The sequence below is a fragment of the Hypomesus transpacificus genome, chromosome 12 (genome assembly GCF_021917145.1).
Source record: "Hypomesus transpacificus isolate Combined female chromosome 12, fHypTra1, whole genome shotgun sequence".
NCBI classification, from domain to species: Eukaryota; Metazoa; Chordata; class Actinopteri; order Osmeriformes; family Osmeridae; genus Hypomesus; species Hypomesus transpacificus.
Genome location: NC_061071.1, coordinates 10367361 through 10433418, shown reverse-complemented (window position 1 = coordinate 10433418; position 66058 = coordinate 10367361). Strand labels below are relative to the sequence as shown.

At 47.0% G+C, this 66058-nt stretch overlaps 1 protein-coding gene across 1 annotated transcript; it reads right to left on the bottom strand.

Moving 5' to 3' along the window:
- Positions 1-9260: 9260 nt before the first annotated feature.
- On the bottom strand, positions 9261-37458 carry LOC124474706 (fidgetin). The gene is made up of 3 exons (XM_047031090.1): positions 37335-37458; positions 36433-36466; positions 9261-13729 (listed from the first exon to the last, which is right to left on the bottom strand). The coding sequence occupies exons 2-3, from the start codon at positions 36458-36460 to the stop codon at positions 11523-11525; spliced, it is 2235 nt and encodes a 744-aa protein (XP_046887046.1). The 5' UTR covers positions 36461-36466; positions 37335-37458; the 3' UTR covers positions 9261-11522.
- Positions 37459-66058: the final 28600 nt, after the last annotated feature.

The following is a 66058-nucleotide window of genomic DNA, read 5'->3' as shown; positions in this document are numbered from 1 at the left end:
GCAAAAGTATTGGAACAGATATACTTAAAACATATTTAAGTGAATAAGACTTAATATTTAGTTGCAAATCCTTTGCTTTCAATAACTGCAGCAAGTCTGTGACCCATTGACGTCACCAAACTTTTGCATTCTTCCTTTTTGATGCTTTCCCAGGCTTTCACTGCAGCCCCTTTCAGTTGTTGTTTGTTTTGTGGGGTTCCTCCCTTCAGTCTCCTCTTAAGCAGGTAAAATGCATGCTCTATAGGGTTTAAGTCTGGAGATTGACTTGGCCAGTCTAATACCTTCCATTTCTTGCCCCTGATGAACTCCTTTGTTGTTTTGGCAGTGTGTTTTGGGTCGTTATCTTGCTGCATGATGAAGGCTCTGCCAATCAGTTTGGTTGCATCTTTCCTTAAATTGGCAGACAAAATGTTTCTGTAGACTTCCGAGTTCATTTTGCTGCTGCCATCATGTGTTACATCCTCAATGAAGATTAATGAGCCCGTCCTAGAAGAAGCCATGCAAGCCCAAGCCATGACATTACCTCCACCGTGTTTCACAGATGAGCTTGTGTGTTTGGGATCATGAGCAGTTCCTTTCTTTCTCCAAACTTTAGCCTTTCCATCACTTTGGTAAAAGTTAATCTTTGTCTCATCAGTCCATAAAACTTTGTCCCAGAATTTTTGAGGTTCATCTCTGTACTTTTTGGCAAATTCCAGCCTGGCCTTCCTATTCTTCTTGCTAATGAGTGGTTTGCATCTTCTGGTGTAGCCCTTGTACTTTTGTTCATGAAGTCTTCTGCGAACAGTAGATAGTGATACCTTCACTCCTGCCATCTGGAGGTTGTTGCTGATCTCACTAACAGTTGTTTTAGGGTCTTTCTTTACAGCTCTCACAATGTTTCTGTCATCAACTGCTGATGTTTTCCTTGGTCTACCTGTTCGACGTCTGTTACTTAGTACACCAGTAGTTTTCTTCTTCTTCAGGACATTCCAAATGGTTGTACTGGCTATGGCCAATGTTTCTGCAATGGCTCTGATTGATTTTCCATCTTCTCTAAGACTCACAATTGCTTGTTTTTCACCCAAAGACAGCGCTCCGGTTTTCATGTTGTTTTCACCTCTGAATACAGTCTGCATAGACAAAACCTATCTTACCCAATCTGAACCTGAGTGTAGACATTCAGTGGTATTTATTGATTGAATAATGTATGTAATAGGACACACCTGGGCAACAAAACACACCTGTCAGTCATATGTTCCAATACTTTTGCTCACGTGACAAATGGGTGGGTTCGAACAAAAAGGTGATATTTTCTAATTTGTGCATCAGATCCTGATGTAAATACCTGGAAATAAAAGCTGAAACGTTGATCTCTGGTTTCACATTCATCGTTTGATGTCAAGCCCAAATGTTTTCAGTCTACAGCAAAAATAAAGGAATTGGCCTCACTGTTCCAATACTTTTGGAGGGCACTGTATGTGTATATATATATATACACAAGTTTGTCCTATTTTTTAATTAATATGGTCACTCAAACACAACAAATGGGAGTTACCTATAGGTTAACATAAAAAACATTCAAAAATTCAAAAATAGGACAAACTTGTACAAAACTTGGCTGGTCCGTGTTTATGTTCAGCTAAACGTGATCTGAGGAAACTATTGGTTGATGAGACTTTTACGGCCCCTATCCCCTCCCCTCCTCTATGTAGCTGGGCCCTCAGTCTGTTGCCTGGTGCCCATGTGATTGACAGCTGTACCTCTAGTCTGTTGCCTGGCACCCAGTGACGGACAGCTGTTGATCTGGATCTCTTCATCACACAGAGAATAACAGCAGGATTCCACTCTCCTTCAGTCCCTGACTACCTAACCCCACATCTTTCCCCCCTCTTTTCTCTTCCTTGTCTTCCTCTCCTTCCCTCCATCTTTCTCTCTCTACCTCTTTCCCCGCATCTCTTCCTCTCTCCTCCACCTCCCCCCCCCCCCCCTTCCCTCCCCTCCCTTTGCCCCTCCCCTCTAAGCCCCTCTGCTCCTGGACAACATAATTCCCCACACCAGAATTCCAGGGGTCCTAATTAAGTCATCCTCAGCTCACCTGATTGGCTGAGATTGCTCCCCCTTCTTCTCACACACACACACACACACACACACACACACACACACACACACACCTCCTCTCTGTCCTCCCCTGTTGTGTGTTCTCCTCCCCCACAGTATTTCACCCAGTCTGCCAACCAGCACACTAGGGTGAACTCAAGTGGAAAAAGCAAGGAAATATGGAGATTGTGTGCATGTCTGTGTTGTTTGTGTGTGGTTGTCTGAGTGCTAGTGTATGTGTATACTAATGTTTGTGTGTGTGTGCTGATGTGTGGGTGCTTGTTTGTCTGAGAGAGAGACAGTGTTAGCTTGCGTGCGCGTGTGAGTGCATGCATGACCATGTGTGTTCACAATAGCGTGTGCGTGCGTGTGCGTGTGCGTGCGTGTTAGTTCCTAACTAATCCTGACTTCCCGCTAATTGGATGTCTGGATGTGAGTGTGCTCGTGAGATCCCTGAGAGAAAATCACACAAGCTCCTCCTACTTTGGACATCACTCCTGCAGACATACCTGTGATTCCTGTTGAGCTCACAGGGCTTGAATTACTATTCCCGCTGGTGGCGCATTACAATTTACATAAATATCTACACTCCCAAGACGTTTCTGAAAGAGTAGAGGAGAAAATATTGGGGCTTTTGATTTCGTCAAACGATTTGTGAAACAAACAAACACACAAAAACTGTGAATCTGACAAAAATCCACTGCCAAAAGATAAATGACTTCCAAACTCAAAATATCGTCCTTTTAGACTTTACTAAATATGTCTGTAAAAACACCTCACACACAACTCGAATAATACGCGCATCAGAGTGCCTGAACTCCTACTCAGCTTGACTGTATCTGTCTGACTGCGCGTCTATCACAGCTTACATGACAGCTGCTTCCTGGGAGTCTAAGATGGCCAGCTCTGTCTGGCACCGCACGAGACTGACACCACAAAGCAACGCCAGCTCGCGACGCATCCTCCTGTGATGACGCCGCAGCGCGTTTCTTTAGAAGTTCTCTTGAAAGGCGCGCGTCGGACCGGGGACGGCTCACGTCTGACTCTCGTTATTGAGGGGGACTAGATCAAACACTTTTGATTTCTGCCTGTTTGAGTCATTAACGGCTGTTTCAGTCAGCGCGAGCTGTTTTGTCGTAACGACGTTTAGAGTTACTGTAAACCCCTGTAAAGAACCGGAGATGGATGATTAAGGATGATTTCCGTCATCGCAAAATATTGACCACATTTTCACATGCGTGACGGAAATTAAACGTTTCATTCTCTTTAAGATATACTAAAATGATCTCCCTTGGATAAATAAAAATCGACATAATTAGATAACCTGTATCATAGGTGTCTTTCATTGCAAATAATGATTATTTCTGTATATCTAGTCAATTGAGAATACGGGCTACACAGCAGACCCAGCAATCATTAATTTAAGATCTTAGGAGATATGTCAATTAGCACCACTCATGAGTCCCAGACGCAACATTAGCATAACAAAAATGGGATGCAGTGGCATCCATATCCAACCGTCATGCATTAAAGATGTCCTTTATTATCATAATAATGTATTATCATAATGAAATCCATCATTTGCATGGGGAATGTTTTAATAAACCACAGAGCTATTTAAGCATCAGCAAAAAAAGAAAGAAAAGGTAGGCTATCTTGACAACCTTAAAATATCCTCGTTGATATTTCTTCCTGGCCCTTCTCTATAGGCTGAACATATCAGATATCGATTCAAGCCACAGCCAAAGTCCATCACAACCGGAGTTGTCCTGTCATCTCAGAAAAAATAGTTCCACAGCAAACTGATTCAATTTGCTCTAAATTATGATTTGGGTTAGTGAAGTAGGCCTATTAAAAAGATCGCTCACTCACTCATCATTTATCTTTATGAGGAAAACGACTAAAAGCATTTGAATGAGATTATCGGAATCAAATACAAACGTCAAACAGCCACACAGGAGTGGTTTGAAGAATTGTGATTTAAACTGGAAGCTAAATGAAACAAGTCACAAATAAAACAAAGATATTTGCAATAATCCAAACAGTCTTTGTTCAAGAATCCCTCTCAAAACGTTTAAATGTTTTGTGCCTTTCGGAAAAACAAGTGGGAGGTCACAAAGTAGAACAATGGTTGTTGATTACAATTATGTAAAAAGAAAACAACAAGATGCAGTAATGATGCCGTGAAGAGAGAGAAAGGAAGAGAGAGGGAGAGATGGTTGTGTGTTTCCAGGAGGAATATCTGAGCTAAGGAAAGGCTTTATTTCCATCCTCCTGATGAGCCTCCAAATGACAGCGCTGCATCATCACCACAGCAGAGCAGCGTGGCTGTTTGGTGTGTCCGTGTAGAACAGTGTGAGACTAAAGCGGCTGGTGTGACAGCGCCGTCTGAAGCTGGGCACGTAACAAGATAGAAGACGCTTTTAGAAAACAAAACCAGGCAAAAGCTCTGTAAATGATCGAACGTTTTACTCAAAACCGACCTGGAAGAAGTAACACCATTTTCAATTAATGAAGATGGAAACGGTGTCCGCCGTCCCTCGGGACTTGGATTATCTTTGACTAGAGGGCCCAATCACGCTCGGAGACCGTGCAACGGATTAGGTTTCCTATGCAAAGCGTGGCCAGTTCGCAACTCCAGCCCTCTCCAGCCCCCTCCATCCATCCAGGGCTCTCGCTGGGGTCTGTCAGTGCAGGGGCGCTATTAGTGGAGGGAGAGATAAAACCGTAAGTGTTGCTCCCAATTAGTGCATCAGTGACCGCGCTCTATTCTCCCCCTAGAACAGCGCGCTCTCTGGGAGAGGAGAGGAGGGAGGACAGGGGAGGAGAGAGGGATGGGGAGGAGAGAGGGAGAGAGAGAGGGATGGGGAGGAGAGAGGGAGAGAGGGGGGATGAAGGGAGAGAGGGAAAGAGGAGGGAGGAGAAAGGGGGGAGGGAGAGAGAATAGTGGGGTGGAGAGTGAATAAGAGAAAATAGAGAGAGTCTGGAGGGTGGAGGAAGGAGAGAAAGATAGGTCAGTGTAAAAGACAGACAGAGGTAGAAAAGAGACAGCAGTTCAACCGTAGAAAAAGAGGGAGAGAGAATTAGAGAGAGAGACATAGAGAGAGACATAGAGAGAGAGAAGGAGAGAGAGAGAGAGAGAGAGACATAGAGAGAGAGAAGGAGAGAGAGGATAGGAGGAGGACAGTCGACAGGACATGCGAGGGGGAGGACAAGCGGAATACGTAAAAAAATGGTTTAAGCATTCATTTTGAGTAGAAAGACAGGTCCTATTAACATTTAACAGCGTTTGCGCAACTTGGTGTGGAGGTTAGGATGCAAATGAGCAGGAATTAAAAACGGCCAGGGGTTTGTCATTGATGGATTGCAGTCTGGCAGTGCTCACCACTTCCCAGTGTCCATCAGAGCCGATTACTGTATAATTAAACCTTATTTCTGGACTCTTCGACGCATAATTACTTTGTGAATGTAACCATCATCTAAAAGCTCTTGCAAAAACACTTTAACATTTAGTCAGGCGGCCATTTGCTACTCCAGTGACAGATAGAGCCATCTGATGATGGCAAAAGAACAGTCACTTTTAATAAGAGGCAGAAAAAATATTAGAAGACACAGTATGCTGATTATAGGAAAATTAGGCTTTCAAGTGGTAAAGTCCTTTGTGGTATTTGCATAATTTATTCCTTAACACCCCCACCACCACCTCTAGTTGCGAGCTTTGGGCAATTTCCTCTCACATTTGAATAGATTGCACATTTAAGACTACTTAGGGAAATTATCACTTTGCATATTTTAATTGTTGTGAGAGGGGAGAGAACAGACTCTGCTTTTGTTGAGTCAGGTCACCAGCTCCTGAAGAGTGGTCTGACGAGGGCACAGCCCCTCTACACACACACACACACACACACACACACACACACACACACACACACACACACACACACACACACACACACACACATACAAAAACACAAACACACACACACACAAATGACCACCATGGTTTGATTGAAAGCCTCCCAAGGGTGTACATATTTACATTTACATTACATTTATGCATTTAGCAGACGCTATTGCACATATGCACCAATTTGGATCCCAAACTAGCTCTTCAAACATTTTGCTAATGACACAGTAGACGCCCACCTTCCCTCCAAAAAACAAACAAACGTTTGTCCACATCTAGTGCGACCCTTCACAAACGCCAACATACCCTGATCAGATCAATATCAGAGTCATTGATCAGGTGATGATACACTGAGAGACCTCCAGAGAGACAGAAAAACATGACCTGCAGAGATCCTTCCACACACAAACTCATGTTTTTATACAGAAAGAAATCACACAAGGTGTCCACTCCCACCTTTAAAGAATAGTTGTGGAATTTCACCTGGAGAGGGGAGGAGAGGAGAGGAGAGGAGAGGGGAGGGGAGGGGAGCCCAGCAGAACTGAGCCGATGTTCCAAGGACTTCCGAGATGTGAAATCACAAGCAGCAGACGAAGACTCCTCCACCACAGGAGCAGGAGAACACAGAACCACATAGCAGAACACAGAACCACACAGGAGAACACAGAACCACACAGGAGAACACAGAACCACACAGGAGCAGGAGAACACAGAACCACACAGGAGAACACAGAACCACACAGGAGAACACTGAACCACACAGGAGCAGGAGAACACAGAACCACACAGGCGAGTGATGAGCTGTACTCCATGCACTGTAACCTCGGCAAAGCATGTGAGATTCCATGGATAATTATACGGCAGCTTCCTACACTTTACCATCAACCGTATAATGATACCGTCAAAAATGGTGGGCAAAAGCACCTAATTTACATTAATAGTACTCACATTATCCAAAGTCTTTGTCTCTGAGGTAGATAATGAAGGCTTTAATGTTGTAATACTTGCCTCTCTTTGCAAGGACAGAGCTTAATGGGTGTGTTAAATGTGACTACATCTGTGTTGTTCCTGACGACATGATTTAGTTCTGATTGTTAGAAGCTACAGGAGAGGTTGGGTCAATTCAAGTGTCTGTTGTGAAAACTGTATTTGGATCCTAGACTCTTAAAATCTCTCAACTCTCAAAATCTTTCAAATAGTCAGTAAAGGAAATATTAGATTTCAACAGACTGTCAAATTTCTATTTAATTTTTGCTGCAGGATTTGAGTTTGAGTTGCATGAGAAAAACAACATAATCCACAGATGACTCGATAATCTGGAGGAAAGAAACTAAAGAGGTTTCATAATTCTTTCATCTAAAAGGTCCCACCATAACCGCTGTGGACTCTGAAATACAAATATGTGTCTTTATCAACACTGACTAAGAAAAAAAACAACAAGAAAATGTTCTTTTGAAGAAAACATCTTTAATGAACTGCTTGTTGCTGTCTGTACCTCAGGTTACATGAAAATACATTTAAGTCGACTGCAAGTATGGCAACATATTCACACGTACAAACAGGTATGTGGAGTGTCTGTAGTGTAGTTATTCATGTATATAAATATATACAACAGAGACACATTACACTCTGGGTAAGTTTGTGCAAGGGTGTTTTATATATACCAATGATATATAAAATCCAACACACACTCAATCAACAACAAAAGGTGTGCCCATACACTGTATATACACATTCACACACACGGGACTACAGATCACCAAAGAGGAAAGCGACACATTGGTTTATGCATTTAGAGAAACCTTGAAGTTGGGACTGCAGTGACTCTTAACACTTCACAGACATCATGTGCTGCCCAGTCTCTCCAGGCTCCCTCGCCCAGTCTCTCCAGGCTCCCTCGCCCAGTCTCTCCAGGCTCCCTCGCCCAGTCTCTCCAGGCTCCCTCGCCCAGTCTCTCCAGGCTCCCTCACCCAGCCTCTCCAGGCTCCCTCGCCCAGTCTCTCCAGGCTCCCTCGCCCAGTCTCTCCAGGCTCCCTCGCCCAGTCTCTCCAGGCTCCCTCGCCCAGTCTCTCCAGGCTCCTTCGCCCAGTCTCTCCAGGCTCCCTCGCCCAGTCTCTCCAGGCTCCCTCGCCCAGTCTCTCCAGGCTCCCTCGCCCAGTCTCTCCAGGCTCCCTCGCCCAGCCTCTCCAAGCTCCCTCGCCCCTCTTGTCCTCTCTCTCCTTTTCTACTATTCGATGACATTCAGGATGGTGTGAATATTTTCACTATGTGGCTATGAGGTAGAGAGACCCACAGAACCGTGTCTGGCTACAATGAAAGGATGCCAAAAAAAAATATAACAACATTAAACAAGCAACAAACAAATGAAAAAATAGCTTTTTTTTACCTATATGTTTTTGTTTTTCATTAAAAAATCAAGCAGATTGAAGAAAGCAGCAGATGATAGTCAGATTTGGTTGTGTCGTGCAGTGGAGCTAACATGGGAGGTCTGCGTTGTGTTTGAATATGCATCTCTGTGTTCTTGGTCTGCGTTGTGTTTGGATATGCATCTCTGTGTTCTTGGCTGCGTTGTGTTTGGATATGCATCTCTGTGTTCTTGGCTGCGTTGTGTTTGGATATGCATCTCTGTGTTCTTGTTGCCAAGGCTTTTAGTCCAGAGGCTGTGCTGACAGAGGGACGCCTGGGAAACACTGGTTTGAGGTCGGCCTGTTGATACATCACAGCCTCCCTGCTTTCCTGCTGCGCTGCCTGCGTTATTTACACCCACATGTAACACAAACACAATATCTCAGAGGGCAGTCCCTCCATTCTCCTCTCTCTCTCCCACACACACGGACACACCCACTCACTCAGTCACTCAGTCACTCAGTCACTCACTCACTCAGTCACTCACTCTCTCACAATATCCTTTCATCTAGAGAAGTGAGACACTTGGCAGCAGGCCTGGATATCTGCATGTAGGCTGCAGGTCAACGCACAGAGGAGCCATTGTCTATTTCTTACATGATCCCGCTGGATGAGGACCGGGTCGTGAGATTTTACACAACTGACAGGGATTCAACTGCATTTTTTTTGTGGGGTGGGGCCGGGGGGGGGGGGGGGAGTGTTGGGGGGGGCACATTCCTGTGTGTTGCAGCTGAGAAAGGTCATCCACAGAAGTGGTCAGTGCTCCTCAGAAGCGGTCAGTGCTCCACGTCTGGGCTAGGCTGTGTGTGTGTCTGTACGCTGCTGTGTTCAAGCTGTATGAATGGTGGCTGACTACATGTCAACCCCCCCCCCCCCCCCCCCCGCGCGGGATACCGGGGGAGAGAGGTGCAGTCAGGAAAGCTGTGCTTAAGACCTGGAAGCTGAGAAGAGGAAATTGTACTTCTGTATTTCTATTTAGACGCTTTTCTAAAACCTCAGACAAAACCTAGCGGACACGGTAGTTCCTTCTTGTCAAGTGCTGCTATGGAAACAAAAAACAAGGAAATAGCTCTTAATCATTAATTGGATGACTCACAAAGCTCAAATCGAAGAAATTAGCACGGCCACAGATGATCACAGAACACCGAAACTGCAGTGATGCCAGGGATTCAAAAAAGAAACAAAAAATGCACATGAACAATTTTTTTTTTTTAGTGCACCTGTGATATGATAGAAGACCAGAGGAACTTCAAAGCCACCTTGGTAGTCCTTGGAAATGATCTCCCGGATATAGGAAAAACTAAATACATTCAAATGCAACACAATGGGCCATGAGTCATTTTCGGAATAGAAAGGGACTTTGGAATAGGACCAGGCCACACACTTCAAGCCACAGTACATATACTTTGTGTATCTTAAGAGCCAGGATTCAACATAAGTTAAAATGGAGGAATTCAACCCTACCATGTGCTTACAGTGACATGCAGATAGAGAGGACTTTAAAGGCCCAACCAAATACCAACTCTCTGATTTGTAGACTCTTGTGGTTCAGCAGGGTCTACAACAGCAGTCGGTTAAAAAATATATCCAACTATGATAGTAATAACAATGTGTTTAGCATAAGCTCTTATCCAGAGCTATGCCCAGGGGGTTTGAACCTGCAACCTCTTGTTTTGCAGGCAAAGGCTCCACCACGGAGCTACACCCACCCCCTAGCAATCTCACCCATGCCCACTTTTTAAACTCACATCAAACACCCCAGTGAACCACAATCCACATTTCAGGAGCAAAAAACCTGAACAGAACCCCAACTGCTAACTTGACCTCCAAACTAAATCATGAATAAACATGAAAGCATTTCTTCATTACAATAAAGGCTTGGCTAGCTTCCCCAGCTAACTCTCTGGCAAGGTTAGTTAGCTTGAGCTAGCCTTTAGCTTTTGGAATGCAAGCCTCTCTCCAACAAGTCTGGCCTGCTTCCTGTGAGCGTTGAGACACGTTGGAAGAGGTAGAACAGAACAGGGGTGCAAGTGATCCTAAATGTAGGCCAGAACAGGAAGGTACAAAGCAATTCACATCTTTGACGGCACCTTTCGCTTTTTGTTTTATTTGGTGAGCTCTCTGTTCCTGGGGTACACCACCCCCTGTGTTTAGCCTCACTGACACCGGGGCTAGGGCATTTCTTATTCTGTTACTACACCTCTTACAACAATCTTCCTTCACCTTTCCCCTCCTAAAATAAAAAGTGGGCGAAATGTTTCATAAAACCGGTAGAAGGGATGAAACTTGTATACCCTTGCTTATGTCGGCTGTAACATATTGGCTTCAGCACCTGCATAAAAACAAAACGTGTAAAATCTCACTATTGACTTAGTCCCGTGATTCTTCCAGCACGACTCTGGTACATTCATTGTCATCTCCTTGCCCTTTGACCCCGTCAACAATGCTCAGGTAGCTAGCGCAAAGTCCGAAACTACGGTCTAATACTCTCAGAAGAACATAGTGCTTTTGTCGCGATGTCTTGAGGTACTGTACAATTCACAAACACTTTCCTGAGTATATTTTTAGTTTTGTTTTTGCAGATGGAGAATCGAAAGGGATGAAGCTGGGGTCCAGAGTACTATCACCCCAGAAGAATACTGCTGCTCCTAGTCAGGGAGAAGACGTTCCATCTCCCACAATGACAACCGCAAGTCTCTAGTTTCAGACTCGCAGTTAAAGTTAAAGCTCTTCATTATCAGCACATGCCATGAATGTAGATTGTGAGGCAAATAAAAAGGAAACACATTTAAATAAGAAAGCACCACTTCAGGCACTTGGATAGCCAACAAAGGTTTTGGGGAACAATAACAGAATGATATATACAGTCAGTCACGTGGCCGATTGTTCTCGAGGCGGCCTGTTTTGAAATGTGTAAACAATGCCTGTCTCCTAGCAACGACAAGCGTCCTAGTGACACAACAGCTTGTCACCTGCCAAACCCTTCTCAATCAAACCATGTCTCTGGGTTTCAAACTTCAGCTTGTGAGGTCTTCATGGGCCGGTCCCAACCCACCTCTCCCTCCGCCACGACACGACTCCTCCGGACGGGAGAATTTCCGACGCCTCTCTCTGGAGGCCGGGAGTCCGTTCACTGGCCGCAACCGAACATTTTGTTCCACTCGGTGTACGTGTCGATCTCTTTCTGCGATATACTGGGCTGGAATTTGCAAAAGACGCTGTCGAAGTCTTGCAAGGTGAGTGGCCTCATGGCTCCTCCCTGCATGATGCCTGCAAGGTCCAGGCCCTGCGCTGACGAGTGAAGCACGCCCAGCAACGCTTCCTGGCACAGCCGGGCCACGTCCAGGCCGGAGAAGCCCTCTGTGCGTTGGACCAGCAGGGCCAGCTCCTCCTCGCTCAGGCAGAACTTGTGCTGGGACTGGGACAGGAGCTGGCTCACCAACTGGTGCCGGGCCGACAAATCCGGCAACGGCACCAGGACCCGACGGCCAAAGTACCTGCGCAGCCCCTCGTCCATGTCCTGGGGCTTGCTGGTGGAGCAGACCACCAGGACTTGGCCGGCGCCGTCGTCCGCTTGCCCCAGGAGGAGAGCATCTAGCTGGGTCAGGAGTTCGGCCTTCAGCCGGGTGACGGGGCTCTCGTCGCTGAGCTGGGCCGACAGCAGCATGTCCACCTCGCTGATGAAGAGGACGGAGGGCTGTCTACAGCGCGCCACCAGGAAGGACGCCCGCAGGATCTTCTCCCCGTCCGACAGCCACTTAGTGGCCAGCGTGGAGCCGCTGAGCTGGAGGAACGGCGCCCCCATGTGGCTGGCCAGACAGCGGCCCAGCAACGTTCGCCCGGTGCCCCTCGGCCCAAACAGCAGCACACAGCGGGGGGTGGCGGCCATGTTGAACATGTCAGGGCGCAGCATGGGCCACAACACCTCCTCCTTCAAGGTGGCCTTGGCCTGCTCTAGGCCTGCAATGTCACTCCAGTCCACCGGGGGGCCCTGTTGGAGGATCTCTGAGGTGACCATGTCCAGGAGGTGAGGGTCGCTGCTCTTCAGCTGCTCCTCGGCCGGCCTGGAGGAAGCGGGGCCTGAGAGGGCGTGGGAGAGGTGGAGCCTGTGCTCCTCCGCCCCCTGCTCACTCAGGGAGGGGGAGGCGAAGCTGGCCAGGGAGTCTGCGGATCTCACTCCCCCCAGGGTGGAGGAGTAGGACGGAGGGGTCAGGGGCCCAGACGTCTGCCCGCTGAACTTCCTGGACTGCTGCTCGGAGGACAGGGACGGCTTCTGGGGATTAAAGGGCAGGGATGACTTCTCAGAGCTCCTGTCAAACCCGCTGCCTTCCCCTCCGTTGGAGTCCCCTATCCTGAACATGGGGCTGTCTGGGGCGCCCCTCGCCTGGCTGTAGCCGAAATGACCATAAGAGGAATCCATCTCTCCCTGTCCCGTCATGTAGAAGGCCTTCCTCTTCAGAGAGTTGGCGGGGCTGCTGTTGAGTGGCGTGGGGGTGATGGGGGGAAGGTTGTGGGACTGGTAGGGGTAACCTGGGAGGGCGGAAGAGGGTGGAAGGGGGGTGGGGGCTGCGATGCCTGACGGGAGGTAGGAGGAGGGAGGGGGAGCCCCTCCAGGGCTGTATCCAGGTCCCACCGAACTTTGGGTGGAGTAACCCGCCGGGGGGTAGTTGTAGCTGGAGAGGTTTGGGGACCCCGCGTTGTAGGCGGGGACCAGGGTGGGGTGAGCGGGTGGAGGAGGAGGCTGCAGGAGGCTGGAGCTGTGCAGCGGGGAGGAAAGGCCAGGGGCCGTGGTCTGGGAGCCGTAGCCAGGGTGCAGGTAGGAGCCGCTGTAGCCAGGCCCGTATTCCTGAGAGGGGGCGAGGGCAGACGGGTGGAGGGCGGAGGGGGCGTGGCTCCCACAGCTGCTGTTGGAGTAGCTGGGCTCTGTCAGGGCGCTGGACGCCAAACCAGGAGAGCTGCACAGACCCGCGCCGACCTCGGCCGCCACGCCCCCCTTCCTCACCGACATCCCCTCAGGGACACACCCCATGGGGTACACACCCTCCTGCCAGGCCTCCCCCTCCCCCTTCCGCCCCCCGCCCAGGCCCCCCGGCACCTCTGAGTACGGCAGCTCCAGTATCCCAGAGTACTTTTCAGCGTATTTCTTCAGCAGGTTGGAGGCGGTGAGTGCCGAGATGTCGTCGTTGGCCCAGGCGTACTGGTAGGTGGCGGCGGTGCCGCGCTGCAGCTGCCCCCGGTACGCCTCGGCCTTGTGGGCCGGCGAGCGCGTGGTGGAGGAGATGTCAAAGTGCTGCTCCGCCCACTGGCTGTGCTCCGGGGTCCACTGCATCTTCAAGCCTGAGGAGACACAGGGACACAGGGAGGAACGTCAGCCAGGACAACGGACGAGAGGATGAACCATCAGAGCAGAATCATTATTCATTTGTTTAGTTTTTATTCAAAGTGATGTACGGGTGTGTGTGTGTGTGTGTGTGTGTGGGGGGGGGGGGGGGCAGCTAGCCAGAGCAGCTAGCCAGAGCATTCTGTTTACAAGTCAATAACGTATTTTATTATAAGGGTTGTAATGTTAATTTGATTGACGCACAATGACAAAAGATACAAGGTAATATGATTCTGTTGTTGTAGTTCACTGTTGCAATAACTGACAATTCATAAGGCATGCTGAAAAATATGAGATCTATAAAAAAAATACTAAATCATAATAACAAAGCCAGCTCAAAAGCGCAAACTGCTAATCACCTATTCTGACGGCATTGATAACCTGTGTGGCAAAAAAAAAAGTACTAAAATCGCTTTGATCTAAATAAACATTTCAAATTATTTTACATCCCTAATTATTATGACATGAATCAACTGTTGAAAAATCGCCTTTTTATGTGACTTTTACGTAACACTTGGGACAGAATTAACATTTTAATTGAAACTGCCAACTGCCCTTTAGGCCAATTCATCATCGTCACGTCTGACTAGAACTTCAGATTATTTCCAGTCCGGTCATCTTGACGCTGGACGTGACTCTGCAGTCAGGTTCTCCTCAGTGGTCCACATGAACAGATCACATGAAGGACACAGGTTCTCTACAGGAGGCTTGGGTCCTGGTTGGCCACTGGGTCTGGTTAGGTGTAAATAATGCACCCTGCACAGACCAATATGACACAGACAAGACAGGTCAGTCTATAATCCTTCTCTCATCTTGGCTGGCCGGAGATGGGTTTGAAAGCGCGCTTCGTAGAGAGCCGCAAAGCAATCTCCCCCCGCCGGCGTCGCTCCGCTGCTTTCATCACACAGACGCGCTGACGGACACACACACACACACACGTACACACACACGTACACACACACGTACACAAGGGTCACAGCTGGGTATGAATTGCAACACCATGTGTCTCAAGGCTGCCTTTCAGTCTCTTTCTGCTCTTTTCCTTTCTTCCTTCCTTCCTTCTCTGCCTTTCCTGCTTTCTATTATTGTCTCTCTCCCTCTCTCTCCCTCTCTTTCTCTCTCTATTTTTCTCTCACTCTCTCTCTGTCCTGTCCATCTTCTCTCATTACCCTTCATTTCTTCATCCCTCTCTCTTCCGTCCTCAATCTACCTCACACACACACACTCACACACACTTCATCTTTTTGTTTTGTTGAGACTCAAGAGCCACTGTTCTCTTTAATCCCCTGACGGCATCTACACACACACACACACACACACACACGCACACACACACACACACACACACACACACACACACACACACACACACACACACAGTCATCGCAGGAGCGTCACTGCAGATTGAACCCTGTTTGATTTCACACACTCACATCCGGATACAGCCACACACACACACACTCAAATACACTCACATCCGGATACAGCCACACACACACACACTCAAATACACTCACATCCGGATACAGCCACACACACACACACTCAAATACACTCACATCCGGATACAGCCACACACACACACACTCAAATACACTCACATCCGGATACAGCCACACACACACACACTCAAATACAGTCACTGACAAACACACGCACAGATAAAGATACATTCACTGACGTAGACACACACTGATACAGATCTGACACACACACAAACACACACTGATACAGATCTGACACACACACAAACACACACTGATACAGATCTGACACACACACAAACACACACAGATACAGATCTGACACACACACAAACACACACAGATACAGATCTGACACACACACAAACACACACAGATACAGTAATACACATTCAAACACAGACACAGATATAGATGCAGACATACAAACAGTAGAAGCAGTACCGGTATGCTTCATGTCTCTGTTTCCATCTTAGTTCCTGTCCTGTCATGAATCCTTGTGGAACACTGCCCCCCTCTCACCACGGCAACGCTTTGTTGTGTGGTTTTACATGAGTGGTATTGGCTTTACACACACACACACACACACACACCAAACACACCGAACAAAAACAAACAGACACACACACACCCAACACACGCTCAAACACACTCACACACTGACACAGGCGCACACACCCAACACACCCTTGAAGTGTGTGTGCGGTGTTTGTTTGCTGACAGAGGGATTCCCCTGACTCCTGTCTGATTCTCTCCCCCCGGCCACCACCAGCAGACGCCAGCAGCTAATTAGCAAACTCACGATGTGCTAATTGTGTTAATTTACAAGGTTTTAGCCGAGGGGCTCCTGCTAAGGCTGTCCCAGTCCCCTCATAATGACCAAGACGCTCAGCGGACAAAGAGACACTGCTGAGGAGACAGGAAGGCAGCTTGAAAGGGACGCTCTTTTAATTAGTTGATGATATTGTATTTCTGGATTATTGTGTTGCGCTTGAACAAACGGAAGAACAGAGGGGTTGGAGAGCAAGAGGAGGCGATTGGGGATGTGGATGTGTGGGGTAGGAAGGGTTTTCCCCAGTTTCTCGTGCGAAAGCTTTTTGAGAATCGTTAACATTTGTGTGAGACTGAAGACAGTTTCAAATGTTCTGTGAATACAGAGAAACCCTAGGCATTGTAAGTGTAGTTCATATGACGTTGGCTGCAAGGTTGACTTGAGCTTCTTCAACAGACATTATGATATAAAATTATTGTGATATTAGTAATACCAAGATAATATACGGACCATCTCAAGAGTTTGGAAAAACCCATCACACGAGTCAAGGATAAAGTCACTGACGTCTAACTGGACCCTTGTGCTGCTTCATCTCTGCAGTAATAGCACTGTGTTGCTACTGAGTGAAACACTTTCTCTCTCTCTGCCTCCAGACTCTTTTCAGTCACTGCAGTCGCTTTCAACACAGCTGCATGGACACAGACTCTGAGTTCTGATCTCTCTCTCTCTATTTCTCTCGCTCTTTCCATCTGACCCCCTTCCCCTCACTCTCCCCCCCCTCCTCCTTTTCTTTATCCCTATCTTTTTCTTCTCTCTCTCTGCCCCCCCCCCCCCCTCCTCCCCCCTCGCTACCATAACTCACCCTGTCTCTGTCTCCTCAAGGTTCTATTATTAACTGAAGATTCCTTCCTGGCTCCTGGGAGGAGACTGTACTAGGGGCAAGGTGCTGTGTACTAGTGTGTACTAGTGTGTACTAGTGTGTACTAGGGTCCTACTGCTGTTTACTAGTGTGTACTTGGGTCTTTGTGCTGTGTACTAGGTACTGTGTGCTACGGGCCAGGTGCTGTCTACTTGTGTGTGCAAGGGGTACTGTCAATCAGATGTCAGCTTTTAAATGGAAAGAAACATGTTGGGTGAGAGTGAAAGTCAGGGGTTGGCAAGGGAACTGGGGGAGAGAGGGAGGGAAGAAGAGAGAGGGAGAGAGAGAGAGGGAGGGAAGAGAGAGAGAGAGATGGAGGGAAGAAGACAGAGAGAGAGAGAGAGAGAGAGAGAGAGAGAGAGAGAGAGAGAGAGAGAGAGAGAGAGAGAGAGAGAGAGAGAGAGAGAGGGAAGAAGACAGAGAGAGAGAGAGATGGAGGGAAGAAGACAGAGAGAGAGAGAGAGAGAGAGAGAGAGAGAGAGAGAGAGAGAGAGAGAGAGAGAGAGAGAGAGAGAGAGAGAGGGAAGAAGACAGAGAGAGAGAGAGTGAGATGGAGGGAAGAAGACAGAGAGAGAGAGAGAGAGATGGAGGGAAGAAGACAGAGAGAGAGAGGGAAGAAGACAGAGAGAGAGAGAGATGGAGGGAAGAAGACAGAGAGAGAGAGAGAGAGAGAGAGAGAGAAAGAGAGAGGGAAGAAGGCAGAGAGAGAGAAAGAGAGAGAGAGAGAGAGAGAGAGAGAGAGATGGAGGGAAGAAGACAGAGAGAGAGAGAGAGAGAGAGAGAGAGAGAGAGAGAGAGATAGAGGGGGAGGGAAGAAGACAGAGAGAGAGAGAGGGAACAAGACAGAGAAAAAGCATTTATTTGAAGTCCAATAAAACAAGAGAAAAGGTATATAGCACAAGCAATAACTTGTGCCAGTGTTTCCATCAGCAGTAAAACTGGCATATTTAAAAATGTGTCAGACTCCATTCAATTCTCCATCTACAATGAGGTTACCAGCTGGCCAAAATGATTAGCATCGCTATGTAAATGCAGGCCAAATGATAACTTGCACTATTTAAATAAGGTAGTAATGATTACACTACGTTATTCCGATGAGGGCAGATGCTTTGAACTACCGTGTTTTGACCTCTGGATATCTCCAGGACCAGTAGGGTGGTCTAGCTGAGCCTGGTCTAGCTGAGCCTGGTCTAGCTGAGCCTGGTGTAGCTGAGCCTGGTGTAGCTGAGCCTGGTCTAACTGAGCCTGGTGTAGCTGAGACTGGTCTAGCTGAGACAGGTCTAGCTGAGCCTGGTGTAGCTGAGCCTGGTGTAGCTGAGCCTGGTGTAGCTGAGACTGGTCTAGCTGAGACTGGTCTAGCTGAGCCTGGTGTAGCTGAGCCTGGTGTAGCTGAGCCTGGTCTAGCTGAGCCTGGTGTAGCTGAGCCTGGTGTAGCTGAGCCTGGTCTAGCTGAGCCTGGTGTAGCTGAGCCTGGTGTAGCTGAGACTGGTCTAGCTGAGCCTGGTCTAGCTGAGCCTGGTGTAGCTGAGCCTGGTGTAGCTGAGCCTGGTCTAACTGAGCCTGGTCTAGCTGAGCCTGGTGTAGCTGAGCCTGGTCTAGCTGAGCCTGGTCTAGCTGAGCCTGGTCTAACTGACCCTGGTGTAGCTGAGCCTGGTGTAGCTGAGCCTGGTCTAGCTGAGCCTGGTCTAACTGAGCCTGGTCTAGCTGAGCCTGGTGTAGCTGAGCCTGGTGTAGCTGAGCCTGGTCTAGCTGAGCCTGGTCTAACTGAGCCTGGTGTAGCTGAGCCTGGTCTAGCTGAGCCTGGTCTAGCTGAGCCTGGTGTAGCTTAGCCTGGTCTAGCTGAGCCTGGTCTAGCTGAGCCTGGTCTAGCTGAGCCTGGTGTAGCTGAGCCTGGTCTAGCTGAGCCTGGTCTAACTGAGCCTGGTGTAGCTGAGCCTGGTCTAGCTGAGCCTGGTCTAGCTGAGCCTGGTCTAGCTGAGCCTGGTCTAACTGAGCCTGGTGTAGCTGAGCCTGGTCTAGCTGAGCCTGGTCTAACTGAGCCTGGTGTAGCTGAGCCTGGTGTAGCTGAGCCTGGTCTAACTGAGCCTGGTGTAGCTGAGCCTGGTCTAGCTGAGCCTGGTGTAGCTGAGCCTGGTGTAGCTGAGCCTGGTCTAGCTGAGCCTGGTCTAGCTGAGCCTGGTCTAGCTGAGCCTGAGCAGGAGATGAGGGTCTCGTTCTCTCAGGGCTGGTGTGGATGGGCACGACCACACCTCTCTTAAAGACCCTCTCTGTCTGATGTGTTCCCGTCAATATGCGTGTTTGTGAGCGTGTGTGTGTGTGTGAGCAAGTGTATGTTTGTGAGGGAGGGTGCATGCACGTGTGAGCTTGTGTGTGTGTGTGTGTCAGATGGCTCACTCGTCCACTGAGTGTCATCCATCGTCGCTCGCCCCCCCCATCCTAACAGCAGTGAGGGCCTCCCCCCCATCCTAACAGCAGTGAGGGCCTCCCCCCCCATCCTAACAGCAGTGAGGGCCTCCCCCCCCCATCCTAACAGCAGTGAGGGCCTCCCCCCCCATCCTAACAGCAGTGAGGGCCTCCCCCCCCATCCTAACAGCAGTGAGGGCCCCCCCATCCTAACAGCAGTGAGGGCCCCCCCATCCTAACAGCAGTGAGGGCCTCCCCCCCCCATCCTAACAGCAGTGAGGGCCTCCCCCCCCATCCTAACAGCAGTGAGGGCATCCCCCTCCGGACTGAGCCAGAGCGCTGCTAATCACACATCATTACAGCCTGCACCGTCTGCACTGCCCAGCTGCCTGCTGCACACTGAAGTAATCATGTCTTCACACCAAGCTAATGAGCTCTTTAAAGTATTTCTGCTCAGAGATTCAACATGAACACATACACGTGTACACACACAAACACATACACAGACTGCACATCACAGATTCCTGTGATGTCATAATTAAGATCTGTACACACACATGCTTCAAAAGACGGATTTAGAAGAAGGGTGCGTTCGTTTCGCAGACGCTTGGATAAACATTCTGCATCTGGGCCTGGGAAGCCCGTTTACACAACAAACTGTGGAGGTCATCAGCTGTGGATTGTCTACCACGCAGCGTGTGAGATTGTCCAGATTGATGTCAGGAACAGTTTGACAAGTGATAACTTTATCATACCGGACCAATTTCCTATTCAATGGGGAAATCTTCCCAGCCTGTTATTCAAATCCTTGTCAAATAGACCAGGGGGCATCACTTAACCTCAAACATCAGTCATGTAGACACAGGAACAGTGTGTGACTGAGTGCGTGCGTGTGTGTGTGCACGCTTATGTGTGTGTGTGTGTTTGGGTAGGTAGGTATGTTAACATCCATCCATGGCTAAACGCACACGTATGTGTGTGTGTGTGTGTGTGTGTGTACGCACACGTGTGTGTGTGCGTGTGTGTAACCACCCTGGGACTAGCTCGTTAATGAGAAGCCTCTCTGACACAGAGACTAAGCCACAGGCTACCCTGTATTGGCACACTACCTACAGTGTCAAATAATGTGATTAAGTCCTCTAAAATGCAATTAATTAAGTAATTAGTCATGAACCGGTGTCAAACACTGCAATCAAAATTGTTCCAGTGTTTTGGTTAATTGGCTGAAGCCACACAAATACAGCTTTAGGGTCCCTGAAAAGAAGTCTTGATAGTAGTGACATCAATTTAACTCGGTCAAATGAATTCAAAACTGCTGCTGTTTATCTAATGCAAAAGTCGGCACGTTGATTATAACTATGACTACTTCACTAGTTCCAACAAAAAAAGCTTAACTCGATTCACGGTCATGTGTAACCACTCAGTAACACTACAGTAAACAGTGTGTCTGACCAAACATCACACATAGTCACAACGCTTCCTAAACATCTCCAGATGATGGAGCCAATATGGACTAAATAATCAGGGTTTAAACCTCAAAGACTACCAAAGGAAGTTGTATTTGAAGTATTCTGTTTTGGTAATATATTCATATGTAAATGTAGCTTTGAAGTAGACCTTAAAGTCTTAGAGAAGCGAGTTAAAACCTGCACGACTGAAAGAACCTATAAGCAGAGTGACTTGTGTTGGATCTCCTCATCACGAAAGCCCGCCCGTCTGTCAGTCCTCAGACCCGGTGTGAACCAGACCCAAATTTAAGCGGGAAAAAAACGCTTTTGAAACGATTACAAATTCCCTTTCGTTGGCTTTGTGAAAATGTTGATGACTGCTTTCTTTGTCTCTTCTGGAAAACAATAATAACACAACAACAACCGAGAAAGACTTTGTGCTCTTTGAAGCGTTTGGAGCCCAACCCCTGTTCCACAGCACCATGACAACGACGAGACGGTCAGGACACAACAACAAAGACAGCGGCCGGCAGAGCGAGTTAAAAGGCGCAGAAAAACAACTAGCAACTTCCCTCCTTTAAACACAAGTTGAAAGAGGCGACGTGCTGTCATTTCAACAAAGACTGTTCTGACTGAGGTGATCAACATCATGACAACCCTGCTGGAATTTAAGAATTGTATCTGATTTACAATATCAGAACATCTCGACAGCTTTAATTAGGTATTTATTTGGAGTCCTACATTTGGATTTACACTTGTTTTTTAATATAATTCCAAGCATTACATGTCTGATGCACAGTTTGAGGAGAGCGATCTCAGCTATGAAAAAACTTAATTGTGACATTTAGAAATGTTTTTTCCCACATTAGTTTTTTAATGTAGGCATCAAGCTATTTAGGTCTTCATTACACTGGAAAGATGCTGTCTGACTTATCACCATCGGACAGAATGCATTGACCCTGTTTTTTTTGTTTTTTTACTGGGCAAACTAATAAACATCTAGGTTAAATAGCAGGGCGCAGTTAAATGCTCCAGATCAAGGAAACTGAGCATGTCTTTTCTTGGCAGTCGGGGAGGAGATGGAGATATATTCCGAGGAGTGGTGAGAGGAGTGGTGAGAGGGGTGGTGAGAGGGGTGGTGAGAGGGGTGGTGAGAGGAGTGGTGAGAGGGGTGGTGAGAGGGGTGGTGAGAGGGGTGGTGAGAGGGGTGGTGAGAGGAGTGGTGAGAGGGGTGGTGAGAGGGGTGGTGAGAGGAGTGGTGAGAGGGGTGGTGAGAGGGGTGGTGAGAGGGGTGGTGAGAGGGATGGTGAGAGGAGTGGTGAGAGGGTTGTGGCATTGAGGAAGCAGCACACATGAGCCTGTCTGTAATACCATCTCTGCCGTCCGTCAGGAAGTCCGTTGTGCCGGCTGGCACGGCTGAGGCTCGCAGAGTCAGATCGACTGGCTCCGCTAGAAACTCCCATGATGCTTTGGGCTGCTGGTGTGATCCTCAGCTGGCTAAATGACCTCTATCTACCTGCTCCTCTCCAAACACACACACTCACACACACACACACACACACACAGAACCCCCCCAGTACATGCTGTGCTCCGCTGGCTCTCAGACCAGGCAGTAAAGCAAGGTGTCTGAGAGGTGGCCTGATCGGCATTCCCTCCCCAGACATGTCCGACGGGTCACCGTGACGACACGTTCTCCGCAGTGAAGTGGAGAGGGCCGTTCTGTAGGTTGTCCCGGGGTTAACGGGGGGCTAGGTGGTATTGATATACCCCCGTACGCCCGGATCCATATCTGCAGACCACCTCCACTTTGTTTACCTGTGTGTCTTGTAATTAAAATAGATTTCTGCGAGGCGGCCTAATCCTTTAAGAAACGACATTGATTGGGTTACCAGCAGAGGAGAGTCACCATGTTGACCGGTGTTTTTAACTTTTACTATCTGTCTCTCTCCCTCCTCTCTCTCTCTCTCTCTCTCTCTCTCTCTCTCTCTCTCTCTACTTTCTCTCTCTCTCTCTCTCTCTCTCTCTCTCTTCTCTCTCTCTTTTCTCCTCTCTCTCTCTCTCTCTCTCTTCTCTCTCTCTCTCTCTCTCTCTCTCTCTCTCTCTCTCTCTCTCTCTCTCTCTTCATGTGACAATGTACAGGTTGTTTCGAGGATGCTTTCCTTGGAGAGCCGCCGATTGGAGAAACTTTGAAAAGTCCTCGACATGAAGGACGTCATTCGGCCGGGGAGGAGGGGGAGGGGGAGGGGGGTAGAGGGAAGGGGGGGGGGGGGGGGGGGGGGGTGGAGGGGAGGGGGGGAGCGGGGGGGGGGGGACTGCAGAGGGTTTAGTCAGGAGAGCGTCCAGGCAGATAATAGCGCTTCAGCCTCTCACCTCCAACTAAAACTGTCTGTCTGCGTAAATAAAATGAGATAATTATTGAGTGAACGAGCGAGACACACCACTATATGCCGACGACGCACCTCCTCCGCCGGCGAGGTTGTAAATCACGACAAACACGGTGCTTTCGGACATTAAGTGCTCACTAAGCACAGTAGATGCATCATATTTTCAAGAGCAGGCGTTGTGTGGGTGAGGAGGTAGAGAACATGGAGTGTAATGGTTATCCATTATCTTATACGGCGTGGCGATGATCATTTTCAAGTGACTCATTTCTGGAAGTACCTATCTATCCTGTGCTTGGAGAGACTTTGATGGCTGAATCCAAAACAACTATTCAGGGGTCGTTACTGCGACAGTGGTAAGAGTCTCTGTGGAGGAAAATGCTCCCTCATTATTCTAATGCACCTCTCTGAGAATATCCACACAACGTGAACAAGCACAACAAAAACGCCAGCGTAGGAGGTTGCACTTACAGTAGGAGTAAGAGGAGAAACAGTAACAAATTCACAAATCCCATTCCACGAATAACACTTCAGAGCTTTTAATGTCAGGTACCAAAATATTGATCTGGGGAATCGAATTGCAGTTAAAACTGATATTCTTTTTATTTTTTGCGGCCATTTTTGCGGAAATATCCGTATACGCACGAACGACCACACGCAACACACACACTAAAAACACACTCACAAACACACACACACACACAGGCAGTCTTGTCCCTCTCCATGGCAGCAGTGCTAGTCAGGAGGGGATGCAGGCTTCAGTAAAGGGCTGGATGAATGGACACCATCCTGATTCCATCTCCAGTCATTAGAAACACCAGCAGATGACCAATGATGCATCACCATGTTTGTTGTTACTAGCATGTACGTGTGTGTGTAACTGTGAGTGAGTGTGTGTGTGTGTGTGTGACTCATGACTTGAATGCAGACAGCCAGCCCAGGCGTGACTATCACAGTGACTCCATCTGTGAATGAGTTTGTGTGTGTGTGTGTGTGTGAGAATACTGTCTAAAACAGCAGTCATGTTGTGAAATGGAAGAGTTCCCTGTCAAGGGGTTAGCTAGCGCTAACTATAGCTTGCTAAAGGATGACAACAGCAGAGAGACAAAGCCAGCCATCCTAGCAGAGAGACAGACAGCCATGCTAGCAGGGAGACAGACAGCCATGCTAGCAGAGACAGAGCCAGTCATGCTAGCAGAGAGAGCAAGCCATGCTAGCAGAGTGACAGACAGCCATGCTAGCAGAGAGAGAGCCAGCCATGTTAGCAGAGAGACAGACAGCCATGCTAGCAGAGAGAGTCAGCCATGCTAGCAGAGAGACAGACAGCCATGCTAGCAGAGAGACAGACAGCCATGCTAGCAGAGAGAGAGCCAGCCATGCTAGCAGAGAGACAGACAGCCATGCTAGCAGAGAGAGAGCCAGCCATGCTAGCAGAGAGACAGACAGCCATGCTAGCAGAGAGACAGACAGCCATGCTAGCAGAGAGACAGACAGCCATGCTAGCAGAGAGACAAACAGCCATGCTAGCAGAGAGAGAGCCAGCCATGCTAGCAGAGAGACAGACAGCCATGCTAGCAGGGAGACAGACAGCCATGCTAGCAGAGAGACAGACAGCCATGCTAGCAGAGAGACAGACAGCCATGCTAGCAGAGAGAGAGACAGCCATGCTAGCAGAGAGACAGACAGCCATGCTAGCAGAGAGACAGACAGCCATGCTAGCAGAGAGAGAGACAGCCATGCTAGCAGAGAGACAGACAGCCATGCTAGCAGAGAAACAGACAGCCATGCTAGATAATCTGAGATGGGCTTCAACAGCTATCTTCCAAACAGGAGTTGGAAGAGATTAGAAGTGCTGACAGAACTCCTACTCATACCTCTGTAAATACACAGTATCATCCACTCAGGATCATCCACTCAGGATCATCCTCTTAGGATCATCCACACCCTCCTAACCACGAGGAAGTACCTGACACCTGGTCCTGTTGGCTTCCACCCAACCAGCACATATCTGCTGTTTAGGAAACACGTTTGTCCTGTGTGTTTGTGTGTGCACATGTGTGTGTTTGTGTGTGTGCGCACATGCAGGGGATGTGGAGACCCAGGGTGCCAGAAAATGATCCGCCAAAAATTCAAAAGCTACTGCAAAGAAAAGTGCTTAAAAAACGAATGCATATATTAACATGTAGACTATTTCTAAGATCAATTACACTTGGACACATACCTCTGCTGTGACTACAGTCTAGATTTCATTATGCTGGAATTCACACAGGTTGTCTAAACACTCAAACAGTGAATCAATACGTCGATCGATCTGTGGCATTGAGTCTGAGCTGGATGTGTCGCGGGGGCAAGAGATTCTCACTACAGCTCCCAAGCTCTAGGAGACTTAAACACACAGGGACAGGCCTACACACACACACACACACACGCATACACACACACACACACACACACAGGGGCAGGCCTACACACACACACACACACAGGCACACACACACACAGGCACACACACACAGCTGGAGTCAGAGTTGGATCAGTTTGTCTCTGTGAGGACATCCAGTAAGTTTGTGGTGCTGAATACCAAGCTCGCGTATCATCAGCTTCTTACACTCAACTGACGCAGTCGATTCTGCTGAATTATTCATAACGACGGGGAGTGGACAGGGAGATGGCCTCTGCAGGTTCTGACCGAGCTCTCGTTTCTGAAGAGTCCAAACTTTTATCAGAAGCAGCAAGTGTTTGGTCCCGTGGAGAGAGGCATTGCTCTGTACGCTGGCGTCGGGTGTGATTCAGTGCTCATTTGAGAACACACAACGACAGCCTGTCATTCTCTAAACAAACACAGAAATATAATCCAGTCCTTCCAATCAACGCTGTGTGTGTGTGTCAGGGGCGGGAATCTGATATTACATAGAAGTTTTCTCAAGAGCTGTTCCTGGAGGGGAAACACCAAAAGTTCTGCTGTGACACATCGCCTACATTAAACTGAAAAACACTTATTATGTGTCTATATTCAGTGCCTTCATGGCATATTATTATTATTTAAATTACTTTATAGTGATGTTTACAGTGATGCATCGGGGGGTGGGATTGGGGGGTCATGTGGCCGCCCCTGGGCGTTTCTCCCATGTGCAGTGTGTGTTACAGTCTGCTGGGAGAGTTCACTCTTCTGCTCTGGGCTCAGTGAGAAACAACTCTCTCAAGTTTCCTCACCTCATAGTTGTGGATAAAACACGGAAAGTACAAAATTCGCATACAGTCTTCGTCACTCATCACCATCATCTGAGAGTAAGAGAAAGCCCACACATGCACACCAAAAACGGTCTGCAGAGCAAATCAGACGGTAAAACGAAATATCTTGGTAGATGACAAAACGTCTAGCTCCTTGATGTGGTCTCTCTGAGGAGAGACGCGCTAGGTTGCAGTGGGCTGGCGACAGCTGGAGAGAGCGGGAGAGAGAGCATGTTTAATGTGGTCATAAGGGAGGATCATCTTTCAGGGAACAGTAATAATGAGCAATCAATAATATCCCTAATAGAGTTAGAGAGAGGGGCTGACAGCACACGCTGTCCAGTTAACAGCCTGGGCCTGCTCTCGTATGACTGAGGTGATACACGCACACACACACACACACACACACACACACCCTTTCTCACACACACCAAATGCACACATTCACACACACACACATGTAAGTGCGCATGCAAGCAGGCATGCACAAACACACACTAAGCGCAGGCCTGTGCACACACACACACACGACTCAGGTGACATCAACCAGAAATGTGTCACCATATATTGATTTTTCTATGTAATCACATTCACTTGTACAGTTATCTACACCAGAGCTGTACACTGGAGTCTTCCTAGCATCACAGTTATCCTATAAGATAAATACACACCATGATACAAACACATGTAATACACAACCACACACATTGTTTGAAACAAGTGCATTAAGCAAAAATTGGAAAGAGAAAAGTCTAGCACTTTTAAATGACATATTTTGTGAGTGTGTTTGTACATGTGAGCGTGCACGTGTGTAAAAAGTGTGGTTCACCCAACCTGAGTTTAGCTCCATCCTCCTGCTCCACTTCTCTGAGTCACTAACCCTGAAAGCAGCATGCTGTTTACTCTCTGTCTCTCTCTCTTTCTCTTTCTTTTTCTCTCTCTCTCTCTCTCTCTCTCTCTCTCTCTCTCTCTCTCTCTCACATACACACACACTCTTACAAACGCTTGCCACCCTCCCTCATACACACACACACCACACAACCACTTTCCTCAAAGCAATATCCCCTCAAGAACTCATCCACAGAGAACAGCCAAGCACAGGTGGAGGGAGAGAGGGAGAGAGGCGGGAGGGGAGAGGGGAAGAGGGAGAGAGAGGCTGGAGGGGAGAGGGAGAGAGAGGCGGGAGAGGGGGAGAGGGGGAGAGGGAGAGAGGCGGGAGGGGAGAGGGAGAGAGAGGCGGGAGGGGAGAGGGGGAGAGGGAGAGAGAGGCGGGAGAGGGGGAGAGGGAGAGAGAGGCGGGAGAGGAGAGGGGGAGAGGGAGAGGCGGGAGGGGAGAGGGGGAGAGGGAGAGAAGGAAAAACAATGACTGATATTCTAGAGATTATGCGTTCAGCATCTAAAAGAACAAACTACATTTGCCTCTACACCTCTTCTCCCTGCACCACCATGTTAGCCTAATGGTGTGGACAGGCCGCCAATTGATTCCTTAACCAATAGACCTGTCCCCTTGCAAATTCAGATTATATACCCCACTGGTTCACAGCACACACAGGCAGCTGTGTGCACGTGTGTGTGCACGCATGTGTGTGTAGGATGTGTGTGTGTGAAAGAAGGTGTGTGTGTTTGTGTTCAGAGTTCAGGAAGTACCCCAGACGTTTTCAAACCGATTCCACCGATCCCTCTCGACAAATCACACTTCCTGGTTGGACATGCCCTGTTACCAGTCACATGACACGCGCGCTCTGGCCCCTGACGTCTGTCCACAGCGAGTGAGGCTCCTCTGAGGCCCCGGGGCCAGGGCCTCTCAGAGGGGGGGGCCACGACAGCCCCTTCATCTACCCACAAACTGTAGTGGCTGGATAAAGCAAAGCGTCTGTTGTGGATGACAGAGGTTCGACTGAGTGGCTAGAGGCTCTCTGTCACTCACGTCCTACTTCGAGACGCTTCGAGAGACAAAAATGGTTTTCGCACAAAGACCTGGACTAGGTTTCACATGAGTACTTGACGTTGTTGACAGACTAAAGACAGTTAAAAAGCTGATCACTGCGGTTAATTATTTGTTATAAAAGATGTTTTGTTCTTGATTAGTGAACAAGGCTGTTGCTTGACTTTCATTAGACAGGAGATTTAGGAGCTTTTTAGAATCTAGAAACAAAAGCTGTAGACTGTATTGTCTCCATCTAATAGTGATGAAGCTGAATAACTGAACACACTCACATAAACACTCATTCACAACAAAACACACACATACAGAGAGAGAGAGCGAAAGAGAGAGAAAGAGAGAGAGAGAGAGCGACCAGTCCATCACACAGATAAGAGATGATTTTTCTAATCTCCTATTCACCATTTTCTATAGTCCTTCCTATGTTTAATTCACACTGCTATAATCTGTGGTGGGATTGGGAGAAAAAACCCCAGAATATAGCTTTACGGGAAGACAGGATTTAATCTCATTACAGAACAGAGGGAGGGACTGCAGTCGGCTTACACAGGCAGACACAGCTACGGCTTTTACACAGACACACATCAAACATGCAGGAGTCGACTGGGCGGAACCGAAGGCCAACATCGGCCTACAAAACACAGCAGTCAGAAGCACCTGAATGTACATCAAATATGAGTCCTTTCCAGAGATCTCTGTAAACCATGCTACAGCCTCGCCGGCTCACGCTCCTAATGAATGAGAAAGCACTGGCGGTGAGTGTCTCTAATTCTCCTTCACAGGTATCACATTGCGCCCCCAGCCAGATCAATACCATTTGCCAGCTAGCAGGAGGCCTGGAATCTATAAAAACGCTTTTATTGAGTAATTAAACACCCATTACTGTCCCGGGTAGCCAAACAATAAATTTGATCAGCCTTTCAGACGCAGATTCCCGCCGTGATTAACACTCCGTGCATGTGTGACCGAGTCTGGGGATGACATGATAATGTGTGCCCAGACCTCGCTCGCTAACAGACCTCGCTCGCTAACAGACCTCGCTCGCTAACTGCAGACAGGGAGGACACTGTAGAGGGACAGAGACGTCAGGGACTAATGTTCTCATTGACAGTTTTTTTTTGTGTGTTGCACAAACTTCTGGTGGAAACATTTAGCATGACGTAAACTGAGCTGAGAAAGATTATTAATATTATAATTATTAAACATCCAGCATTCAAAGGTTGGGCAAAGATGAATGGGCCATCATATCAGCCCTAGGAAAACACAGCGAGCAACAAGTTTTAGGTGCATTGTGATGACGATATAAATGCATAATAAAACAGCTGAACCGCCATATTTGAAGATAAATGCATGCAACAGCGGTCTGACCGGATGATCATTTTTCAACTTTTCTAGAGTCCCTGTCTGTCAGATATATTTTTCAGTTACAATCCCAGCCTTGTTGGGAGCCTTTAGTGTTGTTGAGCCAACAGTATGGCATCTGGGGTAATTCTCCTTAAATATGAAAGGCCCATTCACTCAGTTCAATAGTCTCAGTTGGCAAAGCCCTCCCCCTCTCCCTTCACCCCCCCACCCCCGTCCCAGTCCGACAGTATTCTGCAGCCCTCTCTTGGCAGTTTCCCCGAATCGAACAAAAGAGGAACTTGAGTCTGTCACTGACGGCCTCAAAAGAGCTTAAGCTGCAGCGAGATGTGAGTTCTTGGTGAAAAGCAAACCGATTTGAGGACAATGAGCGAATCATACAGAGTGCTTTATGAGTTTTGGTGGACACAATGCAGCTCCTTTATCCAAAGCACACATTAGTAACCATGTCATCAGGACCTCCCAGGGCTCTCATTGGCTGAGGACTCGGTGGCTAAAAGGATAAATGCATGTCGCCGGGCGTGGGGCAGAGGATGGCCAAGTTCTGCTGTTCAACAGTGGGAGGAGGCAGTGGGATATTCACTTACACCCAGCGCACCACACACACACACACACACACACACACACACACCATGTACACACACACACCAAATACACACACACACACCACACACACATCCTGCAAAATGTCTTTACTAAAGCAACCCAAGATGACGGTATTGATGCAAACAAGTATGATTTTCTGTTGCTAATCACAACACTCAAACAAAGGTACATCTACTAGCAACAGAGTCGGCCTACTTGACCTGAAACACAACCAACCACCGACAATCAGACACCCACTCAAAAGTCAATACCATGCGAGTCTCCTTTATGGATAATGCATGGAAGCAGGGCGGGGAGTGGAGAGCCTCATTATTCAGTCCATGCCATCATTAGCACAGTCTCCTCTATGTGTCCATCCACCTGGCCAAACCTGGCAACCGACACCTCACCACCACACATAGCGTATCCCTCCACCCCAGCGCCAGGACAAAAAACAGACCCTGCAGCAGCCAACCCAAACACACACATTTAGATTTGTAAAGATTTTTTTAAATCAGAGATAAATAGATATCATAAACTCTAGGGATGCGGCTAACACAAACTTGCACCGCCTGCTTTTTCTCTCTCTCTCTCTCTCTCTCTCTCTCTCTCTCTCTCTCTCTCACTCTCCTTCTCTCTCCTCCCCTCCCTCCCTCCATCTCTCCCTCCCCCCTGCCCTCTCTCCCCCCCTTTCCTGCAGCTCAGGCTGACTATGCGCACACTTCCAGAAGCCTCTGTGTCTCCTGTCTGTCCCTGTGTCCCTGTGTCTCCTGTCTGTCTCCTGTCTGTCCCTGTGTCTCCTGTCTGTCCCTGTGTCTCCTGTCTGTCCCTGTGTCCCCTGTGTCCCCTGTGTCCGCGTGTCCGTGTGTCCATGTGCTGCAGACGGCCACAGGCTGCCCAGCCAACAGCACGCCCAGCCACTCAAGGTCCTTTGTGTCCATCCCCTGGCAGCCTGCCAAGCTGTCACACACACACACGCGTGCACACACACACACACACACTGGGGCAAATAGACGCACACTTAAACGCGTGTGTACCACACACAGACACACATACTTTCTCTTGCCAAATTAACATACACACACACACAGGCTCCCACACACATAGGCTCTCTCTTACACACACACACACACACACACACACGTGCAGGTTTGCAGTCCTGGATAAAGGAATATGCTGAACAGTGACTTACTGGACTGGAGATGCTCTCCTGCTCCAGATGGCAGAACTCCCTGCCTCTCTGCCCTGTCTCTTTGCCCTGCCTCTCTGCCCTGCCTCTCCCTCCACCAGCCCTATCTCCCCTGCCTCTTTCTCCACCAGCCCTGCCTCCACTTTCTCTCTCTCCACCAGCCCTGCCTCCCCTGCCTCTCTCCCTGCTCCTGAGCTACACACAGGCAGACTAACACATGAAAGACAGACTCTCTCTCCACCAACACCTTTAAACAGGCAGTCTTCCTTCAAGCGCTTTCGTCATCGCCAGACAAGTGAACATCGGTCACTATGCATATCAATGTACAATTTAACTTAAGACTTTCACGGCAATAACTTAATGAAATGGGCGAAGCCCTGTACGAAAACACAATGTACAGGATAATCTGGGGCTGGGGTCTGCTGGGGTCTAATAAAGCGGGCTGTGCAGAGAGGAAGTTAGCTTAAATCAAGTCTTTAGCATATTTAACTTTTCCCCCGTTGAGTCAGTCAACTGTTTAAATATGTGAGAGGAGAAGTGAAGGAGCATCGCAGATAGGAGGAGAACATACAGGGTGAAATCTATCCGTTTGAAATTCCAAATGGGCAACGCATTGCTTAGAAAAAGAAAGAGAAAAAAAAATGCTTTTTTTCCCCAAGCTTTGATTTGATTAAGGTGCATGACGTAAAAAGAGGAACTTCAAACAGTTTCAGGGCTCCAAAATCCACAGGGCGAAGTTAATACTTTTAATTTGAATTTTGACGTTTGAGTGATCAGAGTTGAATGTCCTCAATAGACTGTGGGGAGGGGGGGGGGGGAGAGAGAGATCCAATCTGAGGGAAAATGGCTGCTCTGCTGAACCAATCTTGAATCAGAAGTTCGGTTGCTGTATCTTCCAGACTGCAGAAAGAAAGTGTAAGCTCAGTCTCAGGCCCCTGGTACAGAGACTATGGTCACATCGTTCTCCCACTTGAATGTGTGCATTTAGACACTTCTATCCAAAGCAAAGTATGGGTGGGATTTGAACCTGTGACCTCTCGGTTTACAGTCCCATTCTCCACCCCTGAGCTCCAGCCATCATATCACGTACCTGAGCCCTCTCAGCTGAAGCACGCCACAAACACATGGCAAACACTGTCATCATAACATGATGATCATAACATCATAACCCAGACAGCATGTCAACTAAACTGCTTCTGAACAAAGTCAAACTAACATGTATTTTAGAGAAGGCCAGGTTGCTTTCTGAGTCAGGAGAGGAGGAGGAGGAGGAGGAGGAGGAGAGAGGGACAGAAAGGAAGGACGGTACAGGATGTCAAGGATTTCAGGAGTGGCGCTCGTTCGTCTCCCGTCTCGCGGTAAGCGACACAACGGGCCGCTTGCTGTTCCTGCGCCTCAAACTTAGATCAGTGAGAGAGAGTTGTCAGTAGACACGCCACGAGACAGACAAAGACTAGCCAGTCTGCTGCCACAAACACTCTAGCTGTCGAGGAGAGAGGGAGGACAGGGGGAGTGGAGACAGAGGGAGGGGATGAGAGAGAGAAGAGGGGGAGAGATGGATCGCTCGGGGGATAGCTAAGAAGGAGATAGATAGGTATGGAAAGAAAGAGGAGAAGGCAACAAAATGAGTAAGACAGAGAGAGAAAGACACTCAGAGAGAGAGAGAGACTCAGAGAGAGAGAGACTCAGAGAGAGAGAGAGAGAGAGAAGAGAGAGAGAGAGAGAGAGAGAGAGAGAGAGAGAGAGAGAGAGAGAGAGACTCAGAGAAAGACTCTCAGATAGAGAGAGAGAGACTCAGAGAGAGACTCAGAGAGAGAGAGACGCAGAGAGATAGACTCAGAGAGAGACTCAGAGAGAGAGAGATAGACTCAGAGAGAGATAGACTCAGAGAGAGAGAGATAGACTCAGAGAGAGATAGACTCAGAGAGAGAGAGACGCAGAGAGAGAGACTCAGAGAGAGAGAGAGAGACGCAGAGAGAGAGACTCAGAGAGAGAGAGATAGACTCAGAGAGAGAGAGATAGACTCAGAGAGAGAGAGACTCAGAGAGAGAGAGATAGACTCAGAGAGAGAGAGACTCAGAGAGAGAGAGATAGACTCAGAGAGAGAGAGACTCAGAGAGAGATGTGTTCTATTTGTCCGGCTCCCTGGGGGTCCAGCTCCTCTTTGCTAACAGAGATCACCAAAGACAACACTTAACATATTTGCTAAAAGATGCCAACCCTGCCTGGATGTCCTTTGAAGAGGCGTCCGTCAGAAGATCCAGACAGGAGGAATCCAGAAGCACGGTCGCAAGAGGCTGACAACTGTCTCTTGTCCTGTACGTCAGAATCCCTCATCCTTACATCCCCACGACACAAGTCCCATGGGCTCACAGGAAGCACCAGTGAGTGATTGGAGGAGGGAGAAAGCAGCTTCTTTAATGGTAAACATTACAGACTGATAGAAACTGTCGGGCTAATTTCTTTCTATCGTCCCCGAGGGAGAGGCTGAGCCAGGCCGCGATGCTTCCTCGCTTCGTTTAAGCGTTTCAGGAAAAGTCTGTGTCTGGATAAATAAAATGAAGGGTTAGGAGGCTGCATTAGGCTCCGTGTTTCAGAACACGATCCCCTTCAACCGGCTCCTATTCTTGTCTTTGTTACGTCTTTGAGCGTCTATTAGACGCTTTCAGATAAAGATGTAAAATGATATGTTAGGAGCGTAATGAAGGGACTCATCATTCCTGTCAGTTGTAGTCTGTGGCGTGGAGGAGATGTGAAGCAGAGAGCCAGAGGACTGGTGTGAGCCGGGGAGATTCCAATGGGTCTCTGCTATATGCACACACACACACACACACACACTGGTACACACTGGTACACACACACTGGTACACACACACAAACATAAAACACCCACACGCCCATAAAGCATCCATACAGTATCCCCACGTAGAGACACTCAAGCACAAACAGACACTCAGAAATACAATGTAGATAGATAGAGAAAACACACACATTATACACACATTACAAACACACTCCGCGTTACACACACACAAAACACACGTTACACACACATTACACAAACACACACATGCAAAAACTCACACAAACACAAACACACAATTGTCATGCATCAACAGCAGAAGCTGTAGCATTGTAGTCCACTGGCTTCTGCGAGTCGAACTGCACATGGACTCCTGGTCCACTGAGCCCTAAATAACCACCTCTGCTCCTCAGCTCTGAACGTCAACCTGTTATTTACCAACAGCCCAAACAAAACGCAAGGAAAACAGCAGAGCTGCAGCAGTGTATTCAACGCTTGGACAGTTTAGTTTGATGCAGCATCGAACAACATATCTTGCACCTAGAAGAGGTACTAAAATGACATGTTTGTCTTTGCTGTCTGGGAGACGTGTGTCTGTGAACCCTTGACGGACTGTCAGGAAGTCAGGGCCTGGCTGGGTATCATTCCAGATCACAGCCCTCATGTATAAGTCATGTCCCCTCAAGAAGAGGCTTATGCTACACATACATCACTAAAACAACACACAAAGAGGATGTTTAGGGAGAAAAAACTAAGTGATTGACCTGAGTCTAAATTTAACCTGATATTAGAATTTGGATCTACATACAGGTGAGCACCAAGAATCTGTTCTTGTTTCTGCGTATTCACGTTTGAAGTATTGAATCAGAATGATTGCAAATACTATATTCATGGCTTGTTGTGTATGTGTTCTGTGAGACAAGGTCTAAAGACCAAGCATGCAGTGAAATTAGGTGATGTCAGTCCATGTGTTATTGACCACACATCTCGCGAAGAGAAAAATATATGTCAATAGGGAAGGGGAGGGCTTGTATGTGTGTACAAGATTCATTATGTTCACACAGAATGTGTGTGCGAGAGAGAGAAAGATACCTTTAGTTGTGCTGAAACCCTATTAGTATTTAATCTTTCTTCAAATGTGAATAATATTTATGCAAAATATGTCAAACTATGAATGCAATAAAAAACAGCCAACATAAAGTCAGCAAAATCAAATATACAGTTAATGAAACAATTGTAAATTATTTGACACTAAAGAAAAATTCAAACTATTATTTAAGAACGTTTCATTTCAAACGGTTTCTCAAACACAATAAATGTTATATCTACTGCGTGTTTACTGCATACATGCTAGTTAATGTTGATGTCGACTGATTGTTGCAAAGAAAACGTGTTTTGATTCTGCAAATATATTCTTGATCTCAATGTTAGTTTTGTCTCTCAAACACATTTCACACAAATTAGCGGGTGTGTTGTGGTGGTTGTAAGTTTGCCAGATAACAATTAGGCTATAGGCTACTGATCTTAAGAATTCAATTAAATATATTTTTTAAATTATATATAACTCCAGCACGATTAATTCAGCTATTTCCGACGAATCCCTTTCGTCATGGCTTAAATCACAACCAAAACAACATGTTTACACTGAGACCAGTCATTTCTTATCCAATCAATCATGATCTAAATTGACATTAGACACATTTTGTTGTATGTCCCTACTAATACCGTAGCCGCAATATAATACTTTTATTACAAAAAGGTGTAAAACTTTGGTAAAAATTACATTAATTTGCCTACTAATTGTAAGTTTCCTTACGTTCACGCTTCCATATAGAATATTCTGCAGTATGGTTTCTTTTATTTACCACACCCATTACAATTAAATGCAACCATAGGCCTAAAATTCGTCACCCATGAAGCTCTAAATATAAATGATAGATTAAGTTAAAGTAAACGTATAGAACAACATTCTAAGATGAATTCAACCAACACAAACTCACAACACAAACATGCATAATTGTACCCCGAGAGCATATGTGTCGTTGAAAAAAAATAGCATATTTCACACATTACAAAATATCACAGACGCACAATATCCGATAATCAAGTAAAATGTTTTTAGAAATGTTGGAAGCACGTACCATAAGCTCCACCGCTGCTGCTGATCATGTCTCGCTGTGGATAACGGGGAAAGAGAGGAGAGAGCATTGAAACAGGAATGTGAAAGAGTGGGATTTCCCTGGCTTGTTTAAGACTTCCTCTCTATTCTCTCGTGTTTCAGCCGGCTGATATGCGAGGCCCGTCAGGTAGGCTACTCAATACTCAATACTCATCTAACCTACATGCATATCATTAGGAAAGTGAGCCCGAGCGCTACTGAATGGCGCTACGGAGGGAGGGGGGAGGAGGGGGGGGCGACACACAGATAACCATGCTTCGCCCGCTTGCAGCCGATGATCGCGCGCTGGCCGTAATCTCGTTACGCTATCTGAAGTGGTACGGTATGAGAGCTCGAGGACAACTAAACGCCCGTGCTCTGATCCCGACCAATCCCCAGGTTTTGGTTCAAGTCTAGCCCACTCCCGAGCGTGCTTTCAAAATAGACGGTATGTCACCAGAACTGTGACATTGTACCCGCTCATCCTAAAGATGCATACTTGTTGTTACCCCAACAAGCACAATTCAGACGTTAAAAGTGTTGTGAAACAATTTGATTATCAGCCCCACACGTGAAATTAAATGGAGACATTGACCAGTGAGGCGTTTTGACGGACACTGGTCTATGGCCATTCCGTTCAATTCAACCCAAAGCGCAAACGGTCCAACACGCGTCTTCTAAACATGTTCTCCCGATCACGTTCAATTTGCGAAACTTATTTTTAAACAGGAATGTTTACATTCACATTATCGTAATGTAGGAATGCCCTTTGCGAGGTGGTGGTTGATCCGACAGACCGTTGCCAGTTCCGTCCGTAGCCTCCTACGGCTGGTCTAGACTACTTTAACTGCGGACATAGCAGAATCCGTCCTATGTAAGCCTTACCTGTGTGTGCTACAGGTCCCCCTCCGGGTTAAAGGAACATCGATCCCAAGTGTTTACTGATTATGGGTGATTGGGTTAAGCGCGGCTGTGTGCGGTTTGAAAGCATTCCAAGTTTGCGCAGGAAACACTGACCACAGCCACTGCCATGTTGGAATTTCAAAACCTAAAACAGCTGCTTCAGAGACTGACCAGTACGTCTCCCACTGCGCATGCGTTTGTCAGCAAGCAACCCCAAAATTCAAAGTCCCGCGTAAAACGTATCAAATTATGCGAGGTTTATTATCTTGTAGTATCCTACCAAAATTAGACAAGTAGCTGTAAATCCTTCTCTATGTGTTGAAAACATCCCTAGAATTTACTGTAATTTAGGAACTCCTTATCCAGTAAAACTTTCACGTGAATAATTTTGACATCAATCATTAAAATTCTTAATAGGCTCCCAAAGAAGACGGGAATGTGGCGTATATGAACCACGAGCGTTTTAACTCCCCCCCCCACCCCTCTCTCTCTCTCTCTCTCCTCTCTCTCTCTCTCTCTCTCTCTCTCTCTCTCTCTCTCTCTCTCTTTCTCTGTGCATGGACTCTCATGCACCCTATATGCACTCTGCGCCTTGCAAAGCACGCACGCACACACACACACACACACACACACACACACACACACACACACACACACACACACACACACACACACACATTCATTGTGCTGGCAGTGGGGGAGTATCTTCCAATGATAATTATAGCACCAATGTCGAATTAGCAATTGGAGTCCTAATTAGAATGGCAACGTCCCAGTTAGCACGTTATCAAAGCCTCAGTAGGGAAAACAGGTTTAAACAAGACATCAAAGACGGAACAGCTGTCAGTTTAAGTTCACTGTCTCATATTGCGCAAACGACATTTCTCAATCCAGGGGCAGTTTGGTTTATTTAATTTATGCATTTAATTAATAACTATATTTGTGATAAGTAATTTTGGCCTATGATTTGTAGCGCAGATATGAACATGTGTCTGTGTGTGTGTGTGTGCATTCTGCTACCACAGGTTAAACAGTTTCCAGCCACAGGTTGAGAAGCCGGGTGACTTAACAAGACTCCCCTCACCCTGGGGGTCCAGATCCCACCTCATACATCTCCTCACCCCACTCAAACTAGGGCCCCTAAAAATAGAAGTTCCACCAGCCATCAACAGTTGATCTGAGGATGTACGTTACACAACATCTTTGTCCCAGTGGCCTCATTCCCTGCTCACGGTGCTCTGCCAGCCCGCCGCCCCCCCCCCCCCCCCCCCCCCCCGCCGCGGACCCTCTCTCCGTGTCTCCGTGTCCCTGTGTCCCTGGAGCACGTTTAACCCTGGAGGAATCCTCCACACCACCGCCTAGCCCCCATCACCAGAGACTGTCCAGCCCTCTGCCTCTCTCTCGGCTGGGCCCTGTGTTTACCTCGGTCTCCGGGGGGCTCCAGGGGCACGAGGAGGCAGGGAGCCTGGGGGATTCACCTGTTATCTCCCCTCTTCTGAGCCCGGGTCTATTTCCGGAAGATGTAGGAGATGTTAGTTGAGCATCTCACAGGGTCTGGGCTTTCTCGTTTGACTGACAGGTTTAGTTTTTCCCAAAGAGTTCTCGGATGGTTTTGTGGAGCTGCTGCTGCGTGTGTGGGAAGTGATGTCACTGGTAAACAGGAAGGAGGGAGTGTGGTGTGGAGGGGCTGGAGGAGGATGGGGCTGTGGGGAGGGGGGTCACCTGTCCTACGGTGTGAGCTGCTATGTGGCGGAGGAATCCAGCTGCTCTGGAATCTGGAGGTCGTCTGGTGTTGTCAGCTGGGGTTGTGGGCGTGCACACACACACACACACATGCCCACACACACACGCTCAGGACACCCGGACACACATACACATGCCCCCCCCCCCCCCACACACACACACACACACACACACACACATACTCTGCACCAGGGTCTTTGTCCTTGCAGCAGCTTGCAGGAGGCGTGGAGACGGCTCCACTCAGCTGGGTCTCTTCAGATCTTCATCTCCTCGCAGACCGCCAGCCTCGTTTGGAGAATCCTTCTTTCTGTCTCGTTTTGCATTCATTAGAGGTAGAATGAGCTGTAAATATATTTTAACATTAATTTTTTATGTTCATGACCAATAGCCTCATTTGTAGAATCTTAGTTTGTACTTTGAAATAATAAAAAAGGAGCAATTAAGTTAAATATATTGAACATGTATTTTTTGTCATGCATAAATATAATGCAATATCACTCATATTCAAATACAGTATTGGTGGGTTAGAACATGAACGATTAATTCTAACACCCAAAAAGTCAGATCTTGATGCCTAGCAGCATTTGCATATATTTGCACCTTACTTGTTGAGGTGATACTTATTTTACACAAACTTTGTTTTATTTTGTATCGGGGATGTTACATTTTCAGTTGTGGGATTCAGTACAACCCATTACTGTAACAAATCAATACATTCCATCCAGTTGTTCAGTGTTCTGCTTTGGGATCCATGACTAATTGATGAGTTTTAATGAGAACTTGTGTTCTTAAGTCCGTCGTAATTTAACATATTGCCCAAAATGCTGTGTAGGCTTGTGTGTGTGTGTGTGTGTGAGTATGTGTGTGTGTAGGCTGCACATGGACAAAGCAGATTATTTGCATCTAATTTGCAGATCTAATAAAAGAGGACTCTTGAGCTTGACAAAAAATTCAACGACGCTCGAAATCATCTTCCACCGTTCTGTTCTGTTTGTGATTTCAGGCTGATGAGCTCTACTGGAAAAATTAATTTAGTAATTAGATGAATTCCTTTATCCATTTAATTCCAAGTACAGGATAGTAATACATTTCTGTGAGTGATGTGTGTGTTTAGTTTGTGCTTGGGTGTGTGTTTAGAGGAGTTAGTGTGTGTGTGTGTGTTTAGAGGATTTAGCGTCTACCTTGTGCTCTTTCAGCCCACATAGCTGTGATTTAGCAGCCACATTAATCTAAATAGATTTTAAGTCATTAACTATTTCAGAGCTAATGGTGTGCGGCTGTCACTAATGAGCTTTGACTCTTAATTGAATAGGAGGGGGAAATTTAAGCCCACTGACACACACACACACACACACACACACACACACACACACATACAGACACAGAGACATGCACACCAACACTCTCACACACACACACACACACACACACACACACACACATACAGACACACAGAGACATACACACACACACACACACACACATACAGACACACAGAGACACACACACACACACACACACACACACACACACAGAGACACAGAGATACCACCAACACTCTCTCACACACACACACACTCTCTCACTCTCTCACACACACACACACACACACACACACACACACACACACACAAGTACACACACCCACTGACACGGTTTTCTTGTCTTTCTGTTTGAGGTTAGAGAGAGGGTCTGTGATCACGTGACAGGGTAGATTACAACCTCAGGGTCTCAGAATGGGGTCTGATCTCTTTAGAACAACAACAATAAACACAACAACAGGAAACAAAAACTTTGACTTGTATTATTTTACAAGAGACTGAAAAACACTGTGAGTTGTTTTCTAATTGACAATATTAGAAGAGTTTGATAAATCATAACAATGAATCTGAAAGGACATTGTTTGATTTGATAAAGCAAAGCGCTTATTACAATCTATCTGTGAGACACTTTATCATCTGTCAAACAGATCAAATCTTTAAAATGTGCTAATATAATTCCACACTAACAGATAAACGAGTACAAAAATAAAAACAATGACATCCTTGCCTTGATGTTGGTATTCAAGTCGCATAAATTATTTGGTTTAACAATTTATAAATAATTACAAACCTTTAACCTACAATATCTATTGACACACAAAGACGTCAAACACAATTTCGACATAGCTGCTGCACATAATACAAATTAAAAAAAGATTCTGAAAGATCTGCAACATTTACATCATGGATCCCTTGGCAATAAAATCTCCAGTGTTTGGAACGATGATAGGAGCTAAAGACAAGCGCTTTATCAAGGACTATGATGAGACACACACAAAGCCAGGGTGAACAGGGAGCGGTGATGGGAAAAACAACGTTCTCCAAGCGTTCAATCCTGTGGGAGGAAATAGAGAGAGGGAGAGAGAAAGAGAGAGAGAAAGAGAGGGAGAGGTAGAGGGAGAGAAACCCAGTCACCGTTTGATGGTTTACAGGAGAGGAGAGCATGAGAGGAGGAGAGGGAGAGGGAGAGGGAGAGGGAGAGGGAGAGGGAGAGGGAGAGGGAGAGGGAGAGGGAGAGGGAGAGGGAGAGGGAGAGGGGCTTCTCCTCCTGGTGTGTGCTGTGTTTATGGTCCCCCTCTCAAACCCTGATGGGACAAGCCTTAGATTGAACAGAACCCATTGAGCATAAGCTACTAAATCTGGTCGTAAAGGCAATGTGATTTACTGTAACTCCACTGGGCCCACGGCGACACGGCTAGCAACCCGCTTACACACACACACAGAGACACACACACACACACCCGGTCACCTCGCCTCTGTCTGGTGCGTAAGCCACACACACTCCTACACCCACTTATGCAACGCAGCACCAGTGACTTTGACAAATAACCAGGAAGTCCCTGTGTTGGCTTAAAAACTCCAAGTTGTTCAGTTGCAATTCTGCATTTGTCCTGCTTTAATGGCCGTGGAAGTGGCTTTGGAGGTAATCTGTCAGTGATTGATTAGGTTCTGGACAAATCCCTTCAGACCACACTGCTAGGCTACCACTGTGAGCACAGCCTGGAAGAATGGCTGTATTAGGTGTGTGTAGTGTGTGTCTGTGGGATTCAGGGATTCAGGTGTGTGTGTGTGTGTGTGTGTAGATGTGTAGGTGTCTGACATTCAGGGATTCAACTCTGTCAGTGTGTGTGCATGTCTGGGTTTCAGGTTCTGTGTGTGTGTGTGTGTGTGCGCGTGTGTGCGTGTGTGTGCCTGTGTGTGTGTGTGTGTGTGCCTGTGTGTGTGTGTGTCCTACTAGATGAGATGTTGCTGGCGTCTGCTCTCTGAAGAGGGGACATGTGTGTGTTCGTATGTGTGTTAGTGTGAAGGCTGTATGGGTGTACTGTCATGATCCATCACGACACATCAATACAACTTGCCATAGAAAAAGAACCCCTGAATTTTCAATAGCCACACTTCAATGGTAAGTATTGAATTTGTCTCAAATGTGGGTAACAAATGGAATTTAATCAGCGCTAACCCGTAATGCCTGTCGTTATGAACTGAGATATACCTGCATCTTATCTGCGTCTACAACTCTATGCGCTCAGGTACCATCTCCAAGCTAACTCACATCACCATGGTGATAAGCATGTGTAAGTCTGTAAGTGTGTGTGTGTGTGTTTGAGAGGGGGGGGGTGGCAGAGAGAGGAAAGAGCGAGTGAGAGAGAGAAAGAGGGTGGGAGAAGGAGAGAGAGGGGTGTGTGGGGGGGGGGGGGGGGTGTGCGTGTGAAGCAGTACACTATCTCCCTCAGGTATACTCTTCCTGCTCAGGAGTGCTTCACTTGGATGGACCAATCAGATATCCGAAGCCTAATGAAGTATGCTGTTCAACCGGCCTGAAACAAGCTCACAACATCACAGTCCGCTGAGACACCTGTGGGAGAAGCAGAGCTCTAGTCACACTGAAAACAGGAGACACAACAGGTCAACTAGATTTAGATAGTTAATACTGGGGACGTTTATTGAAACAGGGTACACATTTGGCTTATATTTAAGTAATTAGTCTACTAGTTATTTATGTCTTGTTTTAACTACTGTCAGTAGCAACCAAACAAAAGCAGGAGGTCTATACCGTATTTACAAAAATAATCAGGAAGCTGTATAAACACTTCACACATTCATAGCCTTATGTTCCTGTTGAGACCATCTAAAACACGGCACTAAAATCAAGTCCTACCAGAAGTAGACTACTCCAAGTGCACCATCCAATCGATTTCTGAAATGACTTCAGAATTTCAACCCTTGTCCATATAAAAAGACAAGATTACGGAGGGTGGGCAACAACAAAGAAAGTATTCAAAGGTAAGAAAGACTTCTGCAAAACCGTTCAAATGACCAATGGGTTTTCTATCCAAGAAGCGGTTTCTTCCTGAATACCAGGACGATAATGACATCTGCTGCTTAGACGCCCAGGCGCTTCAATGAGGTTTGTTCAGTCTTTGATGACGACAGTTTGAACCCGTAACACCTAACAACGTGTCACAAATGATAGCTAATATGGGCCCACACGTTGACAGTGAGGGCTTATTGTACAACGACAATTCTGTCAAAAGGCCGTTCTCATCGAGTGTTTCATTTTAGCTGTGCTGCACAGTCTTTATATATTTTTGGAAAGCAAATGTTTCGCATCACAGGAAATGCACAAAAAAGCTTGGAAGAACGTATAATCGCTTTAGATTCGTTGTTCAAAGGTGGCTATTCTCGCCTGTCCTGGTATTTCTTGGGACGATTCGCTTCATGTACCTACAGAAGACAGAAAAATGGCATCTACAGAGAAATGGCATCATTATTGTAGTCCACAACCTCGCTCATCTGTTAGACTACAAATGTAAAACGTTTCATTTGATTTATTTAGCAGACGGTTTTAATCAAAATCACCGTACAAATAGTGCATGTAGAAAGTAGGCTACAGCACGAGAGCTAGAATCAAAAGTGTGCTTCTGTGCTTCAGTATTTCTGTGGTCAGAATCAGGGAAGTCTACACCACCTGAACATGAAATGAACAACGTGTGAAGTGTCTTGAAGCTGAGTTGAACACAGGCCTCGTTAGTTATCCACCATCCCTGTCCTCAGAGACGTGGTGATCACACAGCCTGGGTCCTGGGGAGAAGTGAAGCACGTGGCTGTGTTGTTGGAGCGCACGGCTCGGGTGAGGCTGTGTGTTTTTTCATAACGAGATGGACAGACAGGTGTCCAGTCCTGTCTGGTGTCCACGGCCCCCCCTCCTCCTCCTCAGGATGGGGTGTGTGTCATGTGACGCCCACAGGAAGCAGCAGTAAACACCGCTACAGGAAGCAGCAGTAAACACCGCTACAGGAAGCAGCAGGAAACACCGCTACAGGAAACAGCAGTAAACACCGCTACAGGAAGCAGCAGGAAACACCGCTACAGGAAGCATCAGTAAACACCGCTACAGGAAGCAGCAGTAAACACCGCTACAGGAAGCAGCAGTAAACACCGCTGCAGGAAGCAGCAGGAAACACACCGCTACAGGAAGCATCAGTAAACACCGCTACAGGAAGCAGCAGTAAACACCGCTACAGGAAGCAGCAGGAAACACCGCTACAGGAAGCAGCAGGAAACACCGCTACAGGAAGCAGCAGTAAACACCGCTACAGGAAGCAGCAGTAAACACCGCTACAGGAAGCAGCAGTAAACACCGCTACAGGAAGCAGCAGTAAACACCGCTACAGGATCCTGGCTAGGGGCTACACACTCATGCTAAATAGAGAGAGAGAGAGGGGAGTAAGAGAGGAGGAGGTGAGAGCAATTGAAATAAGATATACTCTCCATCCTTTCCTGTTTGTCAGTCTATAACGTACAGTGGCAACTAGCATGACCCCTCCCTCACGTAAACAAAGTGTTTGACATTAGTAAGTGAAACAGATACACGCAAAGTCATGCAAATGTTCGTTTCAGAAAATCAGATGGTGCGGTTTTGATTATCGTCCATCACGTCCTCTGAAAAGGTCCTTTATCACCAGTATAACCACTCTGTCACCCTCTTATAAATCTCCCCCCCCCCCCCCCCCCCCCCCCCCCCCCCCCCCGGGCTCACGGTTCAAACGAACAGTTCTCTGTGAGTGTTTGAATTCCATGAATTGTAATAATACTTACATCACAAGATACATGATGTCATGTCTCTGCAGAAGAGATATAATACATTTAGAGAGATGTGCAAAGTGGTCTCCCGGCACAGCTGTGATGTATTGTAATCGAGTCCTCCGCTCTGTTTCCCCAGAGCTCAGGCTGGCGCTGCAGTCTGCACTTGAAGGCTTTGCTTTCATCCACAACAGTTATATGAACAAATTGCATGGAAAAGTAGATTAAAGCACAGTTTTTGTGTGTGTTTTAACTAGGGCATTCACTCGTAATGTATGTAAATACGTGCATTAATCCACAAGGAATTACTTTAATGTCAGCCTTGGTCTTGCCTTGATCTCCAAGTGAGTATTTTTATAAATGTGTTCTCATTGAACCTGATGAAGTGCCCCAAACAATTAAAACTACATGATAACAATTTTAATTTGATAAATCTTCTCGTCCCACAAATAAGCAATTTTGTATTTATCGTTTTATTCTTATTTGAATAAATGTGTGCATATGTATGAGACCCACAATATGTGAATGTCTCTCTGTCTCTCTCTTTCTCTTTCACTCTCTCTATGTCTCTCTATATCTCTCTCTTTATAGCTGTCTCTCTCTCTCTCCCTCTCTCTTTGTCTCTCTATATCTCTCTCTTTATAGCTGTCTCTCTCTCCCACTCTGTCTCTATGTCTCTCTATATCTCTCTCTTTATAGCTGTCTCTCTCTCTCTCCCTCTCTGTCTCTATGTCTCTCTATATCTCTCTCTTTATAGCTGTCTCTCTCTTTCTCCCTCTCTGTCTCTATGTCTCTCTTTATCTCTCTCTTTATAGCTGTCTCTCTCTCTCTCCCTCTCTGTCTCTATGTCTCTCTATATCTCTCTCTCTCTCTCTCTCTCTTTATAGCTGTCTCTCTCTCTCTCCCTCTCTGTCTCTATGTCTCTCTCTCTCCCTCCCTCCCTCTCTCTCTCTATGTCTCTCTCCCTCCCTCTCTCTCTCCCTCTCTCTCTCTCTCTCTCTCTCTCTCTCTCTCTCTCTCTCTCTCTCCCTCTCTCTCCCTCTCTCTCTCTCCCTCCCTCCCTCTCTCTCTCCCTCCCTCACTCTCTCTATGTCTCTCTCCCTCTCTCTCTCTCTCTCTCTCTCTCTCTCTCTCTCTCTCTCTCTCTCTCTCTCTCTCTCTCTCTCTCTCTCTCTCCTCTCCTCTCTCTCTCTCTCTCTCCCCTCCCTCCCTCTCTCTCTCTCTCCCTCTCTCTCTCTATGTCTCTCTCCCTATGTCTCTCTCCCTCTCTCTCTCTCTGTGGACACAGTTTGACAATCCTCATCCCCTTGTGAGAGTGGGAGCCAGTCAACCATGGCGAGGCTTTCATAACTACAGCGCTGTCAGATGGATTGACCCTCTCTCTCTTCGCTTCTGACCACGTTGCTTCCTGACAGACAGGCCTTTCAGTCCCCACAAAAGACCCAGCAAGCGCTGAACAGCACACCCTGGTGTGTGTGATGACAGGTGACCCTGTTCCCCCCAGCAGCCCTGACCTGGACGTCATAGGCACAGGTAAAAGGTCAATCATTTGATTTAAGCAAAACATCATTAACACTAATTTAGGGATTGTGCATTGCTGTGTTTAAAAAAGGCAGTTGGTAATTGTGGTTTTTGAACCTACTTACGGAGGGTCACGCTTTTAATACAAGTTTAGCCCAGTAGCTGAATATTCAGTTACGAAAAGTGCAAAGAAGCAAACTATGTCTTAAAACTCCAACATTTTCTTTTTATTTAATTCATGGTTTGACCTCTGGCACTGTGCTTTTCATGAAAAGTTGAGTTCAAAATAAGTTGGAAAATAAATCTTATTAGTCTCAAATTGTGAGGAATTTCTCAAGGCAAAAGACATGGGAATTAAACTAAAGACCAAAGTGGAGTGAAGCATTATTAGTTTTGTATCCCCGCCTCTTCTCCTGGATCAAGGACTAGTGTGCACCAGCGAATTTAGATGGGAACAGCAGCTTTAAGGCAGCTTTTAGAAGAGACCCGTTGGTGAAGCTGGTTGAACTGGGGGATGGATGATCCACAGACCCCATGCTGTCGTTCCCTACATCTGACGGATCACTCCTTGTCTTGTCTTAAACTAGTCTTAATCTCAACATTACAACATTACATTTTGTAAACTTCACCTGGCCATTTGTTTTTCATCCCAAAACAAAACTTCCTGCTCAATGCATATCCTGCTGTTTCCCTGGAAACCAAAACCACGACAGGACCGTCAAGGCGATCATGTTCTCAGACCCCAACACCGTCAAACGCAACAAAGTAAACCAACCCAGAACGGTCCGTCGCCAACGGCGTGTCCAGACATTTTTGATAGGGGTGGCACAAGGGGTGGCCCGCCTCTGACTGGGCATATAGCCAATCATATTTTAAGATATTGGGGTGGCCAATCAGATTTCAGGGGTGGCCCGTGCCACCCTAGGCCACTCCCTGAACACGCCACTGTCTCAGACCCCAACACCGTGAAACGCAACGAAGTAAACCAACGCAGAACGGTCCGTCGCCAACAAAAAAAAACACGCGAAGAAGACGCTCCCACGTCTTCGTCACCCATCGACGCCCCCCCCCCGCCCAGCCCCTCCCTCTTCTCGTCCCTGTTACTGTAATTGACGATTTTCATCGTCACATGAAATGTACCTCGGCATCGCTGTATCTGTGAGCAGAGAGGTCGTGACTCTGCCAGGGGCCATCCCCCAGAGATCTGGTCCCCAGCATGGTCCACTAACATCCCCAGCCATGAAAGAGATTCCTCTCCAGGTAGGGGAGGTGGAGGTGGAGGGGGAGGTGGAGGGGGCGGGGGAGGGGGTGGGGGAGGGGAGGGGGGCTGGGCTGGCCTCTGGTAACCAGGCTGTAATGATGCCGGGGAGGGAGAGGGCTGGAGGGATCGATACGAGGAGGACAGCTGCAGGAGAGCCAGAGGAGGAGGCCAGGGCTGTTTGGAGGGCGTCTGTTTTTGACCACCTGAGCCACTAACTGTGGAAACACACACACACACATTATGAGTGTGCAGACACACCCGTGGACTCACAAAACGCATCACACCACACATACACGCACACAGAAACCATGTGTGTGCACACACACACACATACACATATACACACACACAGTTGTTAATGCAGACCAGTGCCTCAGGCAGAGAAAGAACTACAGAACTAAAAGGGTTCTTTTGTCACATAATGATTTTTTAATCTAAAATTCATCCAGATTCAACTAAACACAACTCAGTATGACATGTTTTTGGACTTGAAAGGACTGATCAATGAAACATTTGTCTTTGGACTTCTCTGAAAGAGGTGATCAATGAAAAATTGATGACCAAATAAAACAAAAGTTGTATTCACCAGAACCACACTGTCTCATGAAACAGGTCCCTTCCACAGGTCGCACACAGAGGGCAGAGTTCAGACCCAACTGCTTTGTCTGTCGCAGCACACAAGCACGGACGCACACACACACGGAAGCACACACCGCACACACACACACACACACAGGAGTATCAAGTCGTCTCAGGGATGGAAACAGCTCAGAGGGGGGGGGGGGGGCTTGGAGGAGACTGGAGGAGGCCGGGGGGTGGAAGTTAGCTCAGAGGGGGGGGGGCGGCTTGGAGGAGGCCGGGGGGTGGAAGGACTGGAGGAGGCCGGGGGGTGGAAGGTAGCTCAGAGGGGGGTGGGGGGGGGGGGGGCTTGGAGGAGGCCGGGGAGTGGAAGGACTGGAGGAGGCCGGGGAGTGGAAGGACTGGAGGAGGCCGGGGGGGTGGAAGGACTGGAGGAGGCCGGGGGGGTGGAAGGACTGGAGGAGGCCGGGGGGTGGAAGGACTGGAGGAGGCCGGGGGGTGGAAGGACTGGAGGAGGCCGGGGGGTGGAAGGTAGCCAGGCATAAAACCAACCGAGTCTCTGGGCCTAAATATGCAGTGTCCATCGCTCCAGAGTCCTGCTGTCAAAGCCATTGTGAATCCTAATGATCACAGAGACCCCCGTCTGTCTCCCCCCGTCTGTCCCCCCTGCCCCCCCCCCCTCCACGCTCCAGGGGCTCTGACAAACAGGAGACGGTGAACGGGAGTCAGGGGCCCGTCAGAACACTGAGTCTGGACACACCTCCACCTGCTCACGGATTCTTACGCCTGGAGGAGCCCGAAGGCAGCGCTGTGAAACCTTAACACACACACACACACCCAGGGGAGGGGAGGGGAGGAGAAGAGCAGACCAGGCTGAGGAGAGAACAGGCTGAGGAGAGACCAGGCTAAGGGGAGAACAGGGTGAGGAGAGAACAGGGTGAGGAGAGACCAGGCTGAGGAGAGACCAGGCTGAGGAGAGACCAGGCTGAGGAGAGAACAGGGTGAGGAGAGAACAGGGTGAGGAGAGACCAGTGTGAGGAGAGAACAGGGTGAGGAGAGACCAGGCTGAGGAGAGACCAGGGTGAGGAGAGACCAGGCTAAGGGGAGAACAGGGTGAGGAGAGACCAGGCTGAGGAGAGACCAGGCTGAAGAGAGACCAGGCTGAGGAGAGAGTCGACACACATTCTACTCTGCTCTGGTTCGCTCAGAGGCAAGCTTTCTGCACACACACAGTCATGCAGAATGATACATTTATTTAGTTGGATGTGGTGGGGAATTATCATAATCAATAGTGGAGAGTTGGAGAACTGTGGGGGAGAAAGAGGAGGGAGAAGAGATACTAAATACATGAAGGAGAGAGAGAGAGAGTCATACAGAGTGCATCTGAGAGAGGGGGGAGAGAGTGTGTGTGTGTTAGAGAGAAAGTCTGTGAGAGAGAGAAAGAGAAGGAGACAGTGAGAAAGAGAGTGCGTGTCGGAGAGAAAGAGAAAAGGGGGAGAAAGAGGAAGAGAGACATAGAGAGAGACACCGAGAGGAAGAGAGAGGAGGGGGTGAATCATGGATAGGGACGGACAGAGGATTCACAGTGAGGACAGCCTGAAGGCCTTTTCAGTATCCATCAGATTCAACAGCTTCTAGTCTCCATGTGTGATGTTCCATTTAAAACCCTACTGCCGACAAACTGCACACATATTAGAAGGACTGAAGCTCCGTTAGCTAGTAGAGTAGGATTTCATTCATGTTAAATGTAATATATAACAACAAATGTGTTCATTATAAAAAATAATGCTCTTTTGCAAAAACATGCATAATATTGAATGATACACACACAATTTCATACACACGTGCACACACACGTTTGTGCAGACTACTTCCTACAACACACCATGTTCATTTAATGTTTTACAGTACACTCAGCATACCTAAATAAATACATACATGCATAAATACATACGTAATTCCTACAGGGACCAACCCAAACTCATTGGTTCAGAAATAACTGCAGGACACAAGGAAACAAACAGGCGTGTCCGTATCTGTTCGCTCATGAACGCTACTCGTCTTCGAGGAGGAAACCGTGGCAACAGTCTGGACGAGGAGAGAGAAGCTCTCCCAACTAATTGGTTCCCCTGCCTCCTGTTTGTCATGTGTTCGTCGTCACCGTGGCCGTCCGGCGGGCGCCTCGTGAGCCTCGCTCCTTTAACAGCTCTGGTGTCTCGCGCCGCGCCAAATAGACTTCCTGTCAGCGGAGCATTAGTGAAGACTGATGCAGCTCATTATTCACAAACTGAGGCCTCCATCTTGTGTTTGTTGTTGTGGTTCGAACTTTACCCAGTTTCCTAAACTCCTAAACTACTGTCCACAGCTGTGGGGCGGGTGAGTTTGGAGAAAGTTAGGATTATTTTTTTCAGGGGATACTTTTCACCAATGCTTGTTATGTACTTCATCTCCCCGAGAGGCAGATAAGGACCGCTTCCCAGCGGAATGAAGAATTACTCTTCATCAGCAAGAAGTGGAACTTCTAAAAACAGTCATTACCTCTCCTGTGTCTTTCTCCTTCAGGGACCTGGAGAGGGGCATGAAGCCTGGAGCCCCTCAGGGAGAAGTGCCACTCAACGCTCTCCAAACTCACGGCAGCCATTGTTTCAACGCTGGCCGTGTGGGGCTGCTTGTCGTCCAGTCTGGGTTGTGGACTGAGTGTGCGGCAGGTTAGGGGGAGCTGGAGTAGCTGAACCACTCACAGGGCTGGTGCGTAGTAGGATTCCTAATAGAAGGTCGTTGAAAACAGGTACTTGTGTTTGTTTCATTGCCGGGTTTCCGCCCGTAGAGGAAGAAGCTGTGGAGTGATGACAGGCTGCACATCAGTAGGATCAGGGGAGTGCTCTGGAGGATGGCTTAGCTACCCTCTAGATTGAAATGCTAATCAGAATAATTACCACTATATATATATAGAGAGAGAAGATCATTTTCCAGATGATGTGTTGATTGTAAGAGTATTTTGTGATCTGGAGAAGAACATCCTTATACAAGTCTGTCAGGTAGTCCGTTAGATGTGTTTGAATGTTTCAAAATAATGATCACACAAGTAGCTGAACTGCTAACCATCCCAGGAGACAACATTTTAAACTAAAAGTATTCTTACAAAGCAGAAGTACAAACATGCTTACATATTTTTCAGTTGTCAATAAGTATGTCAATTGACAAAATTATAGTTTGAAGTACATTTCCAAGTGTGTAGAAACTAAATTAAGGCAAATGTGTTAAGCTCTCATTTCATATAATGAACAAATACCTGTGCCAGTAACACAGTCACAGCCCAGCAAGACCAGTCCTGAACTGAACAACCTGGAATAATCCCATAAATGATATCAGGAGAGGCACTGGTTTGGAAATCCTTTGTAATCAGTGTTCATGGCTGGGAGTGTGTCTGTGGAGCTGAACGTTGGTGTAATGGTGAGATTAAGAGCTTTGTCCTGAGCAGGAGAAGTGCTGGTCTGGGACCAGAGCCAGATCATCAGGTCTAAACCACTCATGACAGGGGAGGCTCCTGATTGGCTGCTGTCAAACAATGAGGAGGGGCCAACAAAAGGAGAAGTCACATTCCACCACATCAATACACACACTCGCACACACACGCTCATACACGCACACACACACGCGCGCACACTCAGTCACACACTTGCGTGTTACATTTCTGACACACATATACACACGTGCAACAAGTAACAACAACAGATTTCGAAAACACTAAAAGGGTGGAGTAAAAAAGACTAGAGACAGAGAGAGAGAGAGGAGGAAAGAGAGAGAGAGAGAGAGAGAGCGAGAGAGAGAGAGAGGAGGAGAGAGAGAGAGAGAGAGAGAGAGAACAGACAGAGAGGAGAGAGAACAGACAGAGAGGAGAGAGAGAGACAGAGAAGAGAGAGAGAGACAGAGAGGAGAGAGAACAGACAGAGAAGAGAGAGAGAGACACAGAGAGAGAACAGACAGAGAGGAGAGAGACAGGAAGGAGAGAGAGAGACACAGAGAGAGAGAAACCCCCCCAGCTTTAATAAAGATGTCTTTGTCAGAAGCTCTCAGCAGCCTGCCACTAAGCATTGATTGGACGCTTAAAGCAGATGAGGAGGGCTTTTCTGCGAGTGAAGGATCTGATTGCCGGTCTCCACCAGTGTCCTGAGAGGAAACGCCGGCAGCCGATCAATACGCTCGATCACAGTGAGTTCAGTCTGTCACGCTGGGCCTGAGAGCTGAGAGAGGGAGGAGAGATGCTGAATAACTCCACACCGAGGTCTCTCCACGCTGAGCTCCTCTGAGCTGGGAGAGAGGCCTGAGGATGAGGGGGGTGGGGAGGAGGGGAGGAGGGGAGGGGATGAGGGGAGGAGGATGGAGGGGAGGGGAGGAGGATGGAGGGGAGGAGGATGGAGGGGAGGGGAGGAGGAGGATGGAGGGGAGAAGGGTGGGCACCAGCAGGGGAAGTTGTGGAGGTGAGAGGGGGAGTGTAGTTGAGGGGAGGGGTGAGGGCTGAGGGGAGGGGAGACAGGGGTGGGAATACAGGCCTTCAAGCTCAGTTCACCTGCATGTGTCAGTATTTCCAGGGACAGGTAGATCAAAGCCCACACACACACACACACACACACAGGTGCTCTGTGAAGACCCACACCACCTCACACAGGTACGGCACACAAGATTAGGAGAGACTGGGGGAAACATCAAGTCAACTTTATACAGACGTTGTCTGTTCCAGAAACAAACAGCAGGAGAATACATGTCCTTCCAAAAAGGGTTCTGGAGGTCTGAAGTGAAGACTGACGAACAAACGACTGATGACTGAACATCCTTCACCTCCTCAGGGCGTCCATTCTCAGCTCCTTAGGGTCTTCCACAACCTCCTGCGAGCACACCACACTAAAGCATTCTAACATGTAGAGAGAAACACACCCTTACCAAAACACACACACACACATCCTACATCACACTGCACTGTCAGTGTGGCACACAGTGCCTGAAGCCTGTGTAGGGAACCACAGATATGTAGTCATCCTTCTGTTTGGCTCTCAGTGTTCCAGCTATGGAGCAGAAAGCCTGGTTAGTAACCTAAGCTGGAGGGCGAGGTGTCTGTTGTCCCTGCAGCTGTGTCCCTGACACACAATGAACGACCACGCTCCATCTGGCCTCAGCAGCCACGGACAGACATGATGTATACATCTTTACCAACCAATGGGGCCTATCAATCCCTCGCCGTGGCAACCGTCAGCAGCAGCTCTGGGCGTCCTCAGTGGGAGGCCCCAGGTGTGGAGGAGAGAGAGGAGCTGCAGTCACAACACAGGTCAATCACTGTCTGTGTGTGTGGGGCGGTGTGTGTGTGTAGGTGGTCTGTCTGTCTGTCCGTCCGTCCGTCCGTCCGTCCGTCTATCCATCCATCTATCTATCTATCTATCCATCCATCCATCTATCCATCTATCCATCTATCCATCCATCCATCCATCCATCCAACAATCCATCCATCTATCTATCTATTTATCTATCTATTAAACCATTTGTCTACTTTCATCTCTCTCTACTTAGAAATCCTCAAGGGAAAGATGGAATAAGCTGTTGTTCTTCTTTCTTCTATTCTTCCTCTGTTGTCTGGATCAAACCCCGCTCTGCCTTGTCAGCGCTGTGGACTGAGAGTGTGGAGCGCTAGCCTTGCTCTGGACCATTCTGAATATGTTAACAGCTCCGCTTGCCTTGAACTGTCACAACTTGAAAACCCAGTGTGTTAAGAGCCTTTTTACAGAGCGGCATTCATGAATATCCTCCCGTTTCCATAGACTTGACTGAGGGGGCTTTAAAGCGCTCTTGTTATTACACATTAGCAATTTTAAAAGGCGCGAGGCAGGGATGCACGTGGCCCGGTTCAGTTTAATGTGACAGAGACGTTATTAGAAAGAGTGAGGGTCGCTGAATGGCCGGTCTCTGCTCAGGGAGAGAGCGTGGGGGGGGTGGGGGGGGGCAGTCGTGACCTTGGTCCATCCAAGGACAAGGACACTTGAGCTCGTAAAAAAAGGGGCTGGTTCAATCACACACACGTTTACACACTGTGGCTGTAGGAGCAACGCTGAATGGGTGCTGGGGGTGCTGGGGGTGCTGGGTGTGCTGGGGGTGCTGGGGATGCTGGGGGTGCTGGGGGTGCTGGGGGTGCTGGGGGTGCTGGGGATGCTGGGGGTGCTGGGGGTGCTGGGGGTGCTGGGGATGCTGGGGGTGCTGGGGGTGCTGGGGGTGCTGGGGGTGCTGGGGATGCTGGGGGTGCTGGGGGTGCTGGGGGTGCTGGGGATGCTGGGGATGCTGGGGGTGCTGGGGGTGCTGGGGGTGCTGGGGGTGCTGGCTCTGTCCGTGTTTCAGCTGGCTTGGGTTCAGATTGATGGAGACGGAGGGGGACGGAGGGAGACGGAGGGAGTGCAGGCCGCAGGGTTCCAGCGCTGGGGTTGGGCGGCCAATGAGATGAAAGCAAATTGAATTGCTCTCACGCTGCTGTTGTCTGAATCGCTGCATGAGGATGAGGGGAGTACAGGATGCGCTTCACCTGTAGTTTCAACAGCATTACTGTAAACAGAGATTTGCCTCATTACCCTCCTCACACACACACACACACATAAACACACAAATAAACACACACACACATACTTCCCCCTCAGCCTGTTAGTGACATAAGCATCCTTGTCTAACTCCATGTAGGGAACCCACTCTGGCCTTCCTGCAAAGTTGTGTAACTTTACGCAACTGAATTACTGTAAAACCTGGCTCGATCAAAACTCAATCTCTTTCCATGAATAAGCTGTGGTAGCTGTGGTAGCTGTGGTAGCTGTGGTAGCTGTGGTAGCTGTGGTAGCGCGCTGAGCAGAGCAATGGCTTTTCTACGGGCTTAGCTTTGGCTCCCTCCAAGAGAGACGAGTCTCATTGTGTGTCAATTCCGCCCCTGAGAGGACGATGACAGACCCCGCCCAGACACCAGGACAGACACCAGGACAGACACCAGGACAGACACCAGCGTGACAGGTCAGGATGCTGACTGCATCACTACACCACCGCTCCTGTACCATGCTGCTCTTCCACATCGCTTACAGACAAAACATGTTATTGCTTGTCAGTTGCGTTAATAATTTATTGGACTACAGTGAAATCATCGTTTTTGATCCTAATTGGAGGTTGGATGTACCAGTACTCCGTTAAAAAGTAAAGCAACAAGAGACTTAAGATGTCTGCTGTAGTAAAGCATGTTGTTCTGCAGAGTTTGTATCCATACTGGAAGAAGCACATTCTTCCCAGATATATCATTCATGACAATGTGAGACAAAACGCTATTTTATTGTGTAGGATGGCAAAAAACAGCGTTTCTACCCAAACTACAACACATTAGTTCACAGTGCCTTTGAATGTTTATCAACAGATAAAAAGTGAATAAAACCACCTTTTATCCTCTCTGCATGGGCTGTGTATCGCAAGTATCCAAAATGATTTCTTAAACACAGTCAATTAGGCTATCAAAGTCAAGATAAAACCTCAAATAGTCTCTGCTTTTGGCGGCTGCAATTTCCCCCCCAAACTAATTACTTAAGCAGTTGTCAAAGGTTTGAGACCAGCTCTTGAATTCCAATGAACATTGTCCATGGCCAGCGCTGGTTTTGCATATATTATGAATATTTAAGCTTTTTCCAGTAACCTTGGTGTCGCTCGGCAGACAGAGATGGGCGGAGAGCCATTTAAAAGCTCCTGTGTTTTAGAGAGGAGGAGATTGGTGTTACGCTTTATCTATACTTGACATTTAGAATCATTTGTAATTAATTCATTTGGAATTCCTCTTTTCACTCTCTAAACGAACGGCTGTGAACGCATCCTGGCCTCAGAATGTAAAGACAATTGTTTTCCTGAAAGGACATGGGAGCACACACACACACAATCACACACACAATCACACACACAATCACACAATCACACAAACATGCATATACACAAGACACACGCTCACAGACCCACAGTCTCACACACACACTTACACACATGATGGTATGAAAATAAACACATAAAGAAAGTACTTGTTATTGTCAATCCTTTATCAAAAATCAGTTCAGAATGAAAAGCTGCTTGTGTGGTTTTTACACGTAAGAGAGGATGGTTCAGCCTGAGGTTGGTTAGCCTTGGTCTCCCTCTCCCAGCTAGGAGCCTCTCTGCTCAATCCCCACAGTGTGTGTGTGTATGTGTGTTAGTGTGTGTGTGTATGTGTGTTAGTGTGTGTGTGTATGTGTGTTAGTGTGCGTGTGTGTGGAGGAAAACTGCAGGCGGCAGGTAGTAGTTGTACTGTTGTGTGTGTGCTTGTGATAGAAGGATAGTGAGCAGAGAGTGAGGGAGAGGGATGTAGAGAGGAGAGAGAAGGAGAGAGATTGAGAGGCGAGAGAAAGGGGGGGAGAGAGAGAGTGAGTGGGGAGAGAGAGAGATGAGCTAAGGTTTCCAGTCAGAGCTGCAGGTTGGTAACCTAATCACACAGCTGTGGCTGGAAGAAACATGGAGCTCATTCATCAACACAGAACATGAGCTCATTGCTTACACCTTTTAGGGAGAGTACACACACACACGCACACACGCACACACGCACACACGCACACACAGTAGTCAGCAGGTGGAGAAGGTTGCAATCTGTCTTCATGTGTCTGGCTTTGTGTCAAGCGTGGTGGCCCCTCCCCCTCCGGGCCCACAGGGTCCTGCCTCTCAGCCCGGCTCTGGAAACACTGGAGGGAGAGTGGGGGGGGGGCTATTGTGTGTGTGTGTGAGTGTGGGGTGTGTGTGACAGTGTGTGAGTATGAGGATGTGTGTGTGTGTGTGTGGGTGTGAAGAAGGGAACATAGATGGAGAGAAAGGGAAAGAAAGAAAGATAAATACAGAAAGGAGAACATTATGAGTCACGATAAAATGACCCTCCCCCCCACACTCCTCCCACACACCATACAACACACACACACACATACACACACACACACACACACACACACACACACACACACGAACACAAGACATCACAACACAGTGAAAGCATGTCAATTTAATGCAATCTGACTGTGGCCTGTCCCAATGCCATTTCTCTGCTCAGGAAGGACAACAGTGTTCAAACCCCTCTCATCTTCCTCTTCCTTTCTCCAGTCACACCAGCCTTCCTCCCCTCTCTCAGTCTCCCAGCCCAGCGTCCAGTGTGCCTGTTTAGGAGGGCCTGTGTGGATTCTTCCAGCTGCTATGCTGTAGCAACATCAGAGAAAATGTCAAGGATTCTGAAAGCTTGCTTAAGTATGACTGGATTTCTTTGCCTTAAACTTTCAGTGACATTTTTGGCAGTCGTAAAGGTCACTGACAGCTCCTGTGAAACGCAAGCTCTTTTAGGGTGAACTTTAATGCCGGGTTAATAAATGTTACTTCGCAGTGTGTCGCTTTGTTACCTAGCCTAGCTCAGCTTGTCAGAGTGGTCTTTATCAACAGCTGTGTAAATGTGTCCTGATCTCCAAGCGGTTCTCCATAGTGATACTGATTCCAAACCTGACAGATCTCTCTTCAGGATTCACGAGATGCGTTTGGGGTTAGGATTAAGCTCTTTCTTACTCTCTCTCTTGCCCTCTCTCTCTCTCCCTGTCCATCTCTCTCTCTCTCTTCCTCTCTCTCTCTCTCTCTCTCTCTCTCTCTCTCTCTCTCTCATTCACTATCGCTCTCTCAGACACACCGTCACTAAAACATTTATTGTTCCGTTGATCATCAAGCCATTTGTTGATTCATGCTTTTCATTTTTCATTTGAGTGAGTGTTGTCCTATACACACACACTCACAGTGAAAGAGTTTCAAAAGAGGCTGGCAAAATGTTAGTTTTCTTTTTAAATCTGGAATTAAATGTGTTATTTACTGCAGTGTTCTGTACATACAGTGCATGACATTCCTCCAATCCTGTGGTTACTGTTCCACTGCCTCAGCAGCTGCAGAAGATGGACCAGGAACACATTACACCACACAATCTACACAGTAATGCACAATTACTCCTCCAATACAATGGTAGACAAAGACCATTTGGAGAGATGCAGCATCTGATGAAAAGCGTTGAACGGGAATTAAATCATGTTTTCCACACGGCGCTGTTGGGAAATGGTGCTTGAGACAGGGAGGGCTGCCACCGGGGTTACAATCTGCGGACTGAAATTGGAAATGAACAGTCTTGCAGTTTCCATTTTGACAGCTTCATGTCAATAAAAGTCAGTTTCCCTTCAATGCTTCCTTCCACAAACCACTGAGGCTGTTTTCCTGTTCCAGAACTATCAGCACAGACCAGGTTGGAGATAAATACCATCAAAATGTAAAGCCTAATAACAGAAATTACCAGTATGGTACATAAATAAAAGAAGATTTAAGGATGATCACATTTAAAAAATTCAAACATATTGATATGATATAGCGGTAATTGAATAATATGCAACAATACACACAAAATACATTTAGTTATGTTCGTGGCATTGTGGGTGTGTTGGTACAGTCCAGTTTGTTTCTTACAAATATAGTTTTATTTTATTTTATTGTGATGGTTTTTTTCCCCTAAATGACCTCTATCACATGGAGACCAAAATGCCTTAACTAAATACAGCAGTAAATATGTCATTCTGCATGTGTAGGTGAGCCATGATAGTCTACGTATACCAGGATCATATAATTTGATTTATGGTGGTAGTGAATTATGGAAACACTGACCTTCCTTTTACATCCCATCAAACTGATAACTGCTGGCCAGTAAGCTGGTGTCATGATATTCGGAGAGAAGAGAGAAGGAGAGGAGGGGAGGGGAGAGGAGGAGGGAAGGAGTTCAAAGTAGGAGAGGAGGAGTGGAGGAGAGGAGGAGGGAAGGAGTTCAAAGTAGGAGAGGAGGAGTGGAGGAGAGGAGGAGGGAAGGAGTTCAAAGTAGGAGAGGAGGAGTGGAGGAGAGGAGGAGGGAAGGAGTTCAAAGTAGGAGAGGAGGAGTGGAGGAGAGGAGGAGGGAAGGAGTTCAAAGTAGGAGAGGAGGAGTGGAGGAGAGGAGGAGGGAAGGAGTTCAAAGTAGGAGAGGAGGAGGGAAGAGGAGAAGACTGAGGAGCTGTTTCCATGTGAAGAGGCAGCAGGAGTCTTCAGTGTGTCATGTGTGGTACAGATCCACATCCACAGCTGTTCTACAGCTACAAAGAGCTGTTCGGGCTGTTCCAGCAGGGCGACCACTGCCCCTGTGAAGTCACTGCAGAATACTGTACAACACTTTATTTTATGTCTGGAAACTGGAGAGTTCAGTAAGAAATGCTTTGAAATAACTGCAGTTCTTTTTTTTTCTTTTACAAGCTTTCACGACAATACCACCTTGGAAATGGTCTTATATTGAAAAAGAAATTCCTCTCTTCCACCTTTGTTTGCACTCCCTATTTGCATATCAAAGAAATCCCATGGGGACATGCTTTGCATATTTACATCTGATTAGCAACTTTAAATGAATATGTCAAAAACGGTCGAGTTTTCATTTCTGACTGTCTGAAGACTTCCTAGCTTGTATAATTAGTGCCAGCATGTGTAATATAGCCAAGAAACAAAACAAGATCATTTTGAAACAACAGACGTTGAACCTTTTCTCGTGCCTTTCATGAGGTATGTTCAAACATTCATAACCTTGGACCTGGAAGCGTGCTAAATGATAACTTCCTCAGAATGATGAAGGCAAAAAAAAAAGTACTGTATGTTTGTGGTGATATTTCTTAAAAATGACATTAAGGTCTTGTAAATTCTATCAGTCTGTTTCGGAGGGGAATATTTTTAGAAGTATCATGGAATATCTTGAAAAGAAGATGGCAGAGTTCAAGGTCACTGCATTGTATGACAAAAACAATCTGTCTATTACTGTCTAAAACAGTTCAAAGTCACAACAGGGTAAAGCAATGTTCTATCTTCTTACCTGACAGCAAATATGTCTCCCTGTTTTGACATGTTATTTTTCTAATTCTGGGTCTGGAAGTGGGATCTAAAACAAAATTTAAACATATTTGTCTGAGTTTCTTTGTCACATAAGGGAGAAACAGAACAGACGATTGTCACACAGGCCTTCTCCTACCAAGCTGAAACATGACAAATGTGACATGGTGTGTGCAGGCACAAATGAAAGCCCATCTCCAAACTTCCACTCTCACCAACTTCGGTAAGATGAGATTCTTTGCACCGGAGTCTGCACACGCCGCGGTGTCGAAAAGATGAACTACGTGATTATTAATTGGGGGGGGGGGGGGTTTGATTCAGTATTCGGCGCTGCATATCGTCGTGGACCCTCGAAGGGATCAGGCCTGCGTGGCTGAGTGTTAAGGGAGGTGGGGGAGAGCGGAGGAGAGGTGGGGGTGGGGGGGGGGGCAGTCTGGAAGTCTCAGCCATTTGGAGCGATGCTCGCTAACTGTGCATCGGCATACAAATGAGCGAGGTTAAAAAGGCAGGGCTCCTGACGGAGACGCTGCCTCTTCTCTAGGCCTCGTCCACCGGGTCTCCACGGGCTTATTTCCGAAAGCACCTCCTAATATGGGCTTGTGTCAATCACCTCCGCAGACAACCCTATCCCTACTGATATTAAATAGTCATACCGCACATTAAAAACCAGGACACTCCTCCCGTGCTGTTCCCAAGTATTCTAATGAAATTCCGACGCTGTATGAACGGAATAAAAGTGAATTTGGTGTCGGAGAATAGTTGGTTTCTTTCATAACACGACAACCCAGAAAATGTGTGTTTAATATTTTTTGCGCAAACATCCTCACTTTGGTGCTAAAGGTTGACATTTTAATGTGTAAGATCTCCAAGCAGGATTGTAAGACTTTGTTTCTTGTTTGTTTATTTGTTGTTTGTTTTGCAGGTAAAATGAAGGTGTGTGAGCTGTGTTGTTGTGAGTGGATGGACAGGTGCTAGGGTTCTGATCTCATTCTGCCTTGTTGATGTGTCAACCACACGTGACAGCTGTGACACGGCGGGGAAAACAAGCCTTCTCAGTCTTCAAAACAAGTTGAAGTGGAATTTTGCATATTGCTAAAGAGCGCAGAGATTTTGCTTGTAAAGTGTCAGTTGATGTGCAAATCTTCCTGACTGTACAGTGTACTAATGTGTGTGTGTGTGGGAGGGAGGGGGGAAGAGACAAAAACACATTCTGTAATTATCCCTTCTGAAAACATTTCTTTTTTCCTGAAATCGAATTTAGCAACTCTGAATGTGAACAGAAACCATGTGGTTACAGTGTACCGGAGCAGAGGGATATAGGAAGGTCAGGGTCTCCTGGTCCATTGTCCACCAGGGGTCAGTGGTCAGGGGTCGCTGGGCCCCCACAGTCTCCCTGGGTGGAGCCCAGCAGAGGCTGGGCCTGAGAAGGCCACGCAGGGACGACCCACAGGATGTGAAGATGATGAGGAAACAACAGGGAGGCATTAATCTCTCCTCTGGTTAGGGTGTAGAGAGAGAGAGAGAGGGGGGAGAGAGGAGAGAGAGAGAGAGAGAGAGAGAGAGAGAGAGAGAGAGAGAGAGAGAGAGAGAGAGGGAGAGAGGGAGAGAGAGGGAGAGAGAGGGAGAGAGAGGGAGAGAAGGAGGGAGAGAGAGGGAGAGAGAGGGAGAGAGAGGGAGAGAAGGAGGGAGAGAGAGAAAGGAGGGGAGAGAGAAAAAGGAAAAAGAAAGATAGGAGAACATTTGAGTTCATGGAGGGAGAAGGCCAAAGAAAAAGTGAGAGATAAAGATGAAGACTGAGGGAGATTAAGAGATAAAGGAAGGTAAGAGAGGAAGATAGATAGAAGGCCTTACGGCCTGGCTTGTTCATCTTCAGAGATCCCACACGAGACACAATCGCTCTGTAACTGCTTTTACGCCTCGTGTCATCATTGCTTGTATTCAATCATGTCTACTTCAAATGAAATAATTGTAAAGAATAACTATCCCATTCATCAAATGGAATATCTCGATTAGAACAATATTGTGGTCAGTCCTTCACTGGAATTCATATTCAAACATTCAATTAAAATCGCAACATAGTTTTTCTGTCAGAAAATACTCACTACTGAATGTTGATAACCTTGCTGTTGCACTGATCATAAAGTGAGGGGAACAATTGTGTGTTGGAAATCAAACCAAAATGTACATTTTGGTAATTTCTTTTAATGAAAAAAAATGAAGGGGTCATCTCAAAACATTCACACAATTTGATTTAGAAATAGAAAAGCCTCTTTTGAAATCCTTTCACTTGATAGGTTTAAACATTGTGTGTCCGGTGTGCAATCAATTTATCAATATTGACTAAAATCCTAGGTGTGCAGCATTGTTTAGTGGGTGCGGTATTTAATTCCAACAATAACTGCGTTTTGGGCAACATAAAGACATCACATTACTGGAGATGTGAAGAGGACCTAGACAGGAAGTGTGAGGAGTTATAACTGCGCTAAGCTCAGCCCTGAGTGAGACTTGAAAATTAATGAGCAAGGAACTCTTGACTTTTAGTCCATGTAAAAATTTCATTGATTTCCATTATTCAGTTGCCTCTGCGGTTCTGAATTCATAAAGGTATTTTATTTTATTCCGTTCTCGTACTCACAAAGCCAGCTATGGCCAGATGGATGTGTGGTTGTGGACGTGGAAAGGAAGCACTGACACGCTGAAAAAAAATAATTGTGTGTTAAATGTTTTCTGTTCCATCATAGCAGTGGATGAACTCCATCTAAAACCCTTTCCTCGCCTCGGAATGTCGAACCAGCTTCTAAACAAAAGTATATTGACATTGCCTTGACAACGTCAGTTGGACAAGACCCTGAAAAACTAAAAGTAGAAAAGAGAAAACATTTACGTGAATAACTTTGTGTACAGAGGAGTTCTGAAAGAGGAGTCAATACGGCCATTTCAGTCACAAACTAAAACACAACTGTCTCACTCATAAGATTCTAATGATATTGTTTTTTTTGTTTGTGTCTAGGAGCTAAGATGTTCCTTAGCAATGTGGATAGTAATTACAGACTGCTCATGTACTTAAAATACTATCAGAACTCTGCACTTCTGATCCTTGATCTTGGGATCTGCTTTCTTTATGTATGATCTGTATGTTGCTGTGAATAAAGGCTTCTGCTAATTTAATTGAACATATACATGAAGGCAATGAATGATCAGGACTATATTATGAGTAGTCATAGTAACAATATGTTCATTTTGCAGGCACTTTTATCCAAAGCAACATACTATACTAGGAATTTGACCTGCAACGTCTTAATCCGCAGTCAAATGTTCTAACAACTGAGCTAAATCAAAATTGCAGATTATTCCTATTCCAAAGATTAATAAAAATCAGTATTCTATGATCATACAGACTTGAAAGTAAAGTCTGTATTATATATGTTTATTATATATATAACCACACAAATCAACAAATGTAATAGATAGCTGGTGGCATGAGTCAATCGTTCACCTCGTACATGAAGACAAGCATTGACATGAGCTAAACTGTGAGGAGCTTGTGTGTCGATATGCTGTAATGTTGCTGAGACGATACCGCTTATGAAAAACATCACCGTTAATCTGTGCAAACGTGAAAATATGGCATTGTTTGATATATATTTATATGCATGTCTCACCGTGTAACACTGGCAGACAAATTGAAAACAGTATTTTCTCTAAATAATTCTAATAATGGCAACATGAACTAGAGTGTGCTGGGGAACCCAGTAAGGTCGTTTGTGTTTAAAACCCTCAAACATGTCACTGCGACTTCCCACCAGGCTACTGACTCATCTAAAAGACTCCTTTAGTGTTGTACCTTGAGACTGGACCGTCAGGGTGAGCTGATTCCACTGGAACTGACTCAGGAACAACTCTCCACGAAGTCCCAACGCTCACGGGGCCAACACATTAGTCTGCTGCTAACTGGGTCCCTGCCAGTGTCTATTCACAGCCACACACGGGTTTCCACGCCAACACCATGATAACACGCTTTCAAGAAAAGGATCCAAACAGTGAGTTGGTCCAGAAGCACCTGGTGTGATTGGTCCAGAACACCTGGTGTGATTGGTCCAGAAGCACGTGTTGTGATTGGTCCAGAAGCACCTGGTGTGATTGGTCCAGAAGCACCTGGTGTGATTGGTCCAGAAGCACCTGGTGTGATAGTGTGGTGTGCCATAGACATCATCTCTGTAGGAATATAATTAGACTTTTCTGTCAAACCTGCCGTACTTCCAAGACCTGTCCATCTGATGGTTGCCAAAGCTGTGATGCAATTCTGAACACCAGCAAACGTGGAATTCAGAACCACAATAACTCAACATAAGCTAATCACATGAGTTAACTAATTAGTGAGCAATTTAGCACACTCGTGTCAGTCATTTTACAGGTTGTAACATACAGTATATGCGCCAAATAGACGCCTTCTGCTGCACTGAATCGGTTGAAGCCTTGAGTACTCACAGGTAGCAAATGAAGGCCATGGAATTGGCTGCCATCACGAGGCCTGACTGTTCTTCTACACTTGAAGTGGCCACGGTGAGTGGAGACCTTGATAAACAGTCACAAACAGTCCTACTAAGGCAGACCTTAGGTATAGTTGTAAAGTATTGTTCCTGCATCAATATATTCGTCCACGTGACTTATAGCATGAGAGTTCTGAATTTCTCAAAAATGTTCAGTTATTATTTAAAACTTGGTTAAACTTTACTAGCTCAAATTGAGCTGTTAAGACTTTCTTCTTTTATTTTTTATTATTTGCCGGCTTGTTTTCTTCTTCTCTTCTGGCGTTTGTTTTTCTTTCTTTCCGCCGTGCGGAGTGACATTGAGCCTTTCCCTGTCGGGGTGCGCTCGTGTTTCACTTCGCTGCACATCTCACTGTCCTCTCCGTTCTCCAGCCAGACATCGAGTTTTTGACTGAATATATTATCTCTGCTGTTGTTCAGTTTGTTGTTGTTTTAGCATCGAGGAAAGGAAATGAATTATTAATCGCGACAGAGATATGGGTTGGATTTCCCCCCCTCAGATTCTAGCCATTCATGCGCCATATTACCATCAGTTGCAGCAAAATATGCTCGAACCAGATCAACCTTATCATCAGTTCAGTTAAGTATGTCAGTCTAATACTTTTGTGAAGTATGATAAGCGATTGGCCTACTGATAAGCAACAATATTTGTAGGCCCCAACCACTTCCTATGAAGAGCCTTTTCCACCCAACACATTCAACAAATACTTTAATCAACTACATTTTTGATGAGTAATTCTATTGGCCAAACATGAACAAAATGTACAATAATATACAGAACCAGAGCATGATAAAAAAAAAAAAAAAATCTCAGAAGTGTTTAGTTACTGTAATATTTACAGTACATTTATGGTAAATAGTGATTACTGTGCCCCCTATTGATAATGAAATAGTAGTGCATTATCATATATCAGTGTCTGGAGTAAGGAACGTTGTCAACTG

Bases quoted from the DNA above. Each gene is read 5' to 3' on its own strand.
- LOC124474706 (XM_047031090.1), bottom strand. From the start codon at position 36,460: ATGATCAGCAGCAGCGGTGGAGCTTATG. The intron at 13,730-36,432 runs GTACGTGCTTCC...GTGTCTCCTCAG, and splicing joins CAGCAGCGGTGGAGCTTATG to GCTTGAAGATGCAGTGGACC.